The sequence below is a fragment of the Mytilus galloprovincialis genome, chromosome 12, assembly GCF_965363235.1.
Source record: "Mytilus galloprovincialis chromosome 12, xbMytGall1.hap1.1, whole genome shotgun sequence".
In the NCBI taxonomy this organism is placed as follows: Eukaryota; Metazoa; Mollusca; class Bivalvia; order Mytilida; family Mytilidae; genus Mytilus; species Mytilus galloprovincialis.
In genome coordinates, this window is record NC_134849.1 from 50,993,885 (window position 1) to 51,054,832 (window position 60,948).

At 32.5% G+C, this 60,948-nt stretch overlaps 1 protein-coding gene across 3 annotated transcripts; it reads left to right on the forward strand.

Annotated features, from left to right (window-relative positions):
• The first annotated feature begins 5,496 nt into the window (after positions 1-5,496).
• On the forward strand, positions 5,497-58,823 carry LOC143054140 (uncharacterized). Of its 3 annotated transcripts, XM_076227051.1 has the most exons (15): positions 5,497-5,702; positions 16,187-16,302; positions 21,394-21,417; positions 28,609-28,689; positions 34,183-34,281; positions 37,131-37,229; positions 39,641-39,748; positions 42,276-42,353; positions 44,126-44,201; positions 49,711-50,022; positions 50,981-51,400; positions 52,798-52,976; positions 54,275-55,510; positions 56,163-56,642; positions 58,251-58,823. In XM_076227051.1, exons 3-14 carry the CDS (start codon positions 21,400-21,402, stop codon positions 56,634-56,636), a joined length of 3,180 nt encoding a protein of 1,059 aa, XP_076083166.1. In that variant the 5' UTR covers positions 5,497-5,702; positions 16,187-16,302; positions 21,394-21,399; the 3' UTR covers positions 56,637-56,642; positions 58,251-58,823. The 3 variants fall into 3 exon arrangements, with proteins under 3 accessions (XP_076083166.1, XP_076083167.1, XP_076083168.1); XM_076227052.1 differs by lacking the exon at positions 16,187-16,302; XM_076227053.1 differs by lacking the exons at positions 5,497-5,702; positions 16,187-16,302 and adding an exon at positions 20,864-20,885.
• Positions 58,824-60,948: the final 2,125 nt, after the last annotated feature.

The window sequence follows — 60,948 nt, forward strand, 5'->3', positions numbered from 1 at the left end:
GGCAGTGAGGTCGTTAATACAAATCAGAATTAGGAAACTGAATGGGTCCATCAATGCCCATGCTACGTCAATCTTTAAAGACCCAAATGTTGCTAAACACTTATCCGACCTCCATGATAAATATGTTGTTGTCCCCGCAGACAAATCCAAATAACATCGTTTTTGTCTGTAAAAGTCACTACATTAATTGCTTGATAAACGAATTAGGTATAGACAATTCACTTGGAAACTCAACATATACCCTCACGACACTTACCAAAGAGGAAATCCTGGATAATCATAGGTCTGTTCTTTGTTCCTTTGGTATTTCAACCAAAGATGAAGAACTGGATCTTCCATCACTGTATTGGATACCTAAACTACATAAGTGTCCTTACAAACAACGGTATATTGCTGGGTCTTCCAAGTGCTCCACGAAACCTCTTTCTAAATTATTAACATCTATTTTATCAGCAATCAAAGACGGGCTTCAAAGTTATTGTGAAACTGCCTATTCTAGAGGTGGCGTGAATCAGATGTGGATACTTAAAAATTCCAAAGATCTTTTAGAGTACATACAATGTAACTCTCTTTCATCTTGTAACAGTATTAAAACATTTGACTTTTCTACTCTTTACACAAGTATTCCGCATTCAAAACTAAAAGAAAAATTGAAAGAGTTGGTATTACTTTGCTTCATAAAAAAGAATGGCCAACGTAGATACAAGTATCTTGTCTTAGGGAGGGATAGATCATACTTTGTAAAGGATATTATCAAGATGCTTGATTTCTTGATTGACAACATATTTGTAACGTTCGGAGGACGTGTTTTTCAACAGACTGTCGGCATCCCAATGGGAACAAACTGTGCCCCTCTACTTGCCGACTTGTTTCTTTATTATTATGAGGCTGACTTCATGCAGGAACTTCTTAGGAAGAAAGATAAGAAGTTAGCAATATCATTTAACTCTACTTTCCGCTGTATAGATGACGTTCTTTCACTAAACAATTCAAAATTTGGTGACTATGTGGAACGCATCTATCCCATCGAATTGGAGATAAAGGATACTACAGATACAGTTAAGTCGGCTTCATATCTTGACTTACATCTAGAAATTGACAATGAGGGTCGGTTGAAAAAACAAAATTACGACAAAAGAGATGATTTCAGCTTTCCAATTGTGAACTTTCCATTTCTAAGTAGCAACATTCCATCAGCACCTGCATACGGGGTATATATCTCCCAATTGATACGATATTCCCGTGCTTGCATTTCCTATCATGATTTTCTTGATAGAGGGTTACTGCTCACAAGGAAGCTATTAAACCAAGAATTCCAAATGGTGAAGTTGAAATCATCCCTTCGTAAATTTTACGGACGCCATCACGAGTTGGTTGACCGTTATGGAATAACCGTTTCACAAATGATATCGGATATGTTCCTTACGTCGTAACTACAATCCCCTTCCCTTTCATGAATGTGACCTACCGAATTAGACTATTTACCGGATTTGTAATCACATAAGCAACACGACGGGTGCCACATGTGGAGCAGGATCTGCTTACCCTTCCGGAGCACCTGAGATCACCCCTAGTTTTTGGTGGGGTTCGTGTTGTTTATTCTTTAGTTTTCTATGTTGTGTCATGTGTACTATTGTTTTTCTGTTTGTCTTTTTCATTTTTAGCCATGGCGTTGTCAGTTTGTTTTAGATTTATGAGTTTGACTGTCCCTTTGGTATCTTTCGTCCCTCTCTTATAGACATCAAGAGCGATTTGTATGAACTACCAGGCAATTCTCAGGTATTCGATGGTTAAGGCGAAACTGTAGTTTATCTGTAGAAACATCAAATGTAACTGCAGATCATCCACTTTTGGAAATGCCTAAGCAAATTCAGTGATAATAGCCTGATTTGTAAGGAAAATATAAGTGTATCGTCATGTTTAAATTTTGTGGATTGCACATTGAAATGACTTGTTATAAAACTATGGGTGATAAATTGCGTTGATAGGGGATAGACATGTTGTCTTACTGAAGCCAATATTGCAATATTGCAAGAACGGTAGATTATTTGTATGTATGTTCAAATGTACCTAGGACTAGACAGGCGCATCAGACAACTGCGTGTATTTTGCTTAAAAATTATTAATTTCAGATTATGAAAGCTAAACTCAGAATATATTATTATGTCATGACTCTGTGACGTTCAATGATTTAAAAGACTGGTGTAAGGAAATAGAGTCATCTCGACCACAGTTTAATTCCTGGCGTTCAATTATAAATTAAGAACTTCTTCTGATTTTGTTATTATGCTCATTTCATGAGTGAGATGTCGTACTTTTCAAACAGTCCATATAAAGAATGATAGCGTATTGTTTTAGGTCTTGATCGTGCAAATTATGCTCGATCGTTACCGACTCATCTCCGAGATATGACTTCCTTTCCCAAACATCACCCACAGGTGGCAATGGAATTTGAAAATGATAATTTCACTGTACGTAAGACCAGTAAATTTCTTTCTTGTAACACAATTGATCAGGCACAAAAAACAGAATAATGCAATTGTGAAGGGCGATATTGGTACCATAGGATTAACCGAAGATCCCATTTAGACAAATGGATGGTAGCTTGACCAGAAGTCAGTATACTAGAAGATTAATTTGAAAGATCTAGTGGTTTGAGTCATTCTAAAACAGACGAACGACATAATGAAGACTCTACGAAAACACAAAAAAAATCTTTAAACAGCTTTAAAGGCTTTGTAAGTGATGAACGAGTTTGAAAAGTCGTCATTTTTGTAAGATAAATCTTCCATTTAGGAAATTGTTGATTCGGAAACAGGTAAGCTATGTAAATAAACTCCAAGATATTGGTCCAAGCAATACGAAGATCTTTTGAAGCAAATGCAAAACGAAGGAGGACCTGCTTTTTATAACCAAATAAAAAAGAACAACTTCCTATGTTGGCCGCAAAATGAAACTGGAAACGTCTTTGTCAAAAACAAAGCTAGAGAACCTTAACAGTGATTGCGATATCTTTTCTAGACTTCTCATTACTTGTCACAGTAGACAGTTTTACTTGGGATATTTCTTTATCCATAGAAACCAAACTGCTCTTCCGTCTTTATATCAGGATGTCACTTGAAATAGTTGTATTAAATCGCTGCAAATGGGTTTACTTGAAACATTCTGCGATTTGCTGATCCAAATTCGGACGCATTTATCGTTGGTGTGGCAGCAATGGTTAATTCCAAGTCACAAAGTTGGTCAAAAATATTTGATGATTATGATAATGATGTCATATTGCCTTATATAAAATCTTGCATCGATAAGTATTCAAAAATAGACATTGTATTTGATGTTTACTAAATGAATAATTTAAAGGCTTTGACAAGACAAGGACACTGCACACATTAACTGTTTAAACACAATTTTAACCATTCATACTTCACCCTTTTATATATAGACGGTTTCAGTTCTTTATACTACCACAGAAACAAAATCTAATACAAGTCCCCTCACCAGAACCCCTTGATATGATAAACGTTAATAACAGAAGCCAAAACATACAGAATCATTATAACATTTTGACTAATTAGAATGTAAATGTCTACAATACCATTTAGGTAGGTAAGGGTTAGATACTGAATAATATTTTGGTTATCAAAACTGTATGTTGCACTTCATATTGATATAAATCATGTCAGTACAGAAAACAATGACTACCGAGTTGATGATTCCATCGGGAACTGATAGTAAACCTGCAGAAGTATCGATATGTGTGCCTGAGAGACCAAATCAACTCCACTTCTACCGAGTTGATGATCGGGAACTGATAGTAAACCTGCAGAAGTATCGATATGTGTGCCTGAGAGACCAAATCAACTCCACTTCTACCGAGTTGATGATCGGGAACTGATAGTAAACCTGTAGAAGTATCGATATGTGTGCCTGGGAGACCAAAACAACTCCACTTCTACCGAGTTGATGATTCCATCGGGAACTGATAGTAAACCTGCAGAAGTATCGATATGTGTGCCTGAGAGACCAAATCAACTCCACTTCTACCGAGTTGATGATCGGGAACTGATAGTAAACCTGTAGAAGTATCGATATGTGTGCCTGGGAGACCAAAACAACTCCACTTCTACCGAGTTGATGATTCCATCGGGAACTGATAGTAAACCTGCAGAAGTATCGATATGTGTGCCTGGGAGACCAAATCAACTCCACTTCTACCGAGTTGATGATTCCATCGGGAACTGATAGTAAACCTGCAGAAGTATCGATATGTGTGCCTGAGAGACCAGTGCCTGGGAGACCAAAACAACTCCACTTCTACCGAGTTGATGATTCCATCGGGAACTGATAGTAAACCTGCAGAAGTATCGATATGTGTGCCTGAGAGACCAAATCAACTCCACTTCTACCGAGTTGATGATCGGGAACTGATAGTAAACCTGTAGAAGTATCGATATGTGTGCCTGGGAGACCAAAACAACTCCACTTCTACCGAGTTGATGATTCCATCGGGAACTGATAGTAAACCTGCAGAAGTATCGATATGTGTGCCTGAGAGACCAAATCAACTCCACTTCTACCGAGTTGATGATCGGGAACTGATAGTAAACCTGCAGAAGTATCGATATGTGTGCCTGAGAGACCAAATCAACTCCACTTCTACCGAGTTGATGATCGGGAACTGATAGTAAACCTGTAGAAGTATCGATATGTGTGCCTGGAAGACCAAAACAACTCCACTTCTACCGAGTTGATGATCGGGAACTGATAGTAAACCTGTAGAAGTATCGATATGTGTACCTGGGAGACCAAAGCAACTCCACTTCTACCGAGTTGATGATCGGGAACTGATAGTAAACCTGTAGAAGTATCGATATGTGTGCCTGGGAGACCAAAACAACTCCAATTCTACCGAGTTGATGATCGGGAACTGATAGTAAACCTGTAGAAGTATCGATATGTGTGCCTGGGAGACCAACACAACTCCACTTCAAATTTTGCAAATACATTATTCGGGTCTTTAAGTAATGTATTAAAGTAGAAGTTGTAACAGAACGTGGAAGACAGCCTCTCTACATAGGCATGTTAAAACATTATTTTTTTTGTATTGACTTAGAAATTTCACCATCAAATTTGCTCAATCATTGCATACAAGGAATATTATGAGGGTTTGGATGGGGTTAAATGATTAAAGAATAATGCCCTTAAAAATGATGATTAGAGAATAACGGGCACAAAAAATGAAGATTAGAGAAAAAAAAGGGGTTAATTTTGAGAAGATTAGAGAAAAAAAGGGGTTAATTTTTTAAAGATTAGAGAAAAAAGGGATGAAAATTAAATGTTTACAGAATAGCAGAGCCCCCCCCATCTATACCTTCATATTATTATCTCATAAGGAGATATATATCTAGATTTAAACTTATATTTTGAAAATATCAAATTAATCCTGACAAAACAATCCATTATTGTATGTCAAAACGATACGAAAGAGTGTGTACACAAATGTGTAATTGTACAATGGTTGTGGGAGGACACATTCTTTTTATCATTTTATTTTCGTGAAGAAGTTATCAATTCCAAATGCTACTGGAAACTTGAGCTTCTGTACAAAGGGAGATAAATCCAATTTGCTCTAATATGAGGTACCATATCGTTAGCTGATCATGTTGGTGGTGCTATATATCTGATGGGTACTTTATCTGCAGGTGAGTGATCTTATCCTTTTTAAAATAACAACAATTTGTCAAGAAGGGACACTTGCACACTCAAATGCGGGTACATATTTTGTGAACGCATAGTTTTGATATGTAATTGGGTTCCGTTTGCATGAATTTGGCTTTTGAACATTAAGATTGACAAACAGATTATTTTTGGGGTTTTGATATTGTTTAACTTTATTGTGTAATTACGCAAATACATAGTTTATATGGAGCACTGAAAAAAGAAATAAGAAAAAATAGTATATATAAGTTAAAAAAAAGTTAAATTAACGAAATATTTCAGGTATCAATTTCAACAAATAGGAAACGTCTGAATTTTCACCTATTGACCATGTTGACAATGATCCAGGTTATCGGAAGTTATATTTTTAACTTTAAGGTAATAGTTTGTTAAATTTTTCTGTTAAACCCTGTTAAAAACTTGTTTTAAATAATTTTCAACGTTATCTATTACTATTGAAAATTTGTTTTACTTAAATTCATGCGAAACGAGGTATTTCCTGGACAAGCGGATTCATCTCCTCGTATAAATATATGAAAAGGCGGAAATTAAAACTTAATGTTGAACTGAAATTTTTTTAACATACAATCAGTCAATGGGTTTATTCATCTTTATATTTTGTATGTTTTTGTGTTTGTGTAAAATGTATATATCCAAATATAAAACGTTGCGCAACAATGAGGTTTTATGTACGTATATGCAATGGGGTCATGGAAAGCTGTTAACTGTCGTCTAATGCTAAGAAATACATCTCGTCTATCTTGTCGATATATCTGTTTGTATACCAGCCGAAGTCAATGTTTCTGATATGCTTTCTTACACTGATTTAAAAGTCAATCAAATATCTGTTCTTATATTCTTATTCGTTAGCTCAAACGAATACATGGAATATAAATTAATTAATAAATAAAACAACACATACATATGCTAAGTGTGCTTTACAGGTGTAGCAGTCTTTAATATTAATTACATTCACTATATATACCAATCCAATCATACAATAGTATATACAGTAACACAATCATAAACTATCTACAAAAGAGGAAAAATTCATATTAATATAATGTAATATTTGTATGTATCCACATTAAAGATAACCATCTCATAAAAAACTGGGTGTGCACGTGGGTAACATAATAACGAACTGCTGCTACGTTACCTATAGGCAAACTTCGAATAACTTTATTTTCCTCTAACTAACCCCTTAAGTACTATATATAAGTACGTCTAATTCAGTGACAACTCTACAACAGATTTATCCATCGGACCACCAGCAATGATGGTGATACATGGCTGTGTACATTATGTATATACAACTCGTCTAAACATCAACCCAACAATGTTAGATCTGTAAATTTGCTTTCGCAAATTTTTTGTTCTTCCCTCGCCGGGATTCGAACCCATGCTACTGCGATATCGTGACACCAAATCGCCTACACTGTAGCCGTCCCGCTAGACCATCTGTAACAATAACATCTCCATGCCTTATATATCATGTACTGTAGTACGACGCTAGATTAAAACTGACGAGGAAAGGTAACACACGACCACCGAAAGCTTTATTATAGTGAAGCCCGATGGTCGTGTAGCATCCCGGCGAGGGAAAAACAAAAAATTTGCGAAAGCAAATTTACAGATCTAACATCTAATATAATAATACATAATAATATCACGCATTTAGAATATAAAAATAGTGTAATTCAAAATGATGTTGATATAGCAAATACATTTAATGTGCATTTCACAAATATTGCTGAAGATAAGTTGATAACAAATTATGTAATAAAATGATGGTGTCAGTTTTGATGCACTCAATAAATTTGTAGAATCAAAGTTACAAACGGGTAGTGAAAAATTCATTATACCAGAAATAAGTATTTTAGATGTAAACATGTATTTAAACAAACTTGACAAGTCTAAAGCAACTGGTTTAGATGATGTTGGACCAAATATTTTTAGTATGTGCAGCGATGTCATTGCACCAGCCTTGACATATATATTTAATCTAAGCATCAAAAGTGGTAAATTTCCAAGTATTTTTAAAACTGCAAGAGTTTGCCCAATTTTTAAAAGTGGCGATGCCTGTAATCCTGAAAATTATAGACCAATAGCAGTTTTGCCTTGTCTCTCAAAAATCATAGAACGACATATAGCTAATAGTTTGTATATATTTTTAAATAGTAATGACCTTCTTAATACTACACAGTCAGGTTTCAGACCAAAACATTCGTGTACTACTGCACTTACTATATTTGGCTGGCTGAAGTTTTATATTATGTATTTAATGAAACGATATACTTTATATTCAGGTTGCACTATGATAAACAATTCTTCTTCTATATTAGTAGATGAATGGTTAGCAAATATAGATAATGGAGAGATAAACGGAGTTATATTTTTAGATTTAAAGAAAGCTTTTGATCTGGTTAATCATATAATTTTATTGAAAAAACTTGAATATTATAATGTTTCAAATTGTACACTAGACTGGTTTAAATCATACTTGTTTGAACGAAGCCAAAAAGTTAAGGACAATAACGTCATGTCTAATACTAAATGCATAAAAACTGGGGTACCACAAGGTTCTATCCTGGGCGTTCTGTTATTTATTTTATATATCAATGATTTACCACTTAATATAGAACATTCATTAATAGATTTATATGCAGATGATTCTACATTACATTGTAAAGGTAATAATTTACTTCAGTTAACTTCTAACCTTCAAAATGATATTCATGTAATTGAAAACTGGTGTTCGCAAAATTGTGTGAAATTAAATGCCAAAAAAGTGTAAATCAATAATTATTGGTTCGAAACAAAGGCTTTGTTCAACTGGAAAAAGTTTAGATATCAATATTTCAAATGAACAAATAGAAAATTTAGATTGTGAAAAACTTCTTGGTTTATATATTGACAAAAACCTAAATTGCAACTAGCAGATAGATAAAATGTCATGTACTATATCAAACAGAATCAATTTATTACAAAAAATAAGAAAATATTTACCTATGCATATACGTATTATCTATTTTAATGCTTATATTCTGCCATTATTTGATTATTGTTGCAATATATGGGGAAGCTGTTGTGAAAGTGGAATAAATAAACTTAATAAGTTATTAAAGACATCTGCTAGGGTTATAGTAGAATCTGACATAATGACATCATCCAGTTTATTGTTTAATAGTTTACACTGGTTAAATGTGGAAAAACGCATTCAATACCAAAAGGCAATACTTGTATTTAAATCATTAAATGGTATGGTTCCTAACTATTTACAAGAAATGTTTCATTTAACTGATAATCAAAATTGTAACTTACGTTCAGCTGATGAAAAACTATTAAATCTTCCAAAACCAAAAACAAATTTTTTAAAGAAAACATTTACATATTCAGGTTCTCAAATATGGAACAGTTTACCAAATGAAATAAAAATGAGTAATACACTTGTATCTTTTAAAACAAAATGTTACAAGTTTTTCATCAATTGTGCAAATTAATATGCTTTTTCATTATTATTTAAATACAATTGTATATTGTGTATGATATAACTTTATAATACTCTATGTACTTATAAATATGTTATTATTATTTTGAGGACTCTCAGGAAGATTAGTTTTAAGTTATAGATAATGCATATTTTAAGGTTTTTCTTGTCGTATAACACACCGAGGGGTGTCAGGATTGATCAAATAAAAGACCGACCAGAGGGAGGTCTTTCTTTGAACTATCCTGACACCCCTCGGTGTGTTCTACGACAAGAAAAACCTTAAAATATGCATTATCTGACTTATATACCGTCAAAAAATATTAATTTTATAAAGTTTTGTAAAATTTAGTATCCTATTTTACCGACAACACCAAAGTGGGATATTCCTTTCTAATGCGTTCAGGTTTTAAATACGCCCTGCGGCTCATTTAGAATGTGAAAAAAAAACCTCACTAAATATTTTAGATATAAACCTTTTAAAAATTAAAAACCAATTGTTCAAAGAACAATTGAAGGTCTTTCCACCAATAAGGATCTATTTTGATATGAAAATATTAAAATTCAGTTGAAAATGTCAGTTCCTATGGCTAAATGATATATAAATATGAATTTCAAGCAAAGGTCAAAATCTAGAACGTCCAATTAACCTATGACTTTGACCTCAATTTCAAGGTCATAAACCAGGGATCCCAAATTTAAACACCCTAGGTCTGTATTATGTATGGTTCATGAGTAATATCACTTTACGCATAATTCTAAATATAACAGGGGCAAAAATCCCATTTATTCTCTTCGCACCCTTCCAATCAAAATTTATAAGTTACGATTACGACATGTCGCAACTAACAATTTAGTAAAAATAATTTGTTGAAATCTTATAAGGTTAATGAAAAAGAGTGAAAATAAGTCAAAATCAAAATTTAGAATTTGACCTTGACCTTTGACCTTGACCTAATTTTCATTTTTATGGAACAAGGATCTTAAATCAAAAGACCCTAAGCCTTTACTTTATAATGATAATGAGTTATATTACCATACAACTAATATAAGATATAAAAGGGGGAAAAGTCGCATCAAATGTTTACGTACCCTTTTAACTAAAATTTACGTGTTACGCCATGTCGTAACACACATTTTGTGAAAATATTTTGTCGATATCTTATAGGATTTCTGAAAAGAAGAGATAACAAGCCAAAATCATATTTTTGAACATGACCTTGACCTTTGACCTTGACCTCATTTTAATTTTTTTGGACCAAGGATCTTAAATCAAAAGACCCTAAGCCTTTACTTTATAATGATAATGAGTTATATTACCATACAACTAATATAAGATATAAAAGGGGGAAAAGTCGCATCAAATGTTTACGTACCCTTTTAACTAAAATTTACGTGTTACGCCATGTCGTAACACACATTTTGTGAAAATATTTTGTCGATATCTTATAGGATTTCTGAAAAGAAGAGATAACAAGCCAAAATCATATTTTTGAACATGACCTTGACCTTTGACCTTGACCTCATTTTAATTTTTTTGGACCAATGACCTCAAATCGAAAGACCCTAGGCCTCTATCACTAATGGTTTTCCAGTAACAAATTTATTTCATTTATTTCATTACAAAAGGGGAAATAACTCTCATATGGAGTCTTCGTAAAGCTTCGGTGAAAATAAAACGTAACATCCTGAGGATATAACGAGCAATTTGGAAAAACAAATTTGTCGCTTTCTTTTACGGTTGCGGAGGAGATCTGATAACAAGAAAAACAGTGTTTGGGGAGATAACTCTTACAAAGAAAAGTGTTCGGTTAAACAGGGTCAGTTTCAAAAGCGTATAGACTGAATAATATCATATACAAAAAAACTAAGTGACATCTTTTGAAACATTTTTACACCGCAAGAAAAAAATTAGGCGGAAGAAAAAAAAAATAATCAGAACGAATTCAATAGGTCTTTCCACAAGAAAGGTGGAAAGACCTAATTATTATCCATACACAATAAAAATATTACTGTAACTGCATGAAGTAAGACACAAATGTATTGTTACCATCCGATAACGGTGTATGACAAATACAAGACACATTGTAAGTAATTTATTGTACCACATAGATTATGGAAAAGGGGGAGGGGTATGTTTTTTTCTTCTATTTGTTATGTTATTTCTATCGCAGAAAAGTGGTCATTTTTTTAACAATTTTATTTGAATCGAATGAAAAATTCAGAAAGATTGTCTTTTGAATAGCAATACATTTTATTAAAAGATAATCTGGATATAATTATATACCCTCCGCACCTGACCCTTTCGTGAGTTACGTTAAATTAATGTTATTCAATAGAATATAAGATTATCTTATTAGTTGATCATTTGATAGAGTAAAAGGTATACGTAAATTTAAAAAAGTTAAGAACTGACACGAAGACGAATATAAATACATGTAGGTCACACACAGTATGATTTCCTATTCAGTGCGTATCGTTCTGAACATGCATGAAATATTTGCCACTGGACGTTAAGCAAGCAACCAAAAATCAATCAACCTTTTCAGTTTGACTCAATAAGATTTTCAAAATTTTACACACGAATATGTTAAATCTGGATTTATTTTATGAAAGTCTACATTAAAATTCATCTGACATATATGATAATGTTTCTTTAATGTAGCGATAAATTAACAAAACTTCACGTTATTTATTTCTAAAATTAAAATACGGGACTACAATGACGGTTTCTTTTACACCTTTCATCGATTGAACTTTAAAAAATAAATTTCCAAATCGGCGACAAAAAACTATAAGACGAATAAAGTTTTGAAGTAAATCATAGATTGCATGTCTATCAAGGAAAATAATGACCTTACGCAGGTCATTATTTTATGCCTTGGAGCATATATCATTGAAACATGGTATCGTCCGGGTTGATTCTGAAAAAGAATGACCTGTCGTTCTGAAAGAAAATAACTCCATATAGGTATATAACTAATGGGATCATCCTCTTGAAATAAAGAATATTTATTTATCTATTTATTTTTATTTATTTATTGTTGGGATGATGTTTAGACAAGTTGTATATACATAATGTACACAGCCATGTATCACCATCATTACCGGTGATCCGATGGATAAATCTGTTGTAGAGTTGTCACTGACTCAGACGTACTTATATATATATATATAGTCAACAATCACTTGACCGTTACTACGTCATGTGACCAATACCTTTGATAAATTTTTAATAAATATAATATAATATAATTCACGGATAATGCCAATTAGTACGTCAAGTCTTGAACTGCGTTAGTATTTTATAATTTGTAATGTTTTCAACAAAAACTTTTTGTTACCCCAACACTCGTCCAAAGTTGTTTTTTTAACACTTGAATATAAATTAATCGCACTAAAGCTGTTAACAATGACTTTACCGCTACAGCTTTAACTGTAAAGTACCCTGACATTGGTAGTATCTATAAGAGGGTTTCATATAGATAAGTATCATTTTCTTTTATTTCATATTAGAATAGTATAATTAAATACATTGTTCAATAATAATATAATACATTGATCAGAAATTAATTATATACTTTTTTTACAATTAAATACAAGGTTCAGTAATAATATAATACACTTATCCGAAATTGATTATTACATCGAGATGACCGTGAGGTCATTCCGATGTATTGCTATCGCCTAAATCTCCATTATGTAAATTAGTTTTGTGTTTTTACCGATATATAAAAATTATAGATCCGCGGACATTATCTAGTGCAAAATAACATCACTTATCGCTTGTTTTAAATTCATTTTTTCAATGGATACTCATTTTTTTAAAACACAAATTAATAATATGAAAATCTTTTGTCGAAAAATTGTGTTAAAGCTTGCGGAAGAATATCTCAAGCCGTTTACGGTAATGTTTTGCGACACTCCCGGCAAGGACCGGTAACTCTGTAATTGATTTTGCGGGAAAATATGAATGGCTTCTCGTATCCAATCTATTAGAAAAATCGATTTTTTTTACAGGAGAGTGTCCACCATGCTCTTGCACTGCACCATTCTTAGAGTAGTAGAATGATATACAAATGGATGAAAATTATATATACATCATTGCAACTGTTATATTAATATAATATATAGCAACAAACCAGTGTATACTCTGAGACTATTATTATATTAGTATAATAATCCCAGGTATTGTCCATTTGACTTCTATATATTTGCAGAAAAAAAATCTTAAAAATTCATTTTTATAAATTAACATTTTTTTCCTCGATGTATGTTAATATATGATATATACGAACTCTGACTATTAATTTCATAATTTTTGGTCAATAATTAAAAAAGTTTCCCATTAGGTCTCTATGTTAATTTATTTTTTGAAGTGTTGATTATCTGATGGAGTAAGTATAAGTAGTGTAACGGCCTTCCAACCAAAACAAAAACAACATACATGTGCTTTTAATGTTTGTTTATTTGAACCATGTGACTTTACCAATTTGAATATTAAAGGACACCAATGAAAATGATCATCGCTTTATACTTTTGATTATTGATTTTATGTCTTTATATAAGTTAACTTACTATACATAAGCTTTTCATTTTAGCATGGTGAGTTTTATAACAATGCAAAGAGGCTCTGAAAAGTTTATTAAAAAGCAGACTAAAGGTAATATGCATTCAGTTATTTATTAATGTGCAGGTCCGAGTACACAGTTATTTTCCCCTATCTGTCTATTATAACTTAATGATAAATAAAAAAAATCCCACCTGCGCTTTTCCAACAAGATTTGGTGTACGTAAAGTTTGACATTAACCACAAAACATATAAAAAAATTAGAAAACTTCATCAGCTCATTTTCTCTTGACAACACAAAACACATGGACACCGGTATGGGTTAAGCCAGAGAGCTTCCGAAAAGAGGAAATTGCACCTATGTTTACCTAACCAAATCACTCATTTCTGCTAAAAATATCAAACAGAAATTTTACAGAAATTATCTTAGATGACTTAACACTCACATAAAAGCAAAAAAAGGGGAAAAAATTTAAAGGAAAGGCACAAAAAAAATTTAAGAAAAAATATACTGAAATTAAAGGGAACTATATTTGTGGACAACGAAAATTGAGGGTAGATAACTGTGTACTCGGACCTGCAAAATGAACATCTTGGAAGCGAGCGAACAATTTGGGAAAATTAAAAAGAATGTTTTTATAGTTGGTAAATTATGTCTTAACTCATGTCCACAGGCACTAACAGAACATATGAAGGTAAACATATAAAACAATATTCATTTTCATATCCTTTGCCTATAAAGTACTATTTTACTACTTTATACTATATCTAATATTTTTTTAAACAGAAAAGGGAAATTGCAGTTTCCTATCATATATATATCAATTATTACAATCACATGACATGAACTCTAAGTTTGGTTGATGGTCAGTAGAGGTCATCTTAATATTTAAATATATAAAGTCACATGGTACAAATGATCAAACATTAAAAGCACATGTATGTTGTTTTTGTTTTGATTGGAAGGCCGTTACACTACTTATACTTATTACTCCATCAGGTAATCAACACTTAAAAAATTAAAATTAACATATAGACCTAATGGGAAACTTTTTTAATTATTGACCAAAAATTATGAAATTAATAGTCAGAGTTCGTTTTTATATATCATATATTAACATAGATCGAGGAAAAAAAATTTAATTTATAAAAACTGCAAATATATAGAAGTCAAATGGACAATATACTGATTTGTATCACTACAATATAATAGTAAATACGGTGCGGTTGCATTTCCTTTCATTTATTCATCATCAACACACTAACTTGCCTCAGAAAAACAATATATCTCTGTACATTAACCTCAGTTTCAGGTAAAGAGATGTGATCTTTTTCTGTGACATGTGCTTTTGGTCATCCACAAGAACTTGCGGTCATCTGATGTTCAGTACTTCTGTACTTTGATCTAGTGTCGGTTCATCTCGTTTATCAATTACATAATTTTTAAAAGTGTGTGGAATATCGATTTTCTTGATTGGATGGTTTACCTTGTTTAAAGACGAGAGCATGCTTTTTAATCGATATGTATCGTTGAATTTTGCGATTTTATATCTTATTCTACTTGGATTTTAAACTGATTAGGTGTGTAATTTATTTATTCATATAAGTGTCTTAAAAATATCATAAAAGTGTTTTGCTTTTTGGTGAAAAACAACTCGTCCAAAGTTAACAAAAATTGAGAGAGACCTTCTTTGAAAAGGTTTCAACACGATATTTACTTAAGAATTGAATGTTTTAGTTTTGTAACCTCATTGGGGTGTAAAAGCGTTGACCGAAGTACATTTTTTTTGCGTTTTGCCTTATATGATAAAAAATATAATAGTTACAGAGACACTTTTAATCACAAATATGATCAGCAAGTCAAAATATACCAACAAGTCACTCTTTATAGGTGTGATTGCTCTCTATTGAAGATTTCTTTATCCTCATTTGTGTTTTGAGCAAAAACAAAAGACTGAGAGACATGCCACACGATATTGCAAATACGAATAAATGACTCTACCTGGTTGAAAATGTCCATCAGACAGCAAACCAATGACATATATAATAAAAAGACATCAGGAGGCAGTACACACTTGTTAACAGTAGACAAATGTATGTACCGTTAGTCAAGCTATGAATTGTCTTGATTGATTGATTAGAATTGAGAATGGAAATGGTGAATGTGTCAGAGAGACAACAACCCGACCATAAAGCAGACAACAGCAGAAGGCCACCAATAGGTTATTGTTCGTTTCAAATGCTACTTTCAGCAGTCATAGCGATATTCATTATTGTAGCAGCTATTTATTTTTGTTGGAGAAAGCAAGAATGTTAACAGAAAACCACTGATCTGCTGTATGAAAACTAGAGATGTGTTAGAACAAAAGTATGATACATATAATTTCTTTTTTTTTTGTGTCTAAAAGGTAGTGAATAAGCTGAGGAAAAGATTACAGAAATGTAAAAAACAGTTGCGTGCCGCTATATATAAACATGTGGTCTACATAGATTTGTAACTTGGGAGAGAAGGAAGGTGATTCAGGTAAATAGTGCAGTTCACTCCGAGGTAGCTCTTTAACCATGCCAAAAATGTCATAATAATTAATACAGATATTCGGTGTGAGCCAAGGCTCCATGTTGAAGGACGTACATTGACCTATAATGGTCACTTTTATAAATTGTTACGTTACATGGATGGGGAGTTGTCTCACTGGCACTCATTCATCATCTTCCTATATCTATTAGCTGTACTTGGGTTTTGTGTAGAACATAAAACAATTAAGTAAAATGCTATGAATGCGTTGAAACATTTACACACTGTATCTGTTGTTTTCTAATTGTATATAGGTTGGTACATTTTATAGAGAAATGAACAATATCTTTCACCTTTAAAAGACACAAGGGAAAATTCTGTCTTTTGAAGGACTTTAAATATGTCAACCGTGTTCAATTTTGAACACATACTTATGCGAATTTTTGCAACTAATGTCATGTTGATATTTTTTTGTCAATGCTCAATATTATTTCTTTAAGCTGTCTATATGGTCTGAACTTATTACCGTTCAAAATGATGTGTTATCACAAACATATTTTCATTCAAATAATTCATATATCAATCTGTGTGCCTCTCCTTGTCGACATCTTTTAATTTTTCATTTGAGTCGGAGTACCTTGAACCAATTGTCAAAAACAAGAAGATCAAAGAAGCCACATGATTTAATTTCACGTTCAGATATATTGATGGTTTTTCCATAAACAATCCAAAATTTTCAGGTTGGATTCCATTAATATATCCCCCAGAACTAGAAATTAAAGGAACAACAGCCACGGCTTCCACCGCCCCAGAATCATATCTAGAATTTGACATACGCAGTCATCTCAACACTACTAGTTATGACAAACGAGACGGTTTTAATTTTGAAATTATCAATTCCCCCCCACCTGAGTAGCAATATACCAACTTCACCTACATATATTGGATATATTTCAACTTATTTGGATTAGGTATTCAAAAGCTTGCAGCTTCTATTCAGAATTTGTAAAACAGTGTCGGAGTGGAAAGTGACTGAGCCAGGGGTATGTCAAATAAAGAATCGTCCTTTTCTTAAAATGTCCACCGTAAGACACCAATACCTTGTTGGTTTACTATTCCGTATCAACTTCACACATAATACACGATGGTCTTGAAGTATAGATTCTGGATACTGACGTTGTTTATCATCTTAATACACCTAATTGCGACCAAGCTTAGCGAAAGGTCGTGCGACATACTCAGTCAAATAAACTTTATTAGATTAACTCTCTAAGGAACTATCGTTTTCATTGGTCAATTCAAACCTTCGACCTCACACCTCACACGAAAATAGAACACACCTACTATAACGTTAAATGGACTGATTAATATTCACGTAGCTGGTCAAGGTCGTTTAAAGCTTCCATCGTCGTATTCGCATACATGATTCCAATCATAATTCTAGCTTTTATAAATGTGCATGTGAAATTCATTGGTTTTATAATTTTCTGCAGTTGGTAGTAAAGTTTAAACTTTAAAACCTTAACAGTTTTCACATCTAAATATTCAATTTAAATGTCTCCTCTAGATCAAGGGACGACATCAAAAGTTCAATGTAGGATAAAGAAAAAAACTCAATTCACATATTTTTTTCATTGACTCCCCAAAGTTGCTTATCCTGCCTTTTCTTTTACTCAATGGACTCGATGAATTAACGTTGTACCTTAAAAATGAAACCGTACTTTACTTTAAACACTTTTCATATTCTTTGCCAAGTTTTAGGTATTCGACATAGGATAGTGATTTTTTTTCTGATTCCGTTTACTTGAAGAAAAAAAAATCCCGAAATTGTAAGTAAATTTATAACATGTAACCAACCATGCTTTGTTAAGAAAAAACGGAGATGGCCAATCATGGCACAGGGGATGATTAAATGTAGTTTATAAACTCCAACGATATACTTCATGAGGTGTTGCTATTCTCGGTTAAAAAACAAACGTAAATTATATATTGTAAATATTAGACCGTTGGTTTTCCCGTTTGAATGGTTTTACACTAGTAATTTTGGGGTCCTTCTTTTGTTTATCAGTTTATCATACACGTTTCGTTTTGTATTTCATTTTAAATACGAATACATACTACATATACTTTAGCGGATAGTTCAACAATGTTATGCAGCTCTATTCTTACAGTATAAAATTAAAAGATAAATTTTTATCCATTTAAAATCGAAAACAGTACATTTATATTTAAAAAAGAAGATGTGGTATGATTGCCAATGAGACAGCTCTCCACAAGAGACCAAAATGACACAGAAATTAACAACTATAGGTCACCGTACGGCTTTCAATAATGAGCAAAGCCTATACCCCATAGTCAGCTATAGAAGGCCCCGAAATGACAATGTAAAACAATTCAAACGAGAATTGTTCCTTATAAACTACGATATTTCTCACAAGTATTAATTTATTATTTAGCTCCACACATGAAAAAGAAATAATCTTCGCCGATGTAACTTTTCAATTTATTACAACAACATGCCTTCACTGAATTCATTCAGGTGCACAAATGATACGATTTAAGTTATTTTGTTTCTATCTTTGGGGGACAATTTCCTCCGTTTATGGTACGCTTACAGCTACCGTGTGTATGTTTTATAGCATGAAAATAATAAAAGAGGAATGTCAGTGCAACCCATCATATATAAGTGGTTCATATATTCATCGGTATAAAAGCGGCACATGTATTCTATTTGGCAAACGGACAGAAAGTCACAGGACAAAAAGTCACAGGACATAAAGTCACAAATTTGATAGAACAAAAAGTCACAAATATTTGTTTGACAATTGTTTGAATATATAAGAGAAAGGTCTTGAAATATTTACTTTTTAATACATATATTCATATTAAAGTTAATGAAATTTATCATTTTACTTGGAAAATGAAAATTTGATTAATTTTAATCATGCAAATGACATATTTCTTGGCACCTTGAAGCCATTTAAGTGCCAATCTACTTTGACATTTTGTTATATGATCATCTTTGATATTGTTTCGATAAATTTTTGCTTACAAAGTTGGCTTATATACAATACTTCAAGAAAAATACCAAAAAATTTGTAAAAATAAGCATTTTTTATTCAAAGAAAATAGTCAGAAAAACTGAATTGTGACTTTTTGTCCTGTGACTTTTTGTCCGTGACTTTTTGTCTGTGACTTTTTGTCTTGTGACTTTCTGTCCTACATTCTTTTATTTTATCCTTATATTTCTCATCATGCCGGGTACAATATAATTGAGTTGCAGCATGCATAAAGAACTTAAAATATTACTTAATACAAAATATCAGTATAATATTTCGACCCCACTATTTGAAGTTGACAAAACATTTATTTAACTCGTTTGACCAAAGGTTTGTAAACTATACAAATCATTGTTTTTACGTTCGTAGTAACATAGTAAATTCCATTGTCGGTCACCTGTGTCAATTCACGTGCACACTGACTACATTGCTGTTGTATTTGAATCTTTCGGCCAATGAAATGAGACGTTACAAGTTGTTTGTTTATGATACGCCAGAATGTTATCAATGAACTATCAAACTCTAAACGTCTCTGTATATCACTGTAACGTGTAAAAGTATTTTTCTATTTGTTTTTATGGATATTACTTTTACTCTTTGGTCTGTTTTTGGCGATATCCTTTTAACGTGGCTCTGTAATTATACATCCCGTGATTGTGTTCTGTTATTTTGATATTTTTTTTATTCTCGTCTTTCATTTTTGCTAATGTGCTTTGTCCATATGCCTTTTTGTGTTTCTTTGATACATAATCCGTGGCTCTGAACTTATAATTCCTGTCATTGTGTTATTGTTTAATGGTATTTTTTTTTATTCTTGTCTTTCACTTTTGCTAATTTGCTTTGTCTATATGCTTTTTTTTGCGTTTTTTGTTACATATGCGTTTGTTTTTAATAGTAATTAAGATTATAACACAATAAAGACTTCTGTACCCCTATTTTTGACATGTTTACCTATGATGTCTGTTTGTTTTGTTCATACATCGTTGTCAATAAATTGTAATTTTACGCGATTGTCATATGACTGTCCTTACATGTATCCTTTCGTTTGATGAGTTTCGGACATTCCGTTTTGAAGTTTGCTCGGATTTCTGTATTTTTGCTGTTTTATGTTTAGTTAAGAAGCATGCACAATAAACATGATAGAAGTCTTTTTTGAATAGTATCCATACTTTCCCAAAAATGTGAAAAATTAAATGCAGCTAGTTCTTGCAAAAAATAAAAATCACAAAAATACTGAACTCCGAGGAAAGTTCAATCGGAAAGTCCCTAATCAAATGGCAAAATCAAATGACAAAACACACCAAACGAATTGACAACACTTGTCGTAGTCCTGACTTGGTACAGGCATTTTCAAATGTAGAAAATGGTGGATTGAACCTGGTTTTATAGCGCTTAATATCTCACTCGTATGACATCCGCAAATCCATTGTTTAATTTCAAGTTTGAACTATATATATCTTTAGGTAAAGAACTATTACCAGATTTTATCGCATGAAACGAGAAGCCAATTGACAGTTTCAAAGCTTCTATAAAGTATGTATATATATTTATTGTGTTTATTGTATTAATATATGTTGGTCACAAACTGTAAAGTTTATATGACAATAAAATATTTGATTTGATTTGATTTGATATATAAAAGCTGGATACATACTCAAGTTCAGCAAGTTCTGCTAAATTAACAAAGCTGTTGTATTTACACCAATTTAAGCTTTTGCAAATTTATCAACCCAACATTTTTCTTAAAATGTACTGTACCAAGTCAGGAAAATGCCCATTGTTATATCATAGTTTGTTTCTGTGTGTGTTGCATTTTAGTGTTGTGTGGCTGTTGTTTTGTTTTATCCTCTTATATTTTGATGTGTTTCCCTCAGTTTTAGTTTGTAACCCGGATTTATTTTTTCCTCAATAGATTGATGAATTTCGAACAGCGGTATCTATAAACATATCGACACAAAATTCACTAATAAAGAAGTATGGGTCTAATAAAAGCATTTAATTACTCAGCAGAATATACAATAGTTTATTTTTTCTTTTTTAGGATATAATGGGAGAGTGGAATCGGGTAAGATTTACTTTGAAGTCAAATAGTCATGTGACTTTTTGTTCTCCATTATTTTACAGAAAATACAAGTATTTAATAATTTGAGATACAAACTAAAAGAATTTGCACAAAAAAGAAAAAAAAAGAAGCTTTTACTAGCAGACCAATTTCTGCACTAGGAACACAATTCCATCAAGTTTTATTGTGTATTTGATAAACATGTGTTGAAATTTTGCTTATACACCAGTTCACAAACTGACAAAAAAGGTAAATAAAAAAAATGTGCATTCTTCAAAAGCAGATTATTCCTAAATATATGATTTAAGAAAATTAAAAAAAACAACAACACATATTTACTGCTGCAATGTCTTTTTTTGTCTAACAAAGGCAATATTTGTTCTCATGAGTTTGATATTTATATTTCATTGGGCTTATAATTGACAGTCTGTAATAGTATTTATATACACAATTTCATAAATAAATTTAAAATGTTTTCAACGTTTATAAGAAATTTCCAACAAATTGAATTTTTTGCTGCACAAAAATGCGCTATTCGACCAACAATGACATATAGAAAAAGCAATATTCAAGGCCAAAATAAATGAAAAGCAAATTCTAAGAAGAAATAAAAACAACGTTAAACTTGTAGAGCCAGAAATTTGAAAAATGTGAGTTACTTCAAATTTCTGACAAATATAAACGAGACATGTATTGTCGAAATGCGCATCTGGTGCAGGAAAATTGGTACCGTTAATGTTATTACTACCACTGGGTCGATGCCTCTGCTGGTGGACTGTTAGTCCCCGAGGGTATCACCAGCCCAGTAGCCAGTACTTCGGTACTGGCATGAAAATACGGATTTTTTGTGTTATCAAAATTTGCTGTTACAAAATGTTAGAAATTACTATAAATTAAGGAATGTATCTCCCTCATGCAAAGCTCTGATTCCTTTCACGGATTTGGCTATACTTTTTGGACCTTTTGGATGATAGCTCTTCATCTTTTATATAAGCTTTGGATTTCAAATATTTTGGCCACGAGCATCACTGAAGAGACATGTATTGTCGAAATGCGCATCTGGTGCAGGAAAATTGGTACCGTTAATGTTATTAAGGTAATCTTGAAATTTCTATAACATTTTATATTACAAATTTGCCATTTACATTGTAAACAGTCAGTTTGTAATAAATTAATGAATAATATTACTAATTTACATATATACAATAAAAAAGAGCTATTGCTTGTTATTGTATGATTTTTTTAGAGACAAAATATAGTTTTCTGTAATGTGAAGTACTTTTAGAATACGAACAAACGAATAAATGTTTATAGGCGTTTTTCAATAAAAGCGTGAATTTCAGACCTTTAAAAAATGGAAAATCAACTTATCTAAAATTCTATTTCAAGAGTAATTTGAGTACCTCTATTATAGACCGGTTTGTAAACAAAAAATACAATCTTAAATAATCTTTAAAAGAATATTATTTTCATAACTTATGGACTTGTCCACTACGAAACTGCTCTAAACACACATCTTATTGAAAAAAAATTAAATGTCTTTTATAGACATTCCAGTTTGTTTACTTTATTTACTAGAAAGATCTCATTTTTTCTGAATTAGAGAACCATTTTTATCGATACAGATTAGTCAGTATACTTCACATATGAAATTACAACTCATGTTACGTAGTGGACATTTTGATGCGTTTCGTAGTTGACAAAACCGTTTCGTAGTGGACAAAAAATTTTGTAGTTTTGACATCAACCCTATTCTATGTTAATAAAAACATACTGAAAATTACATGAAACTAACCCTTGTTATTTGTTTTGCACGAATATTATTGAACAAAGAGTAAACAAGAATGTGTCCCTAGTACACAGATGCCCCATCCGGCACTATCATTTCCTATATTCAATGAAACCTGAAAATGGGTAAAAATCTCTAATTTGGCATTCAAATAAGAAAGACCATATCATAAGGAACATGTGTACTAAGTTTCAAGTTGATTGGAATAAACTTCATCAAAAACTACCTCGACCAAAAACTTTAACCTGAAACGGGAAAGACGGACGAACAAACGGACGGAGAAACGAACGGACGGACAAACAGACGCACAGACCAGAAAACATATTGCCCATTAATTGGGCATAAAAAGGCTGCATGTTTTATTTTTTCCCCACAATCCCTATATTGTAATACAAAAATACGGTATCACTCTGGTCCATTTGAAGTGGTAATTGTTTTTTTACCAACAATTTAACTGCCGTTATAAAAACATCACTTCTTTTGTAAGACCCTAATGTTTATATCTCTTGCAAACAAAATTACATTGATTTTTTTATTTTTTCATAGTGGACATTTTGTCAGGGACACACCTTTTTCAGTTAAATATCCTTTTTCAAAAGCTGTTTATTGAAATATCTTGGCTGTAAACATACTTTTGAATTATTAAAGAACTTATATTAAGTAATAATAACATTTATTTCTACCTTTGTTTACACTGTTTTAGAGTATGAATGTTGAACAGGAGGTCTAGGGACATGCCATTGTGGTTATTTTGGACCATTCCGGAATCAGTATCATATAGTCCGGCCGATCGGTGAAAAAAATGCTCAAATAATGAGGAAAGCACCAGTTTTTGCATGATGGTACATTTTTGTGTACTGAGCAATATTAGCTATGGACCCACCCTCAAAATTCAATATGGCGGCTTATTTCAAGATGGCTGCCGTACGTTCTAAAATATTTTCCAGTATTACACAAACCCCAGTGGATTTGATGCTGGAAGCACAAAAATCAACATATTTGAATGACTTGGTGTACTTAGCAAGATTTTGTTTTGGTCTATCTTTGAAATACAAAATGGCGGCTATTTTCAAAATGGCCGCCTTAAAAAGGAGCAAATATTCATTATTGAGAATTGACCTGATTATAAGCATTTTATTGATATATAGTGTCATTTAGTATCTGTCCTTTTTGATTTTGCCTTGCTTGTCATTTCATACACAAAGTAGTAGCCTTCATAAAAAGCTGCAGTAGTAGCTTTCATTAAAAGCTGCACTATTTGTTGTCTTGGGTCACACATAAAAGCTGTGATTTGAGATATCAAACTGTGAATTGAGAATCATTTAAACACATATCAGTGAAATGGCAGGAATTGGGGACAACAAGGACAAGAACATTGAAATGGCAGAAAATTAATCACTTGGGGATATGGAGAAACCCACAGCTGAACTCGGACGCTTTAACAGAGGACAGCTCAGAAATGACTATTAAATAATTGTACCAAGAATTTTTAGCAGGTAGTAAATTTAATGCCCAAAGAACAGCTGAGATTACCGCAATATAAAACAGAGCAAATCATCGCGAATTGATAAAATATGTGTTGGTCTCATTACGTTTCCAGCTGAACAGAAAGAGGCAATGCATATTAATAACGAACAGATGAGAGCAATATCTCAGCAACTTTAGCAGTCTGAAGACAGGATAGACCACAATAATTGCTTGGCGGAATTGATGGTCAGACCAATAAGATATTCAATGCTGTTGTGAGACGAATGGACAAGCCGACAACACCTGAGGAAGCAGAAACAGTTCAATTTAAAAGTGCATTTGAACAGCAGGGTACCTTCCAACAACTGGCATCTGTTGTAAATGAATTAGTGGACAATCGAAATAAAGAAGTTAAAATTCCTGCAATGGACACATCATCTAAGCCAAAATTTGACCTTAGCCAGTACAACTCAAGTTTACCAAAAGTACACAACAAAATCCATGCCTTGGGTCTTTCCCAAATTATAGTTCGCATGAACCAGCAACCGCGCCAACTCTGTTGAAGGTGTCTTCACCTTAAGTCAAAAGTCCTATGTCAGGGTTTTTGGCCCTGCATGAAACAGTTCAAATTATTTAACAACAATCTCCAATTAAGAACATACTAAAACCCTCTAGTACTTATCAAGGATACCAGCAACAGGCTTATGTGTCGTCTTACGTACACTTACCATCTACTTTGAGTCAATAATATTTGGTTCAGAGCAGCACACCATTACAGAAACAATTGGCTGCAGGTGGATTTTTTCAAGTTTCTCCGATGCTGAATGCAGTTCCTACTTACGGTATCATTCCCGTCGAGTCAATGGCAAATCCCACATTTATCACTTCAATTATGACAACCTCGTCACCTCCTGGAACTCTAACAGGCTTCCCTTAACAGCAAGCTGACTCCAGTGGCCGGTCCAGGAAAGGGCAGAGGAAACCAAAAGAGTTTGGCAACACCTCTTCTTCAGACTCCTCATTGGAGAGAGAATATACCCGATGGCAAGAAAATCGTGGTGCAAGGGATCGGAGACGAAGCCCACAGCTCCCAAAAATTCAAAAAACTCAATTGGAGAGGATCCATGACTTGGGAGGCGTTCATTTACCAATTTGAACGATTTGCCGGTAGATGACAATGGGAAAACAGAAAAAATGTGTGTAGGCCCCATATTACGCTCGCACAGATGATGATTCCAAGGCCTTAAAAAAAGCATTCATTTGGAGCAGCGCTTCAGCAAGAAAGACGATCAAACCAGATTGGAACCGAAGCATTCCGTCGAGAATGTAAAGACAAAGATTCTTCAAGGCATGTAATAAAGAGGAACTCAGAAAATTTCAACAAGGCGTTGAATCAACTAAAAACCTCAATAGCAAACCAGATGGCGATATATGAATCAAAAAGTGCCAATTATAACCATCGACAAGTCTACTTTGCTGATGGCGCAGTATCACCGACCGAAAAGGAAATATGAGCAGACCTTTGGATAATGAGGAGCATATTATAACCTCGCACAAATTGTCACAAAACTAGCTGATATTATGCTTTCAACTAATCAGCATAGCCGTGGATTGGCCGATCAGTATAACCTCGGATCTTCTGATCAAATAATCATGGAAGATCACCAGTTCAATGGAAGATCACCTGATCAATATACACATGGAAGATCTCCTGAGCAATACATTCGCGGTAGATCGCCTAATAGATTACAGCAACACCCCCACTAAGGTAGAGATCATATAGTCCCTAAAGACAACGGTTAGCATCTCCAGGGGCAAACTCCAGAAATCCCGGTTATTTCATAACAACGATCACCTTCACAAGGATACGGAGCAAATCAAAGTGCAACTCCAACAATGGAGTCTTTAAACAGCAAAGGGTCGGGCCAGTAGTCCAACGCACGATTCCAAAGTCCATTGGCCATGAAACATCACCTCATCACAAAATCGAACAGAGGCCCACGGACCATTTGAAAGAGCTTAGCAGTACGAGGTACTATACATGACCAGAATGTGAGCATGATTGTGGACACTGCTGCAATGATAACATTAGTAAATGAGAAATTAATTCCGGCAGAAAATGGAGATTTTGAGAACGTAACGCTACGTGGTTTGTGTTAATAGCTTGTTATTGGGAAGACTATAAAGAACGACTCTCGACATTAATAGAGTAAACAGACGATGTTATACTTAGGCTAGATATTTTGGACACACTGAGCGCAGTGATAAACCTGAGTACTCCCACATTTACCATCAACAATAAAGTGATAAATGCGGCATTTGTTAACGGTGGAAACGAGATTTCAACTCAACAAGTTTGCATAAAACGAACCATCACAGTTCTACCAACTCAGAAATGACTGTTACCATTAAGACTAATAAAAGTGCTGACCAGGAGTGCATTTTAGGACCATGCTCGCTGAATAGTTGCGAATTGGTTTCGCACGTCGTTGGAAAAGGAAATAGTTGCCCCTTAACCATTTTAAATGATGGCAATCGCCTATTCCGCCTGAAGAAAGGTACACCTATTGATTACATAGAACAATTTGACGATGTAGTGGGTACGGCAGATGAAAACGCGATAAGTGACGTAAGACGTTACATTGAAGAGACACGAGACAGGGTGCCCTCGGCACTGCCTCAAAGTTCAGATGAGTTACCTACTATTCCACCACATTTAACCGACCTATATTAACGTTCAATCGACTCGTTTCAACCTATTTCATTCCAACCATTAAAACTGAAAGCGTTTAAAGAATAACATGTAACATATTGATTAACATTTTTAATTTCACTATTTGTTTTTGTATATGCAGCCATATTTGCAAATGTATGTGTAATAGAAATAACCAAATTAATTTTTTTTATATTTTAAAATTAATTGATAACAAATTCAAGAACATGAAGTCCATTTTTGAAGAATCATAACTTTAATTTCCGAAATTATATATAATACCTTTAGGACAATCTTGATTTTTATACCGTTGTTCCGCCATCTTGAAAATGGCAGCCATATTGGATTTTTCAGAGTGGGTCCATAGCTGAAATCAAAGGGTATATAACCAAGAACTACTATGCAAAGTTTCATGCTTTCCTCATCAAGTGAACAATTCTGCTCTATATCTGCACCAATCGGCCGGACTATTATCAATCCCTCTAAAAATAAACTGTTTCTTTGCTTGAAAATGTTAAATCTAATTCAATGTACTGACTGCACAAAAAAAAATACTTGCAAAGATCAAACACATTTTTTTAAAAGTGGCTGGGACAAGAGATCACGTTTTTATTGAAAAACGCCCATATCGGAAATATTATTTACCCGTTCGTCAGATAATGTTGTTCTGATGTCGACCTCATTTCATTAATCAGTGATCAAGGTTGAACTAAATTGCATAGTCTAGTCCATATCTCGCGTACTGCAAGCAACACATCGACTATATATGATGCATGACCTGATTGCAAGGTGAACATTTTTTATGAGCAGGTTCCATCTTGACCTCATTTTTACGGTTCATTGGCCAATGCTTTTATATGAATTGGTCTGTTTTTCAGATGGTTACAGCAATAGATCATCTGTTTTTAATGCATGCTATGATTGCATGGTGTACATTTTGTCTGGCATGATTTATCTGACTTTGACCGCAATTTTATGGTTCATTGGGCGACATTCGTGTTTTTGTAATTAGGTGTGTTTATCAGATACTTAAAGCAATCTGCTTGCTATATTTCATGTAAAGTATGAATGTAAAGTGTAAGTGTGTCTTTAGCAGAGTTCGTATGACCCTGATATTGTTTCCATGACTAATTGACAATGTTGACCAAAAACTCGCTGGACATTTCAATGTTACAGTGCGCCGTCGTTCATTCCATTTTTATTAAATGTAAAACATGTTTTACAGAAACTTGTTATAGCTGCTAGGGATGGAAATTTAAATAACTTGATGTTATGCCTAGAGAATGAAGCAGACATTGAATATAAAGTAGGTATAATTAGTCACATTAAAAGTAAACTTTGTTTTAGTACTGTAGAGCAAATAAAAGTCTTCTAATGGTTCATGTACAGTATAAAACACACTACACTAAACTGCGGCCCAGCTTAGCGAAAGGTCGTCCGACATAATCAGTCAAACAAACGTTATTAAATTAACTCGTAAAGGAACGATAGTTTTCATTGGTCAATTCAAACCTTCGACCTCACACCTGCGAAAAAAGAACACGCGTACTATAAAGTTGAATGGACTGATCAGTATTCACGTAGCCGGTAAAGGTTGTTAAAAACCTCCATCGTCGTATTCACGTATGTGATTGTGTTCTTGATTATCCCATGGCAATTCTGGCTTTTAACCATGTGTATGTAAAATTCATTGATTTTTTAATTTTGTGCAATAGTAAAATTTTAAGCTTTAAATTCTTAACAGTTTTCACATCAAAATAATTCAGTCAACTGTCTCCTCTCAGTTGGTTCTATATTAAGAGAGATATCCTTTCATTTTTCGGGGTGGGGAATTGAATGAACATTTTGTTTTTAGTTGAAATCTCTGTCCTGTCTTTTTATTTTTCAGTCTATTTGGTTCTGCCCTTTTTATTAGTTTACCCCAATTTGTTATTTGCCGAGTTGCTCATTCGGCCTTTTCTTTAACTCAATGGACTTAATGAATTAACGTTGTACTTAAAATGAAACCGTATAAAAATAACCAAATTACATACTACAGATATTGCTCGATTTTTATAGTATATCGGTTTGTGTTATAATCTGTCATGTTCATTATTAATATTTTTTCGTAAGTTTTAGGTATTTGACAAAGGATAGTGTGATTTTTTTCTGATCAGTTTACTTAATTTTGAAAAAAAGTATCCCGATTTCAGTCTACGTAAATGTAACATGTAACACTGTGTAACCAACAATGCTTAGAGAAAAATGGAAATAGCAAACTATGACACAGTGGAAGGAAATGAACTCCATCGATACACTTCATGAATTTATAATTAACTTTATTTCTTTCATACTGACGCTAGGTTATTAAGATATTTATGATGACTTAATGCAGGACTCACCTTTTTATCAATACATTTAATGAATAAACACCCTTTTTTTTAAACTGATTGTTTCCTATGTAACTGTTTAAGTATTTACAATATATAATTTACGTTCGTTTTTCAATAATTTTGGGAATAGCAAAACAGTAAATTATAAATTCATGAAGTATCTCGATGGAGTTTATAAAGTACATTTCCTTCTTCTGTGCCATAGTTTGATAATCTCCATTTTTAAATTCTATTTTGGTTAATTTGGACAATAACTCCTTATATTTAAAATGAACTTCAACAATATTAATTTGGTCAATAAAATGAAAGAAATAATTCCACAACTTTACTTAAGAATAATCATATCATGGATAAATTCAAAATCTGAAAAAGAATCAGATCAACTATCATATAAACAAATTAAACAGCAGCTTATATGGGGCAATAAAAATATCAAATTAAACGGTGAATGTCTCATTTTCAAAACCTGTAAACAGTTAATGACATTATTGATAATAAAGGAAAATTCAATCAAAATATGATTTAAGATAAACTATCCTGCCATGCTAATTGGTATTCGAAAAATTCTAAATTGATGAAAGCAATACCAAAACAGTGGTTACAAGAGCTAACCAAAGAATATCAATTAAAACAAAAGTTGCTATTGACTCCGAATAGAAATTTAAAGATAGAAAAGGAAAAATGGTATCATTTAAAAACATTTCCTCTAAAGACATTTACATCTCCCTCTTAAATGGATATTCTAAAAAACCAATAGGATTTCAAAAATGTGACAACATATTTATTTTAGAAAACAACATAAGCATAAGACAACAAATGCGGAACTATATCTTTTACTATACACAAGATATGAATTCAAAATGTTAAGATGGAAATTTCTGCACAACATTTTATAAACCAAACAATTACTATTCTCTTGGAAAAATAACTAAAACTCCGCTATGTAATATTTATTGTCATCGAAGATTATGAGCACTATTTTTGGACATGCAAATTTCTGAAATCATTTTGGGATTAAATAAAACTATTACTTGATAAACTTAAAATAGGACATCATGATATATCAATTAGATCACTTTTATACGGATACAAAATAAATGATTCAAGTAATTACAGTATTAATGATTTATAAACAACTTTTTTTTTACTGTATACAATGGATATTATAGATCCGAGCAAAAAAGCAAAACAAATTATAAGAATACAAAAATTATCATACAACTATAACACAATGATAGGATGTGAAGATACAGAGCCACGTCAAAAAACACAATGCACTGAAATGCACACTATGGAAGACGGAAACATACTTATGTTTAAAACAAAATATGAGCTACATCATTACGCGAATCTTATTTTCAAAACAAAACATAAGCAACGTTGCTACAAAACACTGATGTTATACAAAAACAAACATGAGCTACATTATTGCTAAATGCTGATGTTCAACACAAAGAATGAAAAACTTTGTTACACAACACTGATGTTCGATCAACACAACGAAAGACAACTTCATTCCACAACACTTGTGTTCACCAAGGATCATTTGCTACACCATACTGATGCGCAACACAAAAATGAGATAATCAATACACAACACTTATGTTCAATATTTATATTTCTAAATTCATGAATGTAGTTTTGATTTTTCTTTTATAATATTTTTGATGTTTTATGATGGCTTTTGCCGACATCGTTGTTCTGTGTAAATATATCCTGCTTTAAAGCATTTTGTTGGTATTTTCTTATACATGTGGGTCCGATGGGTCATATTATGCTAAGTTGTTATCTGTTTATTTTGTTTGATGTTTGAATTTTGTATTTCTAGTACATTTCCCATGTGTCTTATTCATCAGTATAGTCGAGTAACTCGTTGTTCGACTACAGCATATTTGTGTGTATGTTGTATATTTTCATGTGTGGGTATTGTTTAGTCTGACATGATCTTGCATTTTAATACAATTATTTTCTTTTCATTTTTTATATGTACACTGTATATAAAAGAAAAACCGATATGTAAAAAAATACAAATAACAATACTATTACAAACAATTTTGCATTTTATTATTCTTGTCATCGGAAGAACATACAAAAAATAATACAATAACAAAGTTTAACTCTATCCCAATGCAATATTCTGGTATGAATTAAACAAATCTACGTTATTTTTATGTCCCACCTACGACTTCAAACTTTGTACACATGTTCCCTATGATATGATCTTTCTAATTTTAATGCCAAATTAGAGTCCATTGAACATAGAAAATGATAGTGCGAGTGAGGCATTCGTGTACTGGGGACACATTCTTGTTATAAATTTACCTGTGATGATATAAACGTCACACAAAAATATGTTTCATTTTTTTTACGTTGAACCATTTTATTTGTGGTGTTCTGGTGTACTGTGATAAATTGATGGTAGTTGTACGTTGTTATTCTGCGGTTTATATGTTGTAACTTACTATTATATTATTTGTTTATGTATTGTCCTCTGCTGTTTGTGTGTACTGTATACCTATCACGTAGTGTTGTCATTTTCGCAGTATATTTAACCTTGCCATATATACTGGAAGTTTTGGCTAGCCATAAACCAGGTTCAACTAAAATTGAGAATGGAAATGGGGAATGTGTCAAAGAGACAACAACCCGCCCAAATAAAAAACAACAGCAGAGGGTCACCAACAGGTCTTCAATGTAGCGAGAAATTCCCGCACCCGGAGGCGTCCTTAAGCTGGCCCCTAAACAAATATATACTAGTCCAGTGATAATGAACGCCATACTAATTTCCAAATTGTACACAAGAAACTAAAATTAAAATAATACAAGACTAACAAAGGCCAGAGGCTCCTGACTTGGGACAGGCGCAAAAATGCGGCGGGGTTAAACATGTTTGTGAGATCTCAACCCTCCCCCTATACCTCTAACCAATGTAGTAAAGTAAACGCATAACAATACGCACATTAAAATTCAGTTCAAGAGAAATCCGAGTCTGATGTCAGAAGATGTAACCAAAGAAAATAAAGAAAATGACAATAATACATAAATAACAACAGACTACTAGCAGTTAACTGACATGCCAGCTCCAGACTTCAACTAAACTGACTGAAAGATTATGATTTCATCATATGAACATCAGGCACAATCCTTCCCGTTAGGGGTTTAGTATCATACCATAATAACATATATGAGAAGAACATAACCCGTGTCATGCCAACAACTGTTTTTAGAATAAATGTGTTTAGTTCCGATGCAAAAACCTTATTAATGACTCAATATTAACGCCAAAATATGCAATCTTTAATGACTTGACAACAGTATCGTAATTATATCCCTTCTTAATAAGTCTATTCAAAGGTTTTGTAAGTTTCTGAGGTGAATACTGACACCTTTGTGCTTTATAAAGAATATTACCATAAAAAATTGGATGTGAAATACCTGAACGTATTAAAAGTCTGCATGTTGAGCTATATTTACGAATAATGTCTTTATACCGATGATAAAATTTAGTAAATGTTTTGACTAGTTTGTGATATCGAAAACCCTGGTGTAATAATTTTTCAGTAATACATAAATTTCTCTCGTTAAAATCTAAAACATTGTTACATACACGAGCGAATCGTACAAGTTGAGATATATAAACACCGTAAGATGGTGACAAGGGAACGTCACCATCTAAAAACGGATAATTAACGATAGGAAATGAAAAATCATCCCTTTTATCATAAATTTTAGTATTTAGCTTTCCATTAGTGATATAGATATCAAGATCGAGAAAAGGGCAGTGGTCATTGTTAGTATTAGCTTTATTTAAAGTAAGTTCAACAGGATAAATTTCATTAATATACATACTGAAGTCGTCATTATTGAGAGCCAAAATAACATCCAAATATCTAAAAGTATTATTAAATTTGTTTATCAGATGTTGTTTCGATGGGTCTTTGCTTATTTTTGTCATAAATTGTAACTCATAACAATACAAAAACTAACCTATTTTTCTTAAAATGTTCTGTATGAAGTCAGAAATATGGCAGTTGTTATATAGGTGTATAGTTCGTTTCCAACTGCTTTTGTTGTAGATCAATGTTTCTGTTGTTTTGCGCTGTTTTCCTCTGATAGGTTATGATTCCCTATGTTTTAGTTTGTTACCTGAATCTGTCTTTGGTTACAATTAAATAGTTATTAAACAGCGGTATACCTACTCTTACATTTATTTAATGCCAGACCAAAAAAATGTTATTTCCATTCTCCATACTCATTGACCACTCTAACCAGACACATAACTTGTGACACATTATACACCATTCGGACACACAACTCCTGGACTTACACAAAAATATGTGCCAAATCATTACGTTCCGTAAAAATCTATAACGCAACATTGTTCAGTTAATGAGATAAGTTTAAATGTCAATTGTATTTCATTCTAGTGGTATGGAGATACAGCGTTAATGTGGGCTGCACGGAAAGGACACTTGAAGGTTATACATGTCTTACTTGGAAGTGAATGTGACAAAGAGGCCATAGATGTATGTTAGATATTAACTCCTTAGTCTGATCTCATTTTCCTTAGTGTGATGTAAACGTAAGTGCACACTTCTAGCAGAATTCGGGATATAACATATGTACCGTTAGTAAGCCAATTATTTCCCTAACTCCAGGACAGGAAAATAGGCACACAACCCGGTAATGACTTCGTGTAGTTTGACATGAGTCCAAACCAGTATGCATGTGCTGTTTCAAAACTGATTGAGACTGTTTCTTAGGTACTGAAGGTCAGCTCTATTTGGTGTGTGGAATACATTTTGGCACGTCTTCTAATAATATAAGCAAAAGAGGAATTTTATTTGGTTTCTAGTATGACTGTTAGATTATATATCAGTGTGGCAGGTTTCATTTGACCTTGACCTTATTTTCATAGTTAACTGGTCAATATTGAATTGGTCTGCATTTGAATACTAAAATCAATATTGATATGGCAACTATATTTCGTTGATGTAATGTTTGAAAGGGGTGCATACCTGTCTGTTAGGCAGCACCATTACTTGATACATTGATCATTTGTTATTGTTAAGTTTCAGTTGTTAAATGCTAAAAAGAAAAGTTGTCAACCTTATTTCATGTTTTGAATGATTTAAGGTTTACCAGTCTGTCTGGCAGTGTCTGTTTGAACTTGATCTCGTTTGTGTGGTTCATAGGTAGATTCTAAGTTTTACTGATTCTTAGCAATAAGGTCAACTATATTTGATGTTAGATAAATAAAAGGTACACATGTCTGTTTTGCAGTGTAAATCTGACCTTGACCTGGTTTTCATCGTCTGCTTCTTACATAATATAAGCTATTTCAACTATGCTTTGTATATGAAATAATTGTTAGATGTAACGTGAATGTACCCAAATTGCACCAATTCGACTGTTTTTCACCTACATTTATTTATGTTCAAAACAAAAGGTTGAAATTCTGTGTATATTTTGTAGATGAATCCTCATTTACTATATAGTTTTACCAATTTAGTTTTGAGTTTATTATTAAATCATACAAAAATGTGATAAAACCGACCTCCAAACGATCCGTGATTCTATTATGAGGAGTGCCCACATTGTATCCATTGCCTGTAATTCTGTTGTTGTCGTTTGTTTATGTGTTACATATTTGTTTTTCGTTCATTTTTTTTTTATATAAATAAGACAGTTAGTTTTCTAGTTTGAATTGTTTTATATTGTTATTTCGGGACCTTTTATAGCTGACTAAACGGTATGGACTTTTCTCATTGTTGGAAACCGTACAGTGACAAGTGCGTCATTTTGGTATCTTGTGGAGAGTTGTCTCATCGACAATCATACCATGTCTTATTTTTTTATGTATAGGTTAAATCTGTACACGTGAAAATCGATTAACTGATGTTTATTTTATTTCCAAAATATTTAGAACAATTTTACAATAGTCCATAATAATTACTCATTGGAAGAAATGGATACAAATGACTTTTTATGTCGAATGGAGACGTTTCTGTAGATTTGACTTTTCCCGTTAATACTACATCTGTTCATAGATAATGTGAACGTGTTCTGTATATTTAGATTTAAAAGAGTTAAAAGACTGCATAATGTTAACTTATGATTATACAAATGATTTTGTCTCTAAACAACTTTTTTTCGATACTAATTTGCGCTAAAGGGGTGCAATTTGAGTACTGTGACCTTACATATTCACATTTTTGTCTGTCTAACTTAGGTTATCTGATCTTGACCCCATTTGCATGGAAAAGGTGTATTTGAAACATGCAGTCAAACTTTATCTTTACGATTGTCAATATCAAACCAATTATGATTAGTAAAGCAAGCGAGAAACTCTGAATTCATGAAGTTACTGAACAAATAATGGTTCAAAAAATATTTGTCCTTGTTGCTGCAACTCCGTATGTTCCGCCAGTAAGCATTGTATCATATCATGTAGTTAAAGAAAATAAAAAGAAACCGAGATTCAAAATTTTGTGTATGTTATGGAACCAGGTGACTGGGATTGTTTCAGATTGGATTGCACGCAATATATCCAATGTTCAGCACTGAAATTGGGAGTTTCATAAATAAATAAAGTGTGATATATGTTATTATAACCAATTAAATTAAGTGTAGGTTCAAACTACTTTTGAAAGCCATTAGTATATTTTTGTAACATGTAGTACATGCATTATGCCTGTTGGTAATTATTATGTTCCATTTATGGGCATAATGTTTTTGGTCTGTGCATCCGTCCATTCGTTTGTTCTTTCGTTCGTCCGTTCGTCCGTCCGTCCGTCCGTTTGTTCTTTTGTATGTTCTGCTTCGTGTAAAAATTTTCAGTCAAGATACTAGTAGATTTTGGTAAAGATGAAGTCAAATCAACGTGAAACTTGGCACAAATATTACATATGATATGATCTTTCTAATTTCATTGCCAAAATAGAGTTTTGACCCCAATTTCACAGTTCACTAAACATTGAAAATGATAGTGGACAATTCTTGTTTTATTGATGTTTCAGGGAGGAGGAATATGCTAGAAAATGAGTCTTCTACAAATCTTATTATGCTGAATCTATTGACATTCAAATATTATATAAAAGAGAGAGAGAGAGAGAGAGACGAAACATACAAAAGGAACCTTAAACCTCACAGGTCGTAAAAGCAAACAAGCAACACGATGGCTAAAAGCGTATTATTGTGAACATGGCAGTTCTTGAAAACCCCACAACACATATATTGTTTCAGATTTTGTTAGTGCAGAATATATCAATTTATTGAGTTTTGACCACTGATTTATGTGATATATATTGTTTATACTTGTATAATATCCTTTAGTTACCAGACACAGTTTTATGTCAGTTTTGTATGATTCCAGGCTGCAGGATGGACAGCATTCATGTTGGCAGCAATGGAAGGACACCTGAAAGTTACACAACTTCTACTTGAAAGAGGTTGTAACAGAATGGCTGCAGGGGTATTTTCAATATTATACTATTAGTGTTATCATATTCATAAAATAAGTTATTTTGTTAAAAAAATAATAATCATTAATCTAAACATTTAAAACATTCTGTTGTTAGTGGGAACAAGTAAATGTTATTGTAATATACAACATTTATCTAATTTTAACTATAATTGTACTTAATAAAAGTATTCCAATTTTAACGTCTATTTGAAAAGTTATTTTGTTAAAATTTATGATTTTACTTGATCTACACATAATTCTGTTTTGTTAGGTCGGAAAAAATTAAGCGAGGCAGGTTCAACAAATACTCAATAGAAGCATCTGCAGTTGGGAGTCATTTTAGTTTTTCTTTACCTTCTGAATCTTACGATAAAATATTTATACTTATTTTAGGCTCGATCAGGTGAACATTTCTCATCCCTACGGATCGGTCGTCCGTTGCTCATCTTCGCTTTTACGAAAATCTTTTCATCTGCTTCTGCTGGTTATTTTAACACATCTTGGCCATAATCATCATAAGGGTTTGAAAATAAGTCTGATTACCTCACCTTCCAACCAACAGTGCGGATATGACTAAATATAGAATAAATCGATGAATACAAGTTTTGTTGATTACATTGGAAACAACTATTTGTAATTAAATCTTGGAATACTATTTTTATTGGTAAAACTATAGATTTTTTTATCAACAAAAATAAACCATACTGAATATTTCACATATGTACGTTCATGGTACTACAATCTGTCAGTAAAGGTGAAGGTTGGTAACTATTAAAACGTTTAAACTCGCTGAATTTGTGTTCAGTGGTTGTCGTTTGTTAGTGTGGTTCATCAGTTTTTCTCGTTTCTGGTTTTTAATATAGATTAGACATTCCCGTTTGATGGTTTTACACTAGTCATTTTTTGGGGCCGTTATAGCTTGGTGTTCGGTATGAGCCAATGCTCTCGATTGAAGACCATTCTTTGACTTATAACAGTTTATTTTTACAAATTGTGGCTTGGATGGAGAGTTGTCCCATTGGCATTCATACCACAACTTTTTATATAATTAACCACGTAATATGCTCGATATGCCTGTACCAAGTAAGAAGCCTGTGTTGTTCCTTGTTCATGTCTGTCATATTTGTTTTTCGTAAATGTTTTTGGTATAAAATAGGTCTGGGTCTTCTATTGCCGACCAAACGGTAAAGGTTTTATTCTCATTATTGAAAATCGTACGGTTATCGATAATGCTTACATCCATTTCATTCAATTTTACATGGATATTTGTCTTATTGGCAATTATATTGCATCTCCATTATTCTTATGCATAGGAAAAATCTAACATGGGCCGGAATGTTCAGAATGATGAGATTTACCTACTGTCTATTTACATCAAAACTGTAAGACGACTTTTATACGAGTTATCGCCCTTAAAAGACTAGTTTTACTTTTTGTTGTATATTTGTGCCTTGTACAATGTTTTGAATTGCAATTTCAACATAGAGAGAGAAAACTGTAAATCGCACAGTAATCAACAAGACATTATTTACTAAATTTCAAATACGGTTGAAATGGTCAAAGGACTACTCATTCATTGTCATTAGAGTTATGATACTCTAATGATTTTTTTTATCAACTTAATGATTTATGTCTTTTATTGGAGTTGTTACCTTTTGATGACGATTTTTACCAGCTTTTGTGTTTTTGTATAATACCTGAAAAAAATATAATAGATAGAAACTAGGTCTCGGTATGCAAAAATGATAAGCAAGACAAGATCTACAAATGAATGTATTTGGCGAAATTGTCAGTTCACTTCGTATTGCTATTATTGGTCTTTAAAAACAATGTTTACACATCTATAGTGTTCTACTTCTCAATTTTAAAACTATAATAAATAAACAGAATGTCAATTTTAACTTATCGTTTCCGATTTTGCCTACTGTCTGGAAAACAAAAGAAGATAGATAGATAGCAAAAATGATCAGCAAGACACGATCTACAATAAAGTCATTTTTTTGCTGAAATCGTTAGTACATTCTATCTATGAGTGATTGCCCTTCAATGACAATGACTCTAGGTAAGAAATCATGACATCTCACAACAACCTATGCTGTCCATTTACAGTATGTCATGGGTAATGGTGAACAACGACAAAAATATCGAACGGAAAACACTTTTAAGCCATGTAGCTATAAATATATATAGACAAACATTGACAAAACCAAGAAATCAAATATCCATAAACATACAATTTTTCCCTAATCACTGAAATTTGTTCCCATAAAAATAAATAAATCCACAGTATTTTGTAATTTCATAAAACAAAATGGTCCAATTTATCACTTAAATTTTTGACCTCAGTTGCAAGGTAAGTTGTATATATTTATAAGAACACAATGTTCATAACATTTTCAAATTACATGATATTATTGTAGAATGATGGAAGGACAGCTTTACATCTGGCAGCACAGAGTGGACGTTTAAAGATTACAAGATATCTCGTTGAACAATGTGGTATAAGTCCCTTGGTTAGAACACATCAGGTAAATTTTGACATTTTACTCTGTACCAGGATTTGTATAGTAAGAAGGATTGGAATCACGTGGACAGTTTGCATACTCTGTTTTGAAATAACACGCATATGCTGCGATATTGGCATATTTACCATGATGCATATCGTTTATCAATTTGCGTCCACCATTACAATTTGAAGTTTTGTTACTGCATGAATAACTTCATCATTTCAAATTCAAACAAAATCATTTGATTTTACACCTTGTTATCGCCCAGTGTAAAATATTGACAAATTTAATGCGTACCTATGGTAAAATGAGCATAGAGTATGAAATCAGTATGAAACAGAGGTTACACTTTTCCTTACAAAATGTGTCAGCTCCTCTGACAACTCAACAGGAAAATAACCATAATATACCAACCCCATTATAGATATGTTGAATTCAACCAGTGACAAAAAATGTCGTAAATGTAATTTAGTTTTTGTTTTAGTAAATTAGGTCTTAATATTACGTTTTCAGTAAAACAAGTTTGTTTATAACAATAATCGTTCTATGTTTTCATGACAGGTTTATGTTTGAGTGTTCCCCGATAGCCTATTTTGTTTCATTCATGTCCTACTTTTTACTGTATAATTTTGGTTTTTCTTACTTGGTGCGCACAGAATGTAGAAAAAATCATGTCAATACAAATAAGAAGATGTGGTATGGTTGTTATTAGGAGAGCTATCCAGAAAAATAAAAGAGCAAGCATATAAATAAAGACACTTTTTCTTGCTAGGACTGTTTTCTTTGTAAGAGGACAATCAATTGGTTTACTAGGGGGAAAGGGGCATGATTTTAGGAATACATATTGTAACTGGATGAGAATGTAAAAAAATATTATGCACATGCAAAATTAAAAAGAAAGGTCTGCTACATTTTTCACTCAAAACTGATTATGAAATAATTGTGTAAACAAATGCAAGAAACCAATTCGTTTTAAAATGGTTGCCCCAAAACGCTGTTTGCAAAATAGAAAAACAAAATTCTTTTAAAAAATAATACGGGATATAATTTATCGAAAACAAAGAGCAAGCAGTCGTTGAAAATCAGGCAAAAAATGAGTTTCGGAATGGAATTTACAAAGAAGAATAATAAAATTTTCTTTTAACTTGGTTATTTTGGCACATAATTTCCCCTATATGTTCCAAGTGTTACCAGTTTTGGAATATTATTGGAGTGTAAAAAAAAAGCTTGGAAAAGATAGATTGCCAATACTGTAATCGTTACATCATAAACACAGTTTACACAGGACAGCAACATCGGAATGAGGAAAAAGTTAACAAAGGCCTGTCAATTTGGGATGTCAACACTTAATGCGCATCCGTTGGGACAAAGTCATATTATATCATTCAGACCCATTTACATATTTTTTCTTTCAATTTCGTATTTCAAAAATTATTTCTTGAAATTAACAATCACACAATTCATTAAATAAAACCCAGTGGCCAACAATAAATGAATAATCGGAATTATTGGGTGTACAGGGATGACTGTGTTTTGTTGTTGAGTAGGGCATAATGTACAGTTAAGATTTCCCAACTATATTCCACTATGAGCTTTAATACAAATATGTATACCGAAAGTGCACATATTATGAGCACAAAGTCTGACTTCCCCCTTCTACAGTGTACAATTTCAAGGTGGAAATTTTATAATTCACAGAGTGTTTTACTTATAGAGGATGCATGTATGTTCTCAGATTTTTTTATTGTATCATTGGCTCACAATTAAATCCTGGAAATTGGTAGTTTTTAGTCTTTCTCCAAATATAAGAGATCAAAATGAAATACGTCGTGACGAGGTTCAGAATATTTTTTTAGTTACTATGCGCAATTTTCATACAAGTGAAAGGTTTGTCTAGCCATAAAACCAGGTCCAATTCATCATTATCTGCATAAGAAAATGGCTGTATCAATTCGGAATATAAAAGTTGTTACCCTTTTGTTTGATGTTGCAGTTAGATCATGGACTTTCCGTTTTTAGATTTTTTTTGTTATTTAACTTATTATTCATACCACTTTCTTGAATCTTTTGATTAACTCATTTTATTTATTAAATAATTGTTTTCCTGCTAAATTTTTAATAATTTTTCTACACATTTTTGTCTCCTTTTTTACCCCTTTTCTCCTTTCTTCTACCCCTTATCTCCTTTTTCTGCCCCTCCCTCCCTTCTCATGCCCCTCTCTCCCATGCTCCTAATACCCTGTCCAGGCTCTCTTATCTAATATTTCGTTTTCTATGTAGGTTGAATTGTCGCTTGTTTTTGTTGCTCTTCAGTGTGTTGTAGTTCCAAATTTTTCCTCTTTTAGTTGAAGTGTTTTCCTCGGTTTTAGTTTGTAAACCGGATTTGTTTTCTCTCAATCGATTTATGACTTCTAAACAGCAGTATACAACAGTTTTCTTTATCTGACAAAAAAAAAGAAATTATTACTTAGTTGATACTCAATATAGGTGCTGCAATAACTACTTTTTATGTATACAAGTAAATACCAACATTTTGCACTGATTACAGGGTAAAACACCTTATGATTTAGCAGCAGCCCAAGTAAAGGAATTACCCAAGAACAAAAAAGTCGTGGAATACTTGCAGGTAATTTGCTTCTGACTTTCAAATCTTTAAAGCTGATTATGATGTATGTGCATTGCTAATTGTTGAAGGGCCGAATAATTGATAATTTCTGTTTCTTTTGTTCTCTTGTGAAGAGTTGTTTCATTGGCAATCACACCACGTTTTCTTTTTTTAAGTTACAATATATTAAATCTGCCTACCTCGTTGAGGTACTTATACAGTAGTAGAAAACAAAGTAACAATTTACTAAAGGTGTCTTCTTGGTTGAAGTACATATACACTTGTAGTTACTCGCCTACCTGGTGGAGGTATTTACTTATAGTAGCAGTGGACAAAGTATCAGTATACTTAAACTGTCTACCCGGCTGATGTACCTGCATACTTGACGTAAACAAAGTTTCTAAACATTTAAAGTGTCAACCTGGTATATGTACCAACTAGTCATTAGGTAACAAAAATACAGTATATTTAGTAAAAACATTCCTTATTAGCATTTCAATGATAGAGTAAACATTTACCATTTAGGCATTTAGGTGGTAGAGTAAACAATATCCATTTAGGTTTTAAAGTAATACAGTAAATATTGCATACGCAAAAATCAAATTAGTGCAGTAAACCATGTTATAAAGGCATTAACGTTATATAGTAAACAATTCCTAAACAGGCAACGAATTGCTTGAGTAAACAATTCCTATTTAGAAATTTTAGTGATTAAGTAATCATGTCCCATTTGAGCATTAATAGAGTGAACAATTCCCATTTAGGCATCAAAGGTATGGACTAAACAATTCTTATGTATACATTAAAGTTATACAGTGCACAATTTCCAAATAGACATTAAAGTTATACGGTAAACAATTCCTATTTATACATTAAAGTTATACAGTAAACAATTCCCAAAATAGACATTAAAGTTATACGGTAAACAATTCCTATTTATACATTAAAGTTATACAGTAAACAATTCCCAAATAGACATTAAAGTTATACAGTAAACAATTTTCATTAAGGCAATACAGTGATACAGTAAACAATTCCCAAATAGACATTAAAGTTATACAGTGAACAATTTCATTCAGGCAATAAAGTGATACAGTTAATTATTTCGATAAAAACGTTGAATTCACGCACATAACTTATTACCTATGAAAAGTAAAGCATTTATATGAATTCTACATTTACTAAACTTCCATTTTTATCTCTTAATAGCTACGTGATAAACTAAAAAAATAAGAATATGATGGTAAGGTGCTTGATCTTTGCACATGTACAGTTTACATTTAGTATGACTTTGGCTCTTGTAAACTGTTAAATGAAAAGACCACGAACTCCAAGAAAAGAAAAAAACGGAAAGTCCCTCATATTATTATTTTATATCATAAAAGACAAAATCCTGACGTAGAAAATGGTTTAAAAGCAAGTTAAACATCTCCTGTGAATTCCATTATATTGACAACCATGTGTGAGCAAATAAAACAAACATAAGAGGTGTGTCAAATTGTGGGTACAGATCAGTTATACAGTTTGATAAGATAAAAAAGATGACAAAGGGTAAGATAGAATACATGGATGGAAACACTTACACTTTTGTCACAAAAACAATATAAAACAAGAGTTTTATGATTTGATCATATGGTAATTGTTTACTTCACAATCATTATTCTGCAAGATGATTGATTTAAGGTTATTGATACGTAAATTATTGTTGTCATTTGATCTAATCATTAATTTGCATCTCTGCAATACTAGAAACTGAATATTTTGTCTACATATCTGTATATTTACTTTTGTAGAATGTCATGTCAAAGGATGCTTCACATATCAACCAAAAAACCTCTGGGGAGATGCAGGTAGCATCAATTGATGAAGGTTGTACCTCTTAAAATAATTGATACTGTGTTTGTAAGGAATGAATAAGGGAATACTATTATCATTCACAATAGTCCTATATTATTAAACTTCGTAGTTTCATATCGTTTGCATTCAACGTTTACTGTTTCAGCACTCCAACTTCACATTGTGTAAACCAAATTATATGTAATTGTTATTTACACTCTTATTAAATTTCTAAAAGGGTGATGGCCCTTTCAACTTTAATCCCATTTATGTTTTTAGGCAGTTAAGCTGCCTTATGCGAGCACCCTAGATTTGTGTTCTACCCAATAAATGCTGAAATATGTGCCATTGTTATTATCCAGCTGGATGTTATGTTATTTATAACTAATTGGACAGTTTTTTCATACTTTTAATTCTTGATTACAAAAAATATGACCAGAAAAACCTTAAATGATCCTCAATTTATCCAAAAGTTTTGAAGTTGCACATATGGAGTAGGGCAAATTATGAATCTTTATGTAGTTTATTATCCCAAGAGATTTTGGCTAAGCTGTCAAAGAACAAATGTATGAAATGTTTAATGGCAGAAAATCTCTAAAGACAAGTAGTTTAGATTTCCCAAATGACAAAAGTCGTAGGAATATTGTTTGTCGTCAATACGTAGTCAACTACGTCAGTAGTCTTAAAATAAGTTCCACTGTTCATGCTGTTGGCGACAATTTTAAATTATAAGACGAAGTTTTTGTTTCTTTTCAATTTGGAGGCAGGGGTTCAAATTAGCGGTTGTCCGAGATATGCGACCTTCCACTTTTGCAGTCGGACTTTCGACTTGGTTACTAGCTCTACGCTCGACATGCCCGACTTGAGAGGAAATAAAAAAATAACTTTGCAAACCTTTTTACCAAAGTCTCCTAATAAACGATCTCAAAACTTGTTTTTAGCATTATTATTCATGACAGCGATGTTCATTTTGTTCGACCGCTAGCTTTATACAGAAAATCGCCGACAAATAATGTTTAAATTCGAGTAAAATCGTATCTGACAAAAACAACATTGAAAACAAAATGGCTGACATGAGAAGAAAATTACAATATCGGATCCGATTCCGGAAGCGGATTTGGGTAATTCCGGGTTTTGGCGATTAATTTTTAAAAAAATCAGACAGATGACAAAATACATCTTTGCATGGTAAATAAATATAAACACTAGAATTGAAAACCAAAAGATACATGTAAAAGAATGAAAACAAGAATGTGTCCAAAGTACACGGATGCCCCACTCGCACTATCCTTTTCCATGTTCCATGGACCGTGAAATTGGGTAATAATCTAAGTTGGTATTAAAATTAGAAAGATTGTACTATAGGGAGCATACTACTTTGTTCTAAGTTTCAAGTTGATTGGACTTCAATTTTATAAAAAAATTACCTTCACCAAAAACATTAACCTGAAACTCCCACTTTCATTTTCTATGTTTAGTGGACCGTGAAATTGGGGTCAAAGTCTAATTTGGCTTCAAAATAAGAAAGATTATATCATAAGCAACAAGTTTACTAAATTTTAAGTTGATTGGACTTCAGCTTCATCAAAAACTACCTTGACCAAAAACTTTAACCGGAACGGACGGACGCACAGACGAACGGAGCCACAGACCAGAAAACATAATGCCCCTCTACTATCGTAGGTGGGGCATAAAAACAGAAAATATTTTGTACTGAAACTCAAAATTACTTTTGGACAAATTTTAATGTCAAAATCCAATACAATGTGAGTATTTGTGACAGCTGGGAACAGTATATCTAACAATATATATGGTCCTCGTGACAGTATAAATTTTCTTTATCAGTAATAAATGTTGGTAAAGCAAGTTAGATGCTTTTAAAGTGTAAACATATTACTGCAATTTCAATGGGTATTTTTTTTCTCAATTTTGATGGGTCAGTTAAAATAGCTGGAAGTTTCTTATTTTACACATATAGTGCAACTAGATTATGTTATACTCTACCCCCTCCTGTTTAATAACTTTGAAACGGATGAGATCCCCACCTCTCAACCATATACATTCATGTATGGGACTATATAACTAATCAAATGAAATATAGGTGAAGTCCCTAGGGTCTCCCCCACCCCCTGCTTTAGAACTTGGAAACAGTCGAGATCCCCACCCCTCAACCATATTTATTCATGTATGGGACACTATAACCAATCAAATGAAAAACAGGGGGATTCCCTGGGGTTACCCCACCCCTCCTGTTTGGGAACTTTGAAACAGTCGAGATCCCCACCCCTAAACCATATATATTCATGTATGGGACAATATAATAAATCAAATCAAATATAGGGGGAGTCCCTGTGGGTCATCCCACCCCGTCTGTTTGAGAACTTGGAAACGGTCGAGATCCCAACCACTAAACCATATATATTCATGTATGGGACAATATAACAAATCATATGAAATATAGGTGGAGTTCGTGGGGCCACTCTGCCCCTTCCTGTTTGAGAATTTGAAAACGGTTGAGATCCCCACCCATAACCATATATATTTATGTATTGGACAATATAACAAATCAAATGAATCATAGGGGGAGTCACTAGGGTCACTACACCCTCCTGTTTGAGAACTTGGAAACAGTCGAGATCCTCGCCCCTTAACCATATATACTCATGTATGGGACTAAATAACAAATAAAATAAAATATAGGGGAGTCCCTGTGGTCACCCCACCCCTCCTGTTGTTTGAGAACTTGGAAACAGTCGAAATCCCCACCTTTAAATTAAACCATATATTTTCATGTATGGGACAAAAGGACTAATCAAATGAAATATAGGGGGAGTCCGAAGGGTCACCCTACCCAATCCTGTTTGATAACTTGGAAACAGATGAGATCCCCACCCCTCAACCATATATATTCATGCATTGGACAATATAACAAATCAAATGAAATATAGGGGGAAGTCCTCCACCCCTCCTGTTTGAAAACTTGATAACGGTCGCGATCCCCACCCCTAAACCATATATATTCATGTATGGGACAATATGAAAAATCAAATGAAAAATAGGGGTAGTCCCTAGGGTCACCCCACACCCTCTTGTGTGTGTTTTGAGAACTTATAGAAGATGAGATACCAACTCCTAAACCATATTCATTCCTGTTTGTCATTTCAAAAATATTGAATGACATACAAGGTCAATCTCATAGGCGTCACATATGCATATCACTTTGCTAGACCTATCACCTGTCATTTTATTTCAAACTTAGACATCATGGACGTGTGGTGAAGGTGGGAGTCATTTACATTAACTATGGACAGGTCAGTCAGACCTCACCATTGATCCCTGTAGTAGTAAACATTTGTCTGATTTGTGTCTCATACCTTTGTACTGTAGAACACAAACTCAGTTTTCTTTCCAGGGAAGCAGGTCCATTCATACTTTTACAAGCTCGTACTAAAGTCAACTTGAACTACTAACAGTCAACTAATACAAACAATTACGATCAACTAGAAGAACTGCAATCATTGCGAATTTGTACCAATGCTGACTCAAGACTCATGAACACGAAAAAAATATACTTGATATATAAGTTGCTATTGAAAACCTTGATAAAATATGAATTATTTGCCTTAATGATTAATTCATTAAATGAACATAAATGTACAATTATATATGCATGTTTAATGTTTGTTCTTTTAAATCTTAAAAAAAAATAAAATTGAAGCAACATTGCCACAGTTTTCATAATTATGTTTGCCTTGGTTTTTGGTTAACTGCCTACAGTGCTGACAGCGCTTTGATTATTAAGCAGTAGTAGAATTAAAACCACTGAACCACTTAACAATCTTTTCTGACAACTTACAGAAAAATGTCACAGTTCAAAGAAAACAAAACATCAATAATTTGTTTAAGTAAACTGACTCTTGCATATTGACAAGCGGAGGCATCTGTATCGCAAGGACATAAGAGTTAAATCACCGAAGAGTTTTAATTTGTCTTTAGATTTAAGGCAATATTTCACATATCGTGCTTTAACACGTGTTATTTATATTGTTTAGGGGATTTGTGAATTATGAAATCATGGTTCTGATTTAATACCTTAAACTTACCAAATTAGTCTTTCAACAATTTTAAATGACCATGAAGGGTGTGTATCCTGATGCATCAGTTTTGTCCATCACAATTCTTAGTAATAAAAGGCAACCTCAAGAATGTGTTGAGTTTCATATAAACATGATTGACATAAACGTGATAACAATGATATCAGTATCTTGACATTTGATACAAATGCAATGTCCTGACCTGTTAAAATAAAAATTGTTAATTATACCCCACGCAATTTTTGCGTCTGGTATTATATTCTTAACCGTCCGTCTGTCAGTCCGTCATTTCTGTTCTTGTCATCGCAACTTCTCTGAAACCACACAGAGTTTCATGAAACTTTGTTGATACTAAGGACATACAATGTAGACAGAAAATTATGATACAATTTTTCCCGTAGGAATTATGCCCCATTTGCATTTATTGGCCTCAATAAAGTACTACAACAGTTTTTCACCGCATGAAGTGCAAGTATTTTATAAATGAACTCAAATTTAAATAAAATACAAGACTACCAAAGGTCAGAGGCTCTTGACTTGAGACAGGTGCAAAATGCCGCGGGGATAAACATGTTTTGTGAAATCTTAACCCTGCTGCCCTATACATCTAGCCAATGAAGAGTAAACAAACACACAGCAATATGCACAGTAAAACTTAGTTAAAAAAGTTCGAGTCTAGCAGTTACTGACATGCCTTCGTCATTTAAGAGTATTATCTATCGTATGAATATCTGAGAAGAACATAAACCGTATAATGCCAAGAAATGGTTAACGAATAAATGTGTTAATTTCCGATGCAAAGACCATATGGGTGAAACAATATTAATGCCAAAATATGCCATCTTTAATGACCTGACAATAGTATTGTAACTATATCCTTACTGAGTACATCTGTTCAAAAGATTGTTTACCTTTTGAACAGACTGTCGACATGTTTGTGCTTTTTATAGAATATTACTAGAAGGTAATGCCGATTTAAATTTACAAATTATGTCCTTTTACTGATAATAAAACTTAATAATTTTTTTCACCTTGGTGTTATAGTTTTTCAAAACTACACAGATTTCTTTCGTTAAAATCAAATAAGTTGATACATACACTATCGAATCCAACAAGTTGTGATATATAAACACCTTATAATGGTGACAAGGGAACGTCTTTATCTGAAACTTGATAGGTATAGACAACATCTCTTTCATCATAAATCTTGGTATTAAGCGTCCAGTTAAAGATATAGATATCACGATATAGGTAAGGACAGTGTTCATTTATAGTATTAGCTTTATTTAAAGTCAGGACAAATTTCTTTAATGTACATACTGAAGTCGTCTAGCAGGGCTAATTTGATCTTTACCACGTCAGTATTCATTAATATCGATTACACAAATAAGCAGCTGAGACATTTCAGTTTGTATACCATTGTGTTTTAAAGGTCAATATCATTTTAGATAATATAGTTCCAACTGAAATAAAACTAATGACTGATAAAAGATCTGTTCCTGTGTATCTCAAATTACTTGAGTCCGGCTTTGAGAAAAAGAGAGATGTACGTTTAGTCATAGTTGGGAAGAAAGGTGTTGGAAAAACATCTTTCATTAAAAGATTATTTAACGATGGAAAGCGAGATACAGGACTAACTTCATTTTTTAAAAGAAAATTGGGAGGACATAAAGTGGGTGTTACAAGCACAAACGGAATAGAAATTCATGCGATGAAGTGCAAAACAAAAGCTGGTGATTGCATTTGGAATAAATTAGAAGGTACATATATCTTAAACTGTTTCAGTATTTTATTTAGGTTTGAAACTGATTCAAATGAACAAAGCTTGTGTCAGTTTAAGTTTTTATCAAAAGACAGTCTATTGCAATATTTGGAGGGGACATTTTGACCACATTGAAGTTTTTATGGTTTTATAGTAAAATGTATGTCGAATTTATTACAAAGCCATTCAGTTACATCTTATAAAAATTATTGCTATTACATGTTTAAAATTAAGGCTTATTGATTTTGCTTTATGTTTGAATGATAAAGCAATGAAGCCTTTAAAAAGTGATTTTGGTAACATACATGTATGACCTATAAAATGTAAAGTATAGAGACCTTGAGACTTTTAAAATGAGATCCTTGGAGAATAAGAAGAAAATTGAGGTCTAAAACAAAGGGGAAGGTCGTGATAGATATGTATCAAAGTGCTCTGGTGAATTTGTAAAATAGTCTTCTATCGAATAAGCTGTTTGGTAAATTACTTCCTTATCATACATGTCATAGATCTTGGGTATTTTTATTTCCTACCTATAACTTTGACTTGAAATTAAGATCAATTTCAAAGGTCAATTAACATTCCAGTTATGACCTTTGCTATAACATCATACTGCTACGTGATAGAGCTATCAATTCTTTCGCATAAGATGGACAACATATGACCTTTTCAAGGTAAACCGAAAGTGAGAGTTTGTAAATCAGATGTAGCCATTCTGCACTTATAGTTATAATATTTAAAGGGAAAAACATGGAAATCATAACGTTTATGAACCCGTAGAAAGTCAGCTTTCAGTTTACACCTAAAGTATTTTATTATAGAAAACTATTTTTAACCGGAAGTAGCTGATCAACTCTGTTTTTACATTAATACACAATTTATTTCTAATTAATGTCACTTCTTCTTAAATTCATTATCAGCACAGAAAACACAAATAACAACTTTTTTTCTTACGAAAGGCAATTATGAAGAAACTGAACTCTATACAAGATTGTTAAAACCTTTCGAACAACAACTCATTAGTGAGCACAAAGCCATCTTTGAAGATTCAGAAGAAGGACCAGACCACAGGACAATAAAGGATATCACAAATGCTATAAGTTGTCCAGAGGACACTGAAGCTAAAATTCAACTTCAAGAAGACACTACATCTCATGAACAGCAACCAAACCTATCATTTGACATAGCATGTGAAGACATCAACGCCATGGTTAAGTCGAAAGTTGATTTGCATGGCAACGAGGAGTATGCCACATTATTAGTTTGGGATTTTGCTGGTGATGAGGAATTTTACTACACACATCAAACATTTCTCTCTCCAGATTCAATTTATCTTGTTGTAACTAAACTCGACGAGGCTGATAGCAAAAATGCACATGGTAAGTATTAATATGATATTTGATTTTATTACCTAAATGAAAATTTTGAGATACATAAAATTCTGTTAAGGATTATGTACCCTTGTGTCGATTCAATGCATAACAAATGGAAATTTTATAGAAATTCCACAGCCTGTCCCCCTGTACTCTCATATTTGGCAATTCGGTGATTGATATATTAATGGAATGCATTGCTAGCAATGATTTCGTTAAAACAATTTTAAACATTTAGATATTAGTCAAAACCAATACAAAAATGGACCAATTCTAGTACACCTTCTAGACTATGGTCGACTTTAGTGGAATTTAAAGGTTGTTTACTAGTTATCAAAAGTACCAGGATTATAATTTGGTACGCCAGACGCGCGTTTCATCTACATAAGACTCATCAGTGACGCTCATATCGAAATATTTATAAAGCAAAACAAGGACAAAGTTGAAGAGCATTGAGGACCAAAAATTCCAAAAAGTGGTGCCGAATACGGCTAAGGTAATCTATGCCTGGGATAAGAAAATTCTTATTTTTTCGAAAAATTCAAAGTTTTGTTTATCAGGAAATATATAAAAATGACCACGTTATTGTTATTCATGTCAACCTTGTGTGTTGTAAACCTTTTCTAAACAATTAATGCTAGCACATAATAAAAAAAACCAAATGAGTAATCTATGTTTTATTACAAAATTTCTGTACTAGAGACCCCGAATTTCTATTAAATGCAATTAAACAATCAATGATCCTCATTATCAGGCTTCAGGTGAACATACCATTCTGTATGAGCCATTCCCACATTCATTTCTAGTAAACTTTAAAGTAATCTTACGCATAATGACCATGTATGAAAGTAAAAATCTAGAGCACCAGGAAACTTAGTGTCAACATTTAAATTAGCACGTACAGAGAGCCGTGGTTTAGTGGTTAGTGCATCGGACTACTAACACAAAGGTTCCTGGTTCGATTCCCGTTCCGGAAGATAACGATAAATGGCTGACCAATGTTAAGAGAGAGCGATATCACTTGCACGGTAAAGACACCCTTGTAGATTTCGAAAAAGAGAAGGCAGCACTCGCAAAGTAGAAAGGGATTACTATAAGTTGCAAAACTTGTTTCCCAATTCACTTTAAATAAATGTGTTTAAACTAAACTAAATGAGCATGTTAAAATGTGTGATGCCTTTTTACATACATTGCGTTTTCAAATTGTATACATAATTGTAATTTATCAATAGAATATAATGTAACGTAGAGCAGAATATTATAAGGGAGCAATAGCTCACAGTTGAAAGTGTTAACCTGCTTTAGAAACAATTGAAATAGATTCTGCTATCAATACTGATTTGATTTAAGATATATTAATAAATTAAAAGTATATATGCTGATATGAATGCATTATTTTGTAGAAATGTTTCAGCTGTGGATGAACTCTATACATTGCTACTGTAGGCTTGAAGATCAGCACAATACACGTGAAAATAATGCTTGTGAAATGCATGAGAGCAAGAAAGAAGATTTGCTAGATCCACCAGTGGTTATTATTGGTTCACATAAAGACAAAGTCAGGCATTCGAAAGGAAAAAAGGTTTGTAAGTTTTATCTATGAATATGTATAACGGGAGGGAGATTGCTTGATTTTCATATGATGAAGACATAATCTTTCAAACAGTTTAATATATATCTGGATCTGGCATACAAGTAACTGCTAGTGCGTTGAAGACCCATTGGTGGCCTTCGGCTGTTATCTGCTTTTTGGTCGAGTTGTAGTCTCTTTGACATATTCCCTATTTCCACTCTCAATTTTCTATTTTGTTCAATATAAAGTAAGACATTTCTAGCGAAGGCAAACATAAATTGTAATCACGGAACACAGATTTGAGAATGCAGAAATGAACAAGTTATAGGTTGCCATGGTAGCTGTACCATGAATTCAATATAAAATCATTTTTTTAATATTAATAATTCATTTTTTAATATTAATAAATCATTTTTTAATATTAAGGATGTTTGCTTGTCATGTTTTGGATTTTTTGTCAGATTTTCGAAATCCTCTGGTTTTATCCATTTGAATGTCTTAAAAAAATTTGCCCATGAACCCTAATTTTCTTCTTTAAAAATCTTTTACATGTTCAATTATAAGCCATTTGTAAAAGTTTTATTTATTTTTAAGTAGTTTTTGAGAACTCTAAGTGGTCAATGATAAAGTTATGAAAAATCAAGAGAAAACATTTTCCCGCCAAAATTCCAATGGCTAATATCTCGAAAACAAGCACATTGACCCCTATATTTTTTTTTATTTTTTTTAATCCTCAATTGATCCCCTATCAATATATACTAGTTTTATGGAAAGTTATTTATTTTCAAACTGAGCAGCAAACATCCTTAATAAATCATTTTTTAGTATTAAAAAATAATTTTTTAATACTAATAAATGATCTTATTTTCTAATATTAAAACAGGAATATTTGATATTAAATATTCAGGTTGATTTTTTTAATATTAAATATCCAGGTTAATTTTCAATATCAAAAAATACTAATAAAAACGCCACCTATGTACATGATATATAAGAGTTGTTTGAGCGTTTTTATATAAGATGACCATACATTACTGCAAGTAGGTGAAGTAGATCAGTTGAAAATATGCATAATAAAAACATCGACGAAACACCTGCTTTTTTTAGACCATTTCACAAAAAACCCATATATATACATATGAAATGATTTATTGCTCTCATGTGTAGTTGACCATATCATACCGTGATTATGATCCGTTTGTCTTTTTTCTATTTTAGTCGTGGCGTTGTCAGTTTATTTTCAACTTATGCGTTTAACTGTCTCTCTGGTATCGGTCGCCTCTCTTTTATAGACTAATTTATTGTAGATTGAGGTTAAATGCAAGAAGCGGATTGAAAGCTTTGTGAAAGATGTCTCGGCTGATACCTGTAGACATATACGGTCTGAATACTTAGTTTCAAATACAAAAGATGATGATAATGAATTCCAGAAAATTAAACAGGACATATTAAACATAGCCAGAGAAATGAGATCATGGAATAAAGACTACCCACTAAAATTTATTCAGCTTGAAAAAATTCTCCAAAAGAAGAAGATGGAGTTACCAATTCCAATTATGACCTTTCATGAACTTAAGAAAATCACTATTGAAACACCTACAGCAATGAATGATGAAGAACTGATTTTGTTTTTAAAATTTCACCATGAAATCAGAGCTTTAGTTTATTTTGGGGATCTTCCCGATTGTATCATTTTAGATACACAGTGGTTGTCTAATGCATTTAAATGTATAATAACAGCAGAAAAATTTCAATTAGATGTAGGCAGACATAGAATGAAGGAAAAATTACTGGATCTAAATTTTAGAGGAATTCTACATACTGAGGTTGTAGAATACATATTTAAAGATGAAAGAAACATTTTGTCTAAACATTATAAACATAAAGATGATATCCTAAATATTATGGAGAAATTTGATATTATCATTCCTGCAACCAGAGACAGCGCTGATGACAAACCTTGCTATTATGTACCTTGCTTGGTCAAAACTAAACCAGAATATGACATATATGAAATGTTTAATGTGAACATTGAAACCTGCCAGAAATCAACCTGGTTATGTTTTAAGTTTAGGTTTTTACCACCACATCTTATTAATCATTTGATTGCTTCACTAAGTAGGAAGTATAAAGTAGCGGAAGTGGATGCACCTGGACAGGAGAAAAGTCAAAGTGCTCTTTTCAGAGGTACTGTTGTCTTTGAATTGCAGAAGACGACAAAGTTAAGAAAACTACTTTTAATGACATGTCCAAATATTATTCAGATTCAGATTTTGGAATTTAAAAAAGAAATTAAGAGAGGCATGTACAAATACATTGCTGCTTTTGTGACTGAGGAAATAAACAAGATTATAGTTACAAGATTCCATATGTCAAATGTAAATTTTGAGAAAAAGTGGGAATGTGGCGTTAACAAACCAGAGTCTGATAGAGGATTGTTTGATTTTAGTGAAGAACAAATTACAGCATATTATTGTGGGAAATGTAAAACAACCCACAACTTTACTGATGAATGGTCAGATCTACAAAATAACGCACTTTGTGTAAGTAAATTATTTGAATTAAGCATAGGAACATTTGCTTCTAATTATCTCAGGAGAAAGTCACAGAAGACAACCTGTACGTTTATTTAGCATTAGACAGCATTGACATCATTAACTGAATTTTTCATATCTTAAAAGACATCAAAGGAGGGAGGTCTTCCACAAAAGTGTCACTGGTATTGGTCAAATCTTTTGGAATGTCTAGTATAGCAAAAAGGTGCAATGCCTTGGAGGCAATTTATCAATTCGAAGAAATTTATCTGTCAATCGGTCATACATAGTCATCTTCTCTTGAGAAGTTTGTAACAACTGTTTTCGGATCTTTTGTCTCATATTAAGAATTAACAAGTATAATTGTCCTAACAGTGCACCTTTTATTTCTTAAAAAGTATTGGAAAGTTATACATCTTGTGTTTGTAAAAGAAGTTATTCCTTGGTTAAACTTATGAAAATTATTAATTGTTTATAAAAAGATGCATTGCAAAACGAACATTATGTTTGGAATAATCTTAAGCTTGTTTTAGTAAAACAATAGGAAAATTCAAATAGCATAATAGGGAATGAGACTGTCTTCTATATAAGGCTTTTCTGTGGTATGTGTTCAACATCTACTTTTTTACTTGACTTTAGAATACTTTGAAAATCCTTTCAGATTACCAAGGAAGAGATGAATTTTACAAAAATGGGAATGATTGTGCTAAATATTCTTGCTGATGTTTTATATGATCTACTCAAACAGTATAGAACAAATCTGCCTCCGAGGAGTGACTGTGATATAACATACTTGTACAGTGAGCACAGGAAACTTAATAAACACATTCCTAGTTATTCGTCTTCTCGACGACATGGACCATGGGGAGGGAATTGGCAAGATATTAAGATTTCAGACACAGCTACTGGAGATGATATTGAGCGCATACGACTTACAAGGAATGAACTACAACACTCTAGGACATTCAATCTTGATGATAAACGTTTTAATGAATTGTGCAATATAATAGATCATCTTTTACAACGGTTTGACCAACGCATCAAACCAGCAAGCCTGTACACAGATAAGCTAAATGAAACATTGGCTAAGACTTGCTCAGACGATGAAGTGATATCAATAGAAAATGAAATATAAGATCCGGTAAGTCTTTCGATCATATTATCTATTAGTATCTGTCTATCTATAATACATCTGTGCAAAGCTGTTTTGGCCAATTTACAGCTTATCTGTGTTAAAAGACCATGTCAGGTTGTTTATTCAGGGATTTGATTTATCAATAACATGGTAATTGTTGATAAGAATGGAAAATAGGGGTAAACGGCAGTAAGACAATTTGAAAAGCGTAGAAATGATCAGCAGATCAAGTTTAATCTCCTTCAAATTTCAGGGAAATCTATTTTATGCCCCTGAAATGTCATTTTTGGGAGGCATATTTCACAGTTCGTTCTTGACAATGAAAATAGATATTTAAGCACAACTTTGTTGATAGTGAAAATGTTTTTAAAAAAACAATTTTCTTTCATCAATATTATGTTCTGAAGACAATAAAACTCTTTTTCTTTTTTCATTTTTTTGTCTTTCGTAAGTCTTAGAATGCGAGAATCGAATATGGATAACAATCCGGCCGGGCGAAGGCTTAAATATTTTTGTACATTTGGCAAAACTTGAGCAGCTACAGGGAAACTTAAAACAATAATAATAAAAAAAATTATTAGCAATAAAAGATCAATACAAAAAAGATCTTAGTGAGAAATAAATGCAAGTTTTATATGTTGGAGAGTGGCCATTTTTGAAAATTCAGATAGTTCCAGTAGAGCAAAACAGACTTGTTTAAGCCTCTTGCATGAAATTGTCATTTTCAAAGTTATAAAAAGAGTTAGACATCAACTTCTCCTGGAAAAAATGATCATCATAATATTGATTCTTGCGGTTTTCCTTCAACACAAAAAGAATGTTGCATTGCATAAATTCTTTGCAAAATGCAAGATGAACGATACAGACTCCTTAGAAAATTTAGTACACGTGTTTGTTAAGTTTGAGTTTAGATTATTTGGCCAAACTGATTAAGGTCTGTTTCATTTAGTGTTATCAGTCATACAGTCAAACTTTAATGTTGCCTATTTCGTCCCCATGCGACAGATTTAGATTAAAAACAATGCTTCCTTGTGAATTTAATGGAATGAATATGCGACCCCCTGTACACTAATTATTTGACTATTTAAGGACTCAAAACGATTCAGACGAAATTCACAATAGTCTCCCATAAAGAACAGTGTAATTTTTTGAAAAGCCATATGTTTATCCTATATCAACAATAGTTGTTCATCGGCAATCATATCACTGTTGTACTACAGTTGTTGGCAAGATACGGATTATTTTCCTCTCATACATTTTATGATGTATAAAAATTTCCCGTTTCCATTTTTAATTCTATTCTTGAAAATATTTAAGTGGAAGTGAATATATTTTAGTAGCGATAATTTTTTTTGTTCCAAATGACAGAAGTCTTAGTTCATTTTAATGTCTTCATATCATTATTCTTAAATTACATGTCGGTTGTGAATTTCGATATCAAATTTTATTATTTCTTTTATAGGTTATGTTATTCTTTGTTGGAAAAAAATGTGTTGCATTCTAGATGCCTCTATGTTTTTGTTGTTGTTTGGGTGCTGTTTCATTGATGTATTTACAACAAATATTTAAATTCATATGATACCATATTTTTATCAGTTAACACTTTCATTTCAGTCGACACAGAACTCAGATCCGACTATGCAATTTGCATGCAAGGACTAAAAAGGAGATAGCAGAAACAATACAAATGCAAATTCAACGATGAATGAGATCAAGGACGATAACAAGCTTTAATATTTAGTAAATGACCTCTGTATGAGTAGAAAAAAAAAAACTACTAGTGGTTCATTTCTGAATATACTATTAAGATGTGCAATTGTGTAAATATCGATTAGGCGTGGTTGCAGAACAGAAAGGGGAAAGAACATGAACAACATTTTTTTTTATTTCTATAATTTTACTAATTTTGAATGTTATATTATTTGACATTGTTGGAAGTATTGATTATAATTGTTGAGTAACTACATCATCATTGTAAATAATGTGACTTCTAACAATGAAATTGTTTTTTTTTGCATGCATCAATTACTTGAATTACCCACCTCCCTTTCCAAAGATCTAATAAACTTATATTATTAGCAATATGAACCTGTAACCGATTACTAAATTTCCTCACTATTTATCAAATGTTTTAAAAGTCATATTCATTTAGCATGTTTAAATATAAAAACTCATCAAATATGCTTATTTGCAATATATCCTGTTTTGATAACAAAAAATCGAAAAGATCGATAATTAACTCGACTTTTAACAGATGGCTTGTGCACTGGTGGTAAGCGGATGGTCGTAACTTAAAGTTACGACCATCCGAAAATGGGAGACAACTCCAGGGATAAAATTTTCTTTTCCGATTTTTGTGCAGTAAAAGATTTATTTCAGCCAAACCGCTTGTCTCATACATACTAATCGTCAGTGCGTTGATATTGCAACAAATAGTTATCAAAGGTACCAGGATTATAATTTTGTACGCCAGACGCGCGTTTCGTCTACATAAGACTCATCAGTGACGCTCATATCAAAATATTTATACAGCCAAAGATGTACAAAGTTGAAGACCATTGAGGATCCAAAATTCATAAAAGTTGTGCCAAAAACGGCTAAGGTAATCTATGTCTGGGATTAGAAAATCCTTAGTTTTACGAAAATTTCAAAGTTTTGTTAAAAGGAAATTCATAAAAATGACCACATTATTGATATTCATGTCAACACCGAAATGTTGACTACCTGGCTGGTGATATCCTCGGTGACGAAACGTCCACCAGGAGTGGCATCGATCCAGTGGTGTAAATAGTTATCAAAGGTACCAGGATTATAATTTTATACGCCAGACGCCAGAATTTCAAACATAAAAACAGTCCAATTTTCGTAAAATTGTCATCCAGTAATTCGAGCATGATGGTCGTAACTAAAACAACAAAAATGTTTAGGATGGTCGTAACTCGTTATGAAATAGGACATAATAAGCTTAAGACAAGTCAAGTTTTTTAGATGTATATTTTATTATATGAATATTTTATAGGATATATTTGTGAGGTTGATTTCACCAGATGATAAAAACTAAAAGGAGTGAAGAGAGGGGTACATGTAAAGTGCGAAACAGAAGAAAATTAGAAAGAATCGAGAGAAAAAAAACAGAACACTAAATGAAATGACCAGTCACTGTTGCTTAAAATATAATGTATACAATTAACCAAGAGGCAAATAGTTATAAGCGGTTAAATTTATCATCAAACTAAATTTCTCAAAGGTAGAGAATACATTTTAAAACAAGAAACACAGATCTTGTAATTTATAAAGTAAAATCACAAAAATACTGAACCTAATGGAAAATCAATTCGGAAAGTCCATAATCACATGGCATAATCAAATAACAAAACACATCAAAAACGAATGGACAAGAACTGTCATATTTCTGACTTGGTACAGGCATTTTCAAATGTATAAAATGGTGGATTATACCTGGTTTTATAGCACTAACCCTCTCACTTTGATGAAAGTCGCATCACATTCCGTTATATTTACAATGATGCGTTAGCTAAACAGACACAATAAATAAAATAGTCAAAATATGGGTACAGCAGTCATCATCATGTAACAACTTTAAAAGGAACAATTTAACAGGACACAAAAACATCTATCTACAAACACATTCAATGATTTGCGTGTCTGACGTCAGAAAATTTTATACGTCACATATATTTGTCGTTCAATGTACATACAAACCATTTTAAAATTTCACATAGGCAATGTTAAATCCACCATTTTCTACATTTGAAAATGTCTGTACCAAGTCAGGAATATGACAGTTCTTGTTCATTCGTTTTTGATACATTTTGTTATTTGATTTTGCCATTTGATAATGGACTTTCCGAATTGATTTTCCTCTAAGTTCAGTATTTTTGTGATTTTACTTTTTAGCATACAGGGTTAGAAAATCAAAAGTATGTAGGAATAAATTTCAGAAATAGACCGAGATTTAAAATAGTACAAAAATTATATAGAATTTATAAGACATATGCAACTATTCCAGTCATAGTTACGTTCGATAACTCTGCATGTTACTGGTTTAATAAGGATTATGTAAAATTTACTGGTTACCCGATGAATGATTTAAAGAAAATTGAACAATAATTTATTTCACCTTGGTTATTTAAATTAATATCCATTCGAGCTCTTTTTTTTATAAATATAAAATAATGTCGTAATAAATTGCATCGAGAACACTAATTAATCTACATTGGTATTATTATTATTTATTATTCAAGTATAATGTCAAAACTTACATCGTGATTAGGTGGCCATGTTTATTTTC

Bases quoted from the DNA above. Each gene is read 5' to 3' on its own strand.
- LOC143054140 (XM_076227051.1), top strand. The intron at 34,282-37,130 runs GTATGTTAGATA...GTATGATTCCAG, and splicing joins GTGACAAAGAGGCCATAGAT to GCTGCAGGATGGACAGCATT. The intron at 39,749-42,275 runs GTAAATTTTGAC...CACTGATTACAG, and splicing joins CCTTGGTTAGAACACATCAG to GGTAAAACACCTTATGATTT.